At 47.6% G+C, this 71536-nt stretch overlaps 1 protein-coding gene across 2 annotated transcripts; it reads right to left on the bottom strand.

Annotated features, from left to right (window-relative positions):
• Positions 1–43928: 43928 nt before the first annotated feature.
• LOC114699118 lies at positions 43929–67159 on the bottom strand. Of its 2 annotated transcripts, XM_028878020.2 has the most exons (8): positions 66353–67159; positions 61952–62192; positions 52138–52191; positions 51671–51754; positions 49077–49142; positions 47617–47847; positions 46578–46660; positions 43929–44188 (listed from the first exon to the last, which is right to left on the bottom strand). In XM_028878020.2, exons 1-8 carry the CDS (start codon positions 66412–66414, stop codon positions 44092–44094), a joined length of 918 nt encoding a protein of 305 aa, XP_028733853.2. In that variant the 5' UTR covers positions 66415–67159; the 3' UTR covers positions 43929–44091. The 2 variants fall into 2 exon arrangements, with proteins under 2 accessions (XP_028733853.2, XP_037054283.1); XM_037198388.1 differs by lacking the exon at positions 66353–67159 and having other exon boundaries at positions 61952–62369.
• Positions 67160–71536: the final 4377 nt, after the last annotated feature.

Below are 71536 nucleotides of genomic sequence, written 5' to 3'. Positions count from 1 at the left end.
CTTAGGCTTAAAAGTCATCTTATAGTAAAGACCAACTAGGCTCTGTGTATGGTTAAATCTCTGTTTCTGATTAAACCTCTGTTTCTCAAGGATTGGGCTGTGCCCCACCTGTACCCTTAGCTGCAAATGCTTCTGTACTGCCTATCCCAGGAAAGGCAAGCATGCCTTTGTTTCAAAAAGTTGTTCTAACCATCTTGCAATCCTACCTCTGTTTCAGAAGGTTGTTATGACAACCTGTTGCTATGGCGACCTTGCTATGACTACCTTGCAGTCATGTCTTCGTTTCCGGAGGTCGTTATGACCAACTTGTTACGTTTATGGTCTGCTCCTGGAACCCCGCCCATTTTGCCCACCAAATCCCCCATGTGGCACCCCCTACCCTGCAGCTATAAAACCTTGTCTTTCTCACATTCAATGCTGATCTCTTGAACCCTTAGGGAGAGACAGGCTGTCTACAGGAATAAAAGCGCCTGCTTTAATTAATTTGGCCATGATGATTTGAGTCAGTGGTCTTTCTCCTAATCTTTGGGATTAACATTGCCACACAGTAGATCTCTGGTAGCAAGGAACCCAAATTGTCACCCTTTATAAGAAGTCTGGTTCCATTTATACTAACTGAAGAAACCAGGCAAGATTGTTGCTTTTTCTTTTTAACATAACATGGGCTATCAGTGACCACTTAAATGGCAAAAACATAGTAGTGATGGCCTGGAGTGGGAGCCACCTGAAGGGATCTTGTGGGGTGACAGAAAGGCTCCATCTGTTGCAAGACTGGTATTTTGTTTTCTTAATTTGTGCCATGGCCATGTCAAAGGAGCAGCAGGTGGCAATTGAGGTTCAGGGTGTTGGCCCACCAGGAGGAAACCCACTGATGGATATGTCTCAGTTAGGCAAGTCCCCCCTCCCATGGAGACCACAGACCCTGGAATGTCTTTGCAGGCTCTCTCTCTCTCTCTCTCTCTCTCTCTCTCTCTCTCTCTCTCTCTCTCTCTCTCTGATATCTGGCATGGTTGAATTGGGTGTGGGGAAATTCCTTACAGCCTGTATAAGGTAATGTGTTTATCTCATGGAAACTTCCTTTCCTGCTGGGTAGTTTTACCTACAAATCATTATGAAGATGACTTCCTCCCAAAGCTGTACCATCTAATTGATAATAATGTTAGCTTATACAAAGATCTGATGAATAAAAGTATATACCAGGATTGTTTCACAGCCAAGGGCTCCAGTTCCACCCAAGGAGCTGCTTTCATTCACAGCTCAGGTCAATGATTAGCAGAGCAACTGAATTCTCTGGAAGCCAGGCCGGCCCTAACTCTCTTAATGCTAAAAAGATACGGTTACAGATCTCAGTGTGTGTCATTTGGCTGAAACAAGCCTTGTAATAGCTTCAGGTTAGATCAGATGTTTTGACAATAACTTTAAGATGAAAAAAAAAAAAAAAAACCACAGAGAACAACCTAATTCCATAAGGACACATAGCTGAGGTTAAAAACACAAAGCAGTCCAACTTTTAAGGTTGGTTGTTGATCAAAGGTGATGATTAACTCCTTGTACCCATTCCTGCCCTCAACCCCTTGATATAAGAAAGTAGAGATAGATGGGTATACACCCTAAAGATCTAAAGTACAGCCGACTGGTTGTCTTTTATGTACAGAAGTTTAGGTTTGTGGTTCCTCTAGGATTCCTTGTAAGATTAACTTTCTAGATAGTCAGTAGAATGGTTGAGTCTTTCTTGATAGCCTGGTACACACCCTGCCAGCAAGGGAGCTATCTGTGAAAAGACGCTTTCTGTCTGCTTATCCTCTGCTGACCTGCAATCAATTACTTGGACATAAATGTCTATGGGATATTGGGATGACTTTATTTTTAATCATGTGAAGGAGATGAAAAGCACATTGCCTGTACTCTGCTGGAATTTAGTAAAATCACTGTATGGGATACAGACTAGAATAAATGGACACTTCTTAGAAGTACTTTGACCCTGAAGAATCCTCGTGGAGAACAGGGCCTTGTGGCCATCCCATCACCTTAGTCACAAGTCACCTCAGGCACCCCTGGGGCTCTTGTATTATTGTGTACTGCACACAATACATAATGAAGGACTAGAGCCATGGAGGTGTGGGATGCTCCCTTCAGTAAGATGTTTAAATTAAGAGTAGAGACGGGTATGAGGAAATACTCTATGTAACAATTGATAAATACGCTTCTGTACGGCTGTAAGGAGACAGCGGGATCCAGCCCAGTCAGTCATTCAGAAGAGGCAGATGAGTAAAGAAGCAAATGATCAAGAGAATGTGTGAGGGTCCTTTTCCTAAGCCTCTCGGATAGAAAAGTCCAGTAAGCACCAACGCTGTGGATTTTCCCTTCCAGCCCTGAGCGCTGCCTTAGAGGCTGGTCCCCAAGGCAGTGATAAAGTCGTGTTTGAATTCTGTTGGTCTTTATGTTGTAGAAAAATGATCTTGATCCAACATTCCTTTCCCTTTAATTTTCCCTTTTATTTACAAAGTAAGTTTGGTGGTTTCCTGATTTTTTTTTTCTTATACTCAATACTATTTCTTCAAAACTTTTATTACATTTATTGATTGACTTTGAGTGTATATATGTGTGTATGGGTGTAGTGTGTGTGTGTGTGTGTGTGTGTGTGTGTGTGTGTGTGTGTGTATGCACGCCCAGCATGGCACACGTGTGAAGGTCAGAGGACAGCTTCTGAGAGTCAGTTCTCTCCTCCTACTTTGCCTGTCCTAGGCATTGAACCCAGGTCCCCAAGTTTGGCAGCAGGGCCCTTTTACCGGCTGGGCCCATCTTCCCAGCTCTCAGTAAAGTTTCTTAGCATTTGTTTCCTGCAGAAGCTTCTCAGTTAGGCTCTTCTCTGTCTGGCTTAAGCCTGGTGTGTTCGGAGAGAAGAGCCGCGGGGTAAGGTTGCACACCTTGTGTCTATCCCGAGGGTTCCTGATGTCCCCACCCACCACTGGACTTCCTTTCCTATGTGCCTGAATACCTGAGGCGCGAGGGCTCAGGTTCTTGGGGCCAGAGAAAAGCCCGGGGTCTCCATCCCACACGCATAACCCCACTCTTCTCCTAAGCCGCTCTGGTTGTGTGAGTTGAGTTGCTTTTATTCCGTCCTCAAGAGCAAGGGGAAGATGTCTGCAGTCTTCAGACCTGAGGACACTGGGCAAGGAGCAATCCCACCAGGGGGTTCTTTCCCCAAGCCAGCTGGTTATCACTCTTACGGCAGACGGTGAATTTTGTGTGACATTGATTTGTTTTCATTTGGATCTGCCGCGTTGCCTTAGGAGCAGCGGTGGCTGACGGGGCAGTGTAGAGCCGTCTCCCCTGACGGCTCAGGTGGTGTGCCTGAACCCCGAGAGGGCGGCCGGCAAGCTCTAGTCCGCTTCCTCGGCTCAGTTTTACCTGAGTGACACAATCTCCGTGCACCTTCCAGCGGGTGTACTCTGTGTTTGGAGAGGCCGCAGCACTGTGAAGGGCGATGCTCGGCATGTCCTCAACTTTAGGCATCTTCTTCCAGGTTCTAAGGAGAAGAAGAGAAGAATCTCAAAAAGATAGGAGCAGCCTGCCCTCTCGCACCCTGTCCTCAGCCGGGAGCCTTGCCTCCCAAGATCGTTCAGTCAGAGGCTCCTCGTACCTTCTTCCTCTCATCCTTATTCATTCTCTCAGCCCCCAGTACTGCCAGTGGGGCTTTCTCTGAATGTGCCACACTCTTGAGCGCTCTCTTTTCTGGAGTTCGGGGGTGGGGGGTGGGGGAAGCCAAGCATGTAACTGCCACAGATAATATGGCTGCTTATTCTTTTTTGTTAAATAATTAGATTTATTTATTACATATACCGTGTTCTGCCTGCATGTATACCTGCAGGCCAGAAGAGGGCACCAGATCTCGTTTACAGATGGTTGTGAGCCACCATGTGGGTGCTGGGAATTGAATTCAGGACCTCTGGAAGAGCAGTCGGTGCTCTTAACCACTGAGCCATCTCTCCAGCCCCCACTCCCATACCCCCCTTTTTAATGAGATGTTTGTACAACCTGAGGGCAAAGGTGCTCCTTTTAGAAGCTTCTGAGTTTCTATAGGGAATAAGGAATTAAAAAAAAAAATCCCTACTAGAGCATTGTTATTAACCTCTCTGAAAGAGGGGGAGACAGAGGCACAAAAGATAAGGGACTTGCAAAGTGAGTACCCAGCAGCATCAGAACTCCAGCTTGGGCGACCTGGATTCCAGTGGTTGTGGGTGGATTGACTACCTGTCCACAATTGCACATGATGATGGTCTCATGGTTCAGTAAAACTCAGAACTGTGGTTCAAATGTAATATTCTGTAGCCAGAGTTTTCCTGCCTTGCCCACAGTCAGGACAAATCTCTGTCACCCGCCAGTCCCACAGTCGCTGTATGGCCGTGGCAGGCTTCTTGCTAACTGTTCTTATAGCTTAAATTAATCCATTTCCATAAATCTATACCTTGCCACGTGGTTCATGGCTTACCGGCATCTTCACATGCTGCTTGTCATGGCAGCGGCTGGCAGTGACTTCTTCTGCCTTCCTGTTCTTTCTTTTCTCCTCTCTGTTAGTCCCGCCTATACTTCCTGCCTAGCCACTGGCCAATCAGTGTTTTATTTATTGACCAATCAGAGCAATTTGACATACAGACCATCCCACAGCAATAAGTGTACTGGAACGGAGATGCCAGGTCCCTGAGACCCTGCAGTTCCTACACTCCCAAGTGATGCCCTGGCCGTAAGTCCAAGGTGAAAAGCACAGGTTTGGGGAAGCAGTCCTCATTCCAGGGCTTGGTCTCCTATTCCGAAGTACATTTTATTAAACGTCTTGGGAATTATCAAAAGATAGCTTTTCAGGGTGCTGAAACATGGAAACTCAATACTTGAAAAGTAGTCATACTAAGAAGTTAGTTAAAGGACATACACCCATGTATGTTAAAATATCCAAGGGAAACATTTTTTATGGTATTCCTAATAAGATAGAAAAATTACCACAGATTGAACAGCCCTAGTCTAAACTTAAAGAAGCAGAAAAGTCCCCCAAATCCAAAAGGCTACAAGTGGCAAATCTCATACTTGACTTCACAAGACAAATTGTAATTAAACAGAGGTGCACTGATAGCGTTGCACAAAACCACCGTCAGACATATGGAGGATACCATCAAACAACATTCTCAAAGAATTAATAAAGTATTTTCAAACAATCTGTTCTGACTGTAACACGCAGAGTCAGCATATTACAACTTCTCTCAAGATAAGAAAAAAAGGTGCTCCAAAACTCAAACTCAGCAAGACAACATTAGAAAAAAAAATTAATTAGAGGCATTCATGCAAAGCAAAAGTATTTATGTCCAGAGAGAATCTCCCCAATATGGTGCCAGGCATAAATCAGCCACCTTTAGCTGCATGATGCATGTGACAGAGGTTAAAAGGGACGGGAGAGTTCAACAAAATTGAAGGCAAGAGTGTAAATGGCTAATTGAAAAGTATGTCAAAAATGAAAGTGTGTCTGAAGTTATATTTGGTCAATGGGCAAGTAAGACTCTGCTTACCAAAATCCCTTCCTTTTAACTTGATAAAAAACCAACAAACAAACAGCCTCTGTGGGCAACCGATTGAGTCCACATGCTTACAGCTTCCCATACAGACTCCAGCCAGTTCCCAGTGGCAGAGAAGTGCTGTGGAATAATCCTCTTATACTGTAGAGATTTGTCACTTGAATTGGTCAATAAAACGCTGATTGGCCAGTAGCCAGGCAGGAAGTATAGGCAGGGTAACCAAACTAAGGATGCTGGGAAGGAGAAGGGTGGAGTCAGGAGTCTCCAGCCAGACACAGAGGGAGCAGGAGATGAACATACCATGCTAATAAAGCTACCACCATGTGGCAGAGCATAAGTAGAAATATGAGTTAATTTAAATATATGGGTTAGCTAGTAACAAGCCTGAGCTATTGACTGAGCATTTATAATTAATACAAGTCTCTGAGTGATTATTTGGGAGCAGGTGGTCAGGACAGGAAATGTCCAGGTACATATGGCGCCCAAACATTTGGCAAGAATTTCCACATAAAGCCTGAAAAGGCTTTGAAAATGTTTCTAAACACATAAAAATGGAGTCAAACTTGGCTTCTTGGTAACCACTTTTTCTTGGGTAGGCTCTGTTGCTAGCTGTAAGCAGAGGTACGGCTCCTTTAGGAGGCAGCTTCCTGACTCAGCACTAGTGGAAAAAACCAAGTAGCTCTTTTAAGAGGCCATTGCCAAACACTTAAATGGGTTTAGAGACAGCGGGTGACATGCTAATTGGTGGCATCATGGACTCAGAAACTTGCCAGAGTTGGGGTGGGAAACAAGGCTCCAGCCAGTTACCTCCATCATGAAGTTAGGCACTCAGGGAACAAAGGCATGGGGTGGAGCCAGCCACCAAAGCTTTGGTCCTAGCTATGACACTTAGCAGTTTAAAGGCTCCCATGGTCAGAAAAAGGTAGAGATATGCAGTAAAGACAGATTCATATGGGGAAAAAAAAAACCTCTAAACAGTTTACAGTGTGTTAAGACACATATGTAGGTTTGAGAGAGAAAAGAAAAGGTCCTTTAAAAAGGAATAGAGTAATGAAAAATTATAATAAACCACATAAAGATGGGAAACACACAAAGAGTCTGGATTGTATATTTTACTGTGTTGCCTTTGGATTTTTTTTTATTGTTAATGGGCAAATGATAACTGCTAAGAGACATTTGATTGTAAAAGCTGCTAAGTTAAACCAATCTATATAATTTAAAAATATCTAGACTCCAAAATTTAAGTCAAAACATATGTTGCTTTGGGGAAGAGGTTTTGCTTTTATTTCCACAGGAAAGTTAAAGATGATCAGGTTTGATAGAGGAAGACCCCCTGACTACAAACATGGGAAAATAAACCTAAAGTAACTATAAGACACGTGATGCATACTTTATTTACTCAAATATAAAACAAAAAAACTATCTTTGGCTGAATTGTGTACAATACAAAGTTTATATTAATGCAGATATGTATATTACCTTTAAAAGTTTATGTATTTTTCAGAACAAGGGGACCAGACACTAATAAAAACAGCCCAGATGATCCAACAGCTAAAGCAGCTTCCAGGCTGCTGATTGAGATGATCTAGCCTCACAGAATACTCCAGCCAAGATTTTAAAATTATCCTGATTTTCTCAGGGTCCCTCAAAGATTACCAGTGCCCACCAATCAACAGGAAGTAGTCTAGAAAACTACACCCATATTCCCAAAATATTGGTTATAAATGTTTGTTTTCATTTAAGGGTTACAAATTGTTATTCATCATAGTCAATTTCTTCCTAAAAGAAGAAAGGGGGATATAATATAGAAATGATGGGGGAAATTGGTAGATTATTGAATCTACTTTAATTAAAAAAACAACTATTAATTTTGAATATTTTACATTAAGAGAGATTTTGGTATATTGATACAAATTTAAAGTTAATTTTGTTATACCATATATATATTTCTACTCTTGTTTAGGGTATTGTGCTTATGCATCTAATTTAAAAATGTAATATATAATTAAAAATACAGATTAATAGCTATCTATAATAGTCAAACTTATAGTCATGTTAAGTATGTTTTCAAAGTCATACACAGATATATTTAGATAGATAGAAGGTCTTCAAACACTTCAAAGACCTACAGAATATGGCATTTAATATGTTTAATAGCTTAGTTATTAATGAGACATATCTACTCCTGGCAGCACCAATTTACTTCAGAGAAAATGATGGACATTGAAGAAACTCCTTATGGAGTAAGCTTTCTTTATGGCAAAAGCTAGCCATCAATTGCTGATGGTATATTGTCCAAACTGTACCAACAGGACACAAGAAAGATGACTGCTGAACTTTGCCAAGACAGTAAGACAGTCCTTCAGAATTTCCTGCTTCACAGGAAAGTCTGTCAGATATGATAGGCCTGTAGGACAGGGTTAAATGCCCCAATATTACAGAGAAACTTTGGGTGACTGTCCAGGCAGCCTGATGTCCTTGTCATTATGTTACATTTCACCCTTCTGGGGTCTTGGATGGAGTTGAAGACTGGATAGTTATAATTTTCTTAGGTTTGATAAAAGATAAATTAGGTATAAAACTTTGGATTCACAAAGATAAGAGAGATAATAGAATATTTTCTCTAATTATGCCAAATACAAATGGACTGGATATCGCAACTGTAATTCTTCCTTGATAACTGTTTTTGTTGTATACAATCTTACTATGTTAAAGTTAAAACTTTCCTTTTTAATTAGACAAAAAAGGGGGAATGCTGTGGAATAATCCTCTTGTATACTGTAAAGATTTGTCACTTGAATTGGTTAATAAAATGCTGATTGGCCAGTAGCCAGGCAGGAACTATAGATGGAGTGACCAAACTAAGGATGATGGGAAGGAGAAGGGCTGAGGAGGGCGCAGAGCCAGACTCAGAGAGAGCAGGAGATGAACGTGCCATGCTAATAAAGGTACTGCCACATGGCAAAGCATGAATTAATTTAAATATATGAGTTAGCTAGTAACAAGCCTGAGCTATTGGTTGATCATTTATAATTAATATAAGCCTCTGAGTGATTATTTGAGAGCAGATGGTCGAGACAGGAAACATCCAGTTATAGAGAAGTAAATGTTACGCTGATAGATCTGAACATTTAAAAGTGCTTAACTAATTATAAACTAAAAATAGAATGCCTTGAATTCAAGATCAGATGAGAGAGCCAGCATCAATCCCCCCACCATCCACCTCCCCTGCCTCCCTCCATCTACCTCTCTCTACCTCTATCCATTCTTCATCTGTCTGTCCATCCATCCATCCACTCATCCATCCATCCAAAGCCTACCACGATTCAGAAATAAAACTTCTATGCTGTAGGAGTTCCAGTCTAGTGACAGAGAGATTGTAAACAAGACAGTCTGGTGTAGGGCTGTAACGCCAGTCAGTGAAGTAGATCCAAACTACGTTGAGGAGGTATGATGTGGAGAGGAGAGGAAGACCTCCCTAAGAAAAGACGCTTCATGGAGGCCCTGAGAGGGACTACAACCAAGCAGAGGAAGCCACCAGGGCAGACACAGAGGGACATGACAGAAGAGGATGCTTGTTAGAAGTCCACCATGGGGGTCACTGGGATATGCAGGCATCATCAAGAAATGCACAGGGTGTCCATCCATCCCATCACGTATTGTGGGTTACATGAAACACTCATGAAAGATTTTAACCAGAACATCACCATGACAGAGATCTGTCAACACAGGTCCCAACGCGTTGTACACCATGATGGATCTGTGACAAGGCCTCCATCTATCTTGGCCTCCTGGACCTCCCTTAGTGCCCTGGTCTCACATTCCCTGCACTTGCAGGTCACCTGTCCTGATATAGTCACTGTAGCCTGGCTACCCTGCCTCAGTCTTTCCAGATACGTCCCAACCAAGGTCCCATCTCTGGCACTTCTCTCAGCCACTACACTCTCCCCAGGCACCCATGTGGCACCCTCCCGTCACCTCTCTCTCCCCTCACTTTTCTCCCCCCATCCCTCCCCTCCTTTGAGTCTATGAATCTCTCAATAGCCCATCCCAGCTGCCTCACCAAGCACTCTGCACACTTGGGCGTGTGCACCCACGCATATACATATGGGTACTGGACATTTTGACTCTTAATTTTTCACATTGGTCAGCTTCGAAAATATCATATAACTTGTTATAGTCATTTTATTTTGCTCCTGCTAGATGGTAACTCCACAAGATCTCGTTTTGTCCACTGAGGCACTGTAAACGCTAAAGGCAAAGACTGGCCTGTAGTAGAGGCTCAGTCAATGTTTGATGAATCAACATAAGATTGGATGTATTCCCCTCCCCCAGATCACCCAAATGAAATAAGAAATCAGAAATGAGGGCATGAGAGGCCAGTAGAAGTTTGTGTCAGTGATAATGGGGACCGGTGAATGAGGACAGTCAGTGGTCACTGGGAGAAGGCAGCCTTTGGTTAGAGCTATTACCGGAGTTGAAATAGTCAGAACTTGGTGGCCGGTATCTGGACATGAGTGGTTAGCAAACAAGGATAACTCTTCTCATATAAGCATTAAACAACAACAACAACCCTGTCACGATTGAAATAAGAAATGCCTCCCACGGGCTTGTGTTCTGAATGCTTTGGTCGTGGCTGGTGCCGCTCCTGTGAAGGCCGTGGAAACTTTGGATGTGGGACAAGCCTGGAGGAAGTATATCACCTCAGAGAAGATTCTTGGGGACATATTACCCCTGGCTCCTTCCTGTCACACTGATCACTGTCTGCCAGGAAGTGAGGATATCTCTCACCACATGTAGCCACCATGGTGCTCTGCCCAGGAGATGATCCACCATGGGCTGAACCCTCTGAAACAGGAGTGGTCCAAAGACAAGCTTCCCTGTGTCGTTTCTGTCAGGTATGCTGGTCGCGGTGACGTATAACTCATAGAAGACTCCACCGAAGGCAAATGCCAAGTATTTTTTTTTTTTTATTGGGGTGAATACTGGAAGGTCAGAGAGACAGAACAAGCCACAGCTACCTCACCTCGCCGGATCCTCAGCTGGTCTTGTCTCCTCAGACTGGAGGCCTCTGAGTCCTCATCCGGAATGAGTCTCAACTGAATTATTGCTCAAAAGCCTGAAGCTTAACCAGCCACATGCTTAACCAGCCAAAAGCTTCTTAGTTTCTGGTCCTCACGCCTTATATATCTTTCTGCTATCTACCACCACTCCCTGGGATTAAAGGCTGGCTTTCTGGGATTAAAGGCGTGTGTCACCATGCTTGGCTATTTCCAATGTGGCCTTGAACTCACAGAGATCCAGGGGGATTTCTATCTCTGGAATGCTAGGATTAAAGGTGTGAGTGCTACCATTTTCTAGCCTTTGTGTCTAGTGGCTGTCTGTTCTCTGACCCCAAATAAATTTATTAGAGTACACAATATTTTGGGGAACACAATACCACCGCATTTCCTCTCTTTTTGTCTAAAATTAAAAAAGCTTATAACCAATACAAGAAAAACTATCTTCAATAAGTATATGCAATATACAGTCAAGATTACATTAACAATGTCTAGTCCATTAACATTTGACAGATCCAGACAAAAAACTCCATTATATATCTTAACAATGTCCAGTCCAGTAACATCTGATAAACTGAGACCAAAAAATTTTCATTACTTATCTTATTTAAAACAAGTAGTTCCTTTTTAAAAGTAGATTCCATAATCTCCCTTTTTATCTTATCATATCCATATTCTCTCTCTTTTTTCTTTTTATAATACATTTGGTAGTCTACCTTTTGTCATTTTTATATCTTCCCCTTTTTCTTCAGTGTAGATTCAATGATTTACCTATTTATCCTATTATTTCTTTATCTTTTTTCTCAGAGTAGATTCGATGATCTATCTCATATCTATTTTCCCTTTTTATTTTTGTTTCTAGGGGTGAAGATATCTTTAGGGAATCTTGAAAAGAAAATTTTTGGGTTAATCGTCAAGTCCTGTATCATTTGTCCAGTCTCTGCATAAAAGGAAAGTTCAGGGCTTGTTTCAAGTCTTTGTTCAAGTAGTCTGTCAGGCTGGATCATCTCAGCTAGCCATCTCAAAATTGTCCTAAGCAGTTTGTAGTCCAAAGCAGATCTTTCTGTGGTGTTACTCAGCTTAATGGCTTTACCATAGTCCTTTTGAAAATGCCAAGTATTTTTATTCATGTTCTATTTTCTCACTGACGTCTGGAGAGCGTATGTTCTATCCCAGTACATCCGCAGAAAGCCTTCTGATGTCCCCTAAAACCAGGCTGTCCTTGGTTGGCTCACCGCAGATAGGAACAGATACATGGCAAACTAAACCTAAGGGAAACCCTAGGTTTGTAAGCAGCCCTGTGAATCTGGCTTCTCTCCAGCTCCCGAAGGCTGTAAACTCCTTTCTCACGATAAGTTGTGCCCACTAGCCAGAACCCTCCCCATTCTCATGATGGTTCCCAGCTGCCCAGGGCTATTTATTGTGTTCCAACCCTTTTATTGGTCCACTTGCTTTTCTTTTTGATCTCTTACGTCTGTCTCCTCCTCCTTATGCCACCCACCATCCTAAGCTCTTAGAGGACCTATTTTCAAAGAACATCTTGAAGATTTCTTTTTGAGACATTTCCTCTGATTTTTTTTTCCCCTGTAATTTTTGGATCATAGGGCTAGCAGGCTGCAAAGCTCTACAGAGACCCTAGCCCCACTAGTCAGCAGATGGACAGCTGTCTCAGAGGGCAGGCTGGGCACCCCCTACCTCATAGGGTTCAGAATGGACTATTTCCTGAAACAGCTTTCTCGAAGTTTCTCCGCTCCCTTTTCTCCAAAATCCTGACAAAAGAGATGCCTATCTGCCTGCTTCGACACGAGTCAGCCAGACTAGTGGGACACTGTCTCCTGAGGTCATCTGGGTGCTTTTCTGTTCCATTCCTCTTATGTGCTGGAGTATTGTAGTATTGTTCATGATAAAAGGGTTGCGTTGGTTTTCTAGATCCCGGCTGGAAGAGTGACTGCGATGTCCCCTGTAGAAGGGAGTCTGGTGTCTGTGTCTGCATTTGAGCGTGTCAAGCTGGGGGGTGTCCATCTGTGTTTGCCTGGGTCTGAAGAGAGTGTGCCTATGAAGCCCCCAGTGGCTTCTGCAAGTTCTGCTTGGGGTGGGGCCACTGTCATGGATGAGAGGCTGCTGTGATAACTGCATCCTGGCTGCGCCCGAGTGTGTGTAGGAGACCATACTACAGGAAATTCTCCACCTCTCTCTCCTCTCGTGTGGAGAATCCGGGAGAGTGGCTGTGTGTGCACAGGGTGTATGCTTGTGTTTCAGGCACTTTGAGGGGTTTTGTGGGGCGCAGTGTAGTTATGGCATGTGTTGTGTGAGGGTCAGGAGTCCTTACAGGGTGTTTTCGAGAGAGAGAGTGTCTGCACTGTGGTCCGTGCTTGTGGAGTTAGCGGGGGTGGTGGTGGTGGTGGTGGTGGTGGGGGCTGGGGGGTGGGGGGGTGGTTAGAAGCTGCATCTGAACATGCGACAAAGGGCATCTGTGGAGAATGTGTGTTAGAGATGTCCCCCATGGCACTGGAGATGTATTCTGAGATTTTTTTTTGAGGGGGTGGAGATTGGGGTATACGTTAAAGTCTCTGGTATGAATGTCCATGGGGAAACTTGAGGGCTTCTGTGCGATACATGGGATCTTTGGGGGATGACTGTGGGGCATCTGTATTGTCTGAGCTCATGGTATTTGGTTCCTGGAGGCTCCGTAGCTCTCTCCCTGACTCTGTGTGTGGGTATCTGCCCCATAGCTCTCTTGGTCCCAAGCTGTTCTCTCTCTCTCTCTCCTCTCTCTCTCTCTGGAGCTCCAAGCTACCAGCAAGTATCAACAGAATCTCTGGTGAAATGAAACAGCCTTTGGCTGAGAGCTTGATGAAGGCAGTAGCTCCCTCCCAGTGGCTGTGAGAAGAGGTGTGTGTGTGTGTGTGTGTGTGTGTGTGTGTGTGTGTGTGTGTGTGTAACTTTGTGCACTTGTGGTCATGCAGCAGTCACACACATCCCTAGGTCCCCTACTAACACGCCTCTGATGCCTCAGCCCACAAAGGTACATACTCCTCCTCTCCAGAGTTATTCTGGGAGAGACTGAAGAGGTAGTGTGTCAAGGGTCCTCCCTTCCTGCCAATCTGCAGAAGCTGAGCTGAGGAAGCTCCCCCTCTTACCCAGGCTCCCACATGGGATGGGCTCACAGAGCTGCCCATCACTGTGGGCGACCCCTGCTCCCCTCCCATCAATCCCCTCCCATGCCAGGTCTTCTGCGCTGGTTCCCAGGCGGCATGAGCACATTCCAGAAGTCAGCCAGAGGCCCCAGCTTTAAAAGCATTAGAATGAGGTTATTAAGGTCTGAGCTGGCCAGCTGCGCACCCAGCTTGCCTTTCTGCATGTCCCACGCCCTCTGGTTAAGCCAACCAATCATCAGACGTGCCCAGAACAAACCAAACTGCACCCGTACTGAATATATACAGACTCCTTTCTTGTCACCGCTCCCTAAAATCCACAGTGTAACAGCCAATGATCACGTACACTGTCAGGGATCACACGTCACCGGACAGTTCAAAGCACAGAGGAGGGCATATGTAGGCTCTATCTAACGCTATGTGCCATTTTACCTGGAGGACTTGAGTGCTGGCACACATTGGTATAGACTGTCCTGGAGCCCAGAATACTGGGGAGGGGGTGCTTCCCCTTAGATCAGCTACCATATAGCTAAAAGAGAGCTTGAATTGTGGCTACATAGTGCTTTTAGCCATCTTTTCTTTTTGTTTGAAAAGGACATTTAGCTGACTTTGAAGCCAAGTTCATTCCTGACTGAATCACTTCAGTGACTGACTTCATCTCCAGTCTCCAAGAAGCACCGTTGTGGCCACACAGTCCTCACAGTCAATCTGTCCCTCTCTGAGACAGGCTTTGCTACCCAAGTCCTGACCTCAGAACGCCCGTGACACCCCAGCAGTTGAGCTGGTCTTTCCTCCTGGATGCACCCGAATCACCCTCATCTAACCTCAGCTGGCTCTGTGTGGGCGGTAATGTTTTCTAGGTAATCACCCAGGACTCGGAGGCAGGGGAGTCCCTGCCAGGGACCATACCTTTGGGCTGGTGTGCCATATCCTCTCACTACAATAGGTTGGATGTAGAGTGTCCGCCAAAGGCTTAATGTGTTGACAACTTTGTCCAACTAGTGGGGGGTGGTGGTAATGGAACCTTGAAGAGGTAAGGCCTAGGGAGACGAAGTTAGGTCATTGGGGGTGCTTTCAAAGGGATGTTGGGATCCTGGCCCCTCCACTTCTTGTCTCCTTTACCTGTAGGCCACCATAAGATGGCCTCTTCCATTATGCGCCTTCACCGTGAGGTGCAGTGTGTCCCTAAGGGCTAAAAACAACAGGGCAAAGTGATCAAGGGCTGACATCTCCCAAACTGAGCAAAAAGAAGCCTTTTTCTCTTTAAAGGCGTCTATCTTGGGTATGTTGTCATGGTGATAGAAAGCTGACTCACACTATCCCTCCCTTTGCCGCTGGGAATTGAGAGCCCGGCTAAGGACAGGTGCTCTCCTTCCCACAGCACATCTGACCGGTGAGAAAGTTGCTGGGCATGACTGGTGCCCTGCGCACTGCAGAGCGGGTGCTCTGAGCTGTGGACGGGACACTTTCTGGCAGAGATGGGATTGGATCCCAGGATCGCTGGAGAGAAGAGTTCAGAACGGTGGAGCGGTAGGAAGTTGCAGGAAAGGTGGCCCTGTGACTGGCCTCTGGAATTCAGGCTGTGGTAGTTTCAACAGGAAATGCACCCCCACACACACACACTCCCTCACCCCCCACCCCTGTTGTGGGCTTGGGCAGCTGAATTCTTGGTCTCCAGTTGGTGGCGCTGTCCGGGGAGGTGGTGCAGCCTTGCCGGAGGAAGTTCATCGCTGGAGGTTGGGCTTTGAGAGTTCGTAGCTTCACCCTGCTTCAAGATTGCTCTCTCTGTCTCCTGTTTGCAGTTTAAGATGTGATCTCTCAGCCGGCTGTAATATCCACCCCCCCCCCCATCATTACGGACCTCACCCCACCCCCAGAACTGTAAGCTGAAATAAATTCTTTCTTCTGAAAGTTGCTTGAGGTCATGGTGTTTTATCACAGCGACAGAGAAGTAACCAATATGTTAGGCAGGAGTGGCATGTGGCACATACAGGGGACTTAGAATACTTTTCTTTTTTTCTTTTCTTTTTTTTCTTTTTTTTTTTTTTTTTTTTTTTTTTTTTTTGAGCTGAGGACCGAACCCAGGGCCTTGCGCTTGCTAGGCAAGCGCTGTACCACTGAGCTAAATCCCCAACCCTAGAATACTCTTCTGTATGACCCCCCTCCTTACGTTTCCCCCACTTTGTTACTTGGGTGTAGAAGAAGGTGGGTGCCTGAGTCACCACACCGAGGCTGCCCACCAAATACATCTATTACTTGAATAGCAAATAAATCCCTGTTATGAAAACCCACTGAACTTGGTGGATGTTTGCTACACGGTGTCTTGGTCGTGTTTTATTGTTGGGAAGACACCATGACCACGGCAACTCTTACAAAGGAAAACGTTTAATTGGGACTGGCTTATAGTTTCAGAGATTTAGTCCATGATCATCGTGGTGGGAAGCATGGCGGCACCCAGGCAGGCATGGTGCTGGAGAAGGAGCTGAGCGTCCTACATCTGGATTCTCAGGCAGCAGGAAGAGAAAGAGAGAGACTGGACCTGGCTTGAGCATTTGAATCCTCAAAGGCCACCCCAGTGACACACTTCCTCCAACAAGGCCACGCCTCCTAATGCCTATCAAGCAGCGCCAGTCTCTAATTCAACTATGGGGGCCATTCTTATTCAAACCACTACGTACAGCGTGCTCCCCCTGAGTCATACAGCTCTGGATACTTTATGCTTACCGAAATACCCATCTTGATCTTTTTACATTACTGATTTTATTATCATTTGCTTTGTTACGTAGAGACCTGTCTCTTGAATGAATGAATGAATGAATGAATGAATGAATGATTTCGGCTTGGGAGGCACATACTGGTATTGCAGTCATGACAGGGGTAGCAGGTCAAAGCTGAGAAATGAATGTATCATGGAGTAGGAATGTGAAGTGGGACCTGAGTGTAAGAAAATTAGGGAGGAGAAGAAAAAGCAAACCTCCAAGCCCCCCACCTCTGTGTGTGTGTGTACATGTGTGTGTGTATGCATGCACACATGCAGGTCCACACATACAATGCATGTGGAGTGAGAGGTCGACATTAGGTATCTCCATCTGCTCCCCACCTTGTTTAGAAGCAGGCTTTCTCACGGAACCCGGGGCTCACCGATTAAGTTGGAATGGCCGGCCAGCCTACCCGGGGATTCGCCTATCTCCACTCCAACCCCACCGCTGGGGTTACTGGTGTGCTGCACTCAGCTTTTATGTGGGTGCTGGGCATCTGCACTCAGGTCCTCACGTTTGGACAATAGGTACTCTACAGACTGAGCCGTATCCCCAAGCCCCTCGGCCATCTCGAGAACATTTGGATGAATCGTTTACCCCACTGCAATACATACATGAAATATTATGAAAAACTTTTTTTTTGCTTTTAAAACATATGGTTCCACTTCTTCTGCTATTGCATTTAAACTTCAATATTTACCTTAATAGTTCACCTACAGATGCCAAAACCAGAATGTTCACACATCCCTGCAATCAATTGAAGAAGAAAAGAGAAGAAAAATGAGTGGAAACTCAACGCATCCCACTTGTTCCCCGGGTGCTAAAAGCGTGCATTCCCTTGGCAGAAACAGCAGGCGACTTTCTCTACTTGAACTGGGGGACTTTCAGACGGCCCTCCCTCTCCCCAGGCAGGGGGAGTGTCTCATGCAGAGACACGGGACTTCCATAACCTTGAATGGGATGTGAGCTCAGCCAGATGGCGCTTATCCAAGTGTCAGGCTGTAGAGTCACAGGGGACTGCCCTGTGGCACACAGAGGACCTTGATGATGCCAGCACAAGGATCACAGTGAGCTGTGTTTGGGGCTGCATTTGATGTGGTGGAACACACTGGCCCAGTAGGACGGCGCATAGAATGACGGTGCAGCTTTATTTTAATTTAAAAGAAAAAAACAGCAACAACAAAACCCCTTGCCACCGCCATGAGGTGTCTAATAGATTCTGTATACTGCCGGTGCGGACCCCCTAGCATTTTCCACCATCCATGGGACAGGAAGACTCATCCAGAGATGGCATTGCATACTTTAGATCATTAAATTCTCACAATAATCCTATAGGTTTACTAACGTGGTGGTACACAGGTGTGATCTCAGAACTCAGGAGGCTGAGGCAGGAGGATGACGAGTTCAAGTTTAGACTGGACTGCGTAGTGAGACATTGTCTCAAAGAACCGATGATGATGATGATGATGATGATGATGATGTCATATGGCTGACAATTTTATGATTCTTGGTTTTTGGTTTTGTTTTTTTAAGACAGGCAAAGTGAGGTTGAATGATGTTCACAGGGCAATGAAGGTTGTAATTTGTAGAGCAGGGCCATTTTGGGGGTTTTTGAGTTCAGACAAATGAACCCAACAAACTATCTACTCTGGGTGCGTGGAATCCTGGTGTGCCCGGCTTTTTAAAACCTAAGTATGAGCTGGGCAGTGGTGGCACACACCTTTAGTCCCAGCACTTGGGAGGCAGAGGCAGGCGGATCTCTGTGAGTTTGAGGCCAGCCTGGGCTACCAAGTGAGTCCCAGGAAAGGCGCAAAGCTACACAGAGAAACCCTGCCTCGAAAAAAAAAAAAAAAAAAAAAAAAAAAAAACCTAAGTATGACCTACACTACAAGTCCATGCCAATGGCGTCCTAGGTAAAGATTGCTCCGGTGAGCAATCTATTCCTGGGAATGTCATCAATGTCATCGCGGGTCTGTCACTTCCTTTTCATGCCGTTCCATTGACATGGAGGAACTCACTCCATTTTAAGAAATCCTCGCCCCCTCCCCTCCCTTCCTTCCCCCCCCTCCCCAGACCTCTCCTAATCAACAGCAAAGCGCTATTATTTTCTCACTGTGCCGGCTTCTCTCCCTGCCCTGCCCCTCCTGCCACTCTTCTCAAGACAGCTCTGCATCTCATACATTTCAATGCCAGTTCTCACCTCATCACCTCCTGGCCCTTGGCTTCTGCAAGTGCCTCCCCTCCCTTAGCTCCTGCCTTACGTTTCATCGGTTTTTGCAGCTTTCATCGGGTTTCATCGGGGCCTCGGGTTTTTGCAGCTTTCTCTGAGTCCTTGCAGGACTTGGTTTATACCACGGCTGTCTTCCTTAAACCGATGGTGTTCACATCTGTGTGGCTCCCATGAGCCCCTGGGACTTGTATCTTCCCACTGGATGCTTGCGCATGCCCCTCACTGTTGGATAGTCACCCCACTTAAAAAACCAAAACCTATGACCCCAATGCAGCTAGCCAGAAGGCACCCTGGCTTCGCCTGCTTCCGGAGGCTTGCCCACCCTCTTGATGTCCTAGGGACTTATGCTTGGAGCAAGCCAAGCTAGAATGGTCAGGAAAGCAACCAGCTTTGTTGTCTCAAATGGCTAGATTCTCTCTCCTTTCCCTTCTTCTTCCTGCCTGGTGTGCATGTGGGCGTCAGGTCTACATGCTTTGGAAGGGAGTTCCAGCTTTTCTTCCTCCCGTTCCCTCCCATTCATCCCCTGGCTCCCTCCGCTGAGCTCCTTATCCATCTGACCTGGGGTGATGTCTGGCCTCAGACCACATCTTCCAGCCTCGATCTTCTCCAGTGACCTACCCCGTCCATCCACACCAACCCACAGACAGCTCCCACTCGGCTGCTCTCCTGCAAGAAACCAAGATGGCAGCCTGTCGCCTGCTAGATTAACTTGAGACCCTTGAAAGGCCTCGGCCTTCAAGCCTCCATCACTGGGGCCCCTCATTCCTTCATCATTTCCACTTCTGTGCTCTGAGTTAGAGCTTCCCTCCAGTCCACCTGGCTGCCCACTTCCTTCCCTGGCCGCCATCTCTCCGTGTCTTGTTTACAGAGCGCTGCTCATTGGCTATCCTCTCCCTGCCGGGAGTTGGTACTTATTGTAGTATGGAGCTGGTTCATGAAGGTCTCCTCACTTTGCCCCAGTCCAAAGACTATTTTTCCTAATTAACACGGAAGATCACTATCCCCGAGCTGCCGTTAGTAGGATGGCTGAGTTCTTACTATATATAAGCACTAACTCAGTACTTCTAAAAATAATTCAAAGAGGTAAAGAAATGTCCGTTTCCTTTCGAGATGAGGAGACTAAATCTCCGACAGAGATCTCAATCCCAATCACAGCAGCACTTGACACCAAAGCCTGTGTCCTTACTAGTCACTAAATACACACATTTGTATTTGTTTGTCTTCTGAAAGGCTTTGATTGCAAGGCATATTTATTGCGCTATTTTTTACCCCCACCCCCCCACCCCCGCCTCCATGATCTAGTTAAGTGCTGAGCATGTAATATGTCTTCGACACACTCACGGATTTGAGTTCCTGGCTTCCAGACTTACTAATACCATGACCCCAGATGAGCAATTTATGGAAGCAAAGTCACTGAGGTCATTTGTCCTGGTAAATGACAGATGATAATCCGTATCAGGACAAAATGACGGGCGACATTCTGATAAGAAAGCGGCTCAGCCTCCATCGCTTCCTTTCTCCTCTTTCGGAAAAAGAAAATCCGGATCAGACACTTGAGAACTCATTGCTATTCTGAAGTCAGATTGCTTCCCACCCTTCTTCAAGCCACCCCAGGGGCCTTGTGACATTACCTGCTAATGATTCTAACCCATCTTCCCAAACAAAGAGGCAGGAGCCCGTCAACCAACAGCCTTCCCTGTTCCCTGTGAGCTGAGTGCTCACCACGGAGCCAGCCCCACTGGCCGGTCCCCGGGTGCATTTCTATGGGGTAATATTTACAGTGCTGGATGGCTGGGCCCTGTGGAGCTTAATGGGATTCTTAATAAAGGCAGGCTTCATTAAGGCGGAGAGCGCGGGCGACGCGCCCTTGCTTTGGAGGAGAGGACAACCCCGCACAAGACGAATGTTCTCCCTTGGCTTGGAAATCACGCGGGTCAAGTGCCTTGTCACGCATTAGCGGCCCTTTAAGTTGCTAGGCAGATCGAGAGCCGCAACGCAGATAAACCAAGGCGGAGGAATTATGCGATCCATCCCGGGAGCATAAACGCCGCGACACAGAGGCCGCCTTTGAACAAAGTGATTTGCTAAATGAGCGGCTGGCGATTTTCCAGATGGCCGATGTGACACAGGCTTGGATGAATCCTTTCTCCGGCCACGCATTTGTCTGGATTGAAACATGCAAGGCCAGGTTCCGGCCACTGCGGTGGCGGCCGCGGCTTTGAAGCCCTTCGGTCAAATCCTCCTGGTGTGGCCAATGAGGCGGCTGGAGTGGGTCCCCTGGCATGGCGCTTGGGCTGCCACGAGGACCGGATGGCAGCCTGCCAGCTCAGAACAGGGTTTCTCTGTGCCTGCATGTCACGGCCCACACCACGTCTCTGGGATCTTAGTGCCAGATGCAGCTGTGGCAGGGGCTAGAAAAGCAGAAATACCGCTGTGTCCCTAGGCCATCATTTTAAATATGAAGAGATAAAAAACGATTTAAAAATCATTTACACGGGCTTCACCCCCCCCCCGGCCCCCCTGCCCCCCCAGTTCTGGGGACTGAACCCAGGACCTTGTCCATGTTAGGTAAGCATTCTCACCCTGAGGTACATCCCCAGACCCTCTAGTTCAGTTTGGAAATACCCAAGATAGATGGAAAAATCCACCTTAATTTTAATGTAGATTTAATAAAAGATTTAAAGAAAATCTTGATTTTCAAGCACAGTCTCTCTCTGCTGAGCCTTCCTCCCACTAAATTTTATCTGGGCCCTGAGGACTTCGCTAGAGATGATGAGGATCATCCAGTCCTGGGACCTTAGGGTCTCACACTGACTGGTTGAAACTGGCTTACCTGGAGACAGCAAAGGGTCATTGGCAATGATGGGGATTTAAAAAAAAAAAAAAAAAAAAAAAGCAACTTTACCACCTGGTGTCACTGTGCCAGGCTGTACCCCCGCCCCAGGTTTGGATTGATTTGGATTGATGGAGTTCTGCAGCAGCCCCTGGGGTTTCTGTTTCATTGTTACACAGGCCAGGCCCACCCCATGACAGAACCCACGGGCCAGACAGTAGCTTTCCCCTCCCCACTGAGCCTCGGCGTTAGTTCATTTCTGACGCAAGAGGAAAAGTTTAACACCATGAGTCACCGGTGGAAGCTTCCTTCTGGGGCGTGCTGGGGAAAACTACGGTTTGCTGAGGAAGAGCCCCAGAGCACCTTGTGGGCTGTGGTTTCGGATCTACAGCAGGTGGAAAATTCTGTGGATCGAGTTTAATTTCTGTGTATCCATGAGCGCTTTCTCGCTGAGGGTGACTTCTCTTAGAAGTTTCCTATCACGAGGGCTAACTGGCCCACAGTCAGCCTGATGTAAACAAATACACGGGACAGAGATGTTGGGGTGAGGCTAGCACACGCCGCTCTGATTTCTCCCCCAGATACCATGGTCTGTGGCCATATCACCCGGACCATGCACAGTCTCTGCAGATACCATGTGGCCAGGTTCCTCAACAAGGTCACAAACCCCCGAACACTGTCTGAGGGACAGTGTTCTCACAGCATCCTCCCTGAAGTACAGGTGGAAACTGACTTGTGCACAGCACTGCCTTAGGGTGTGGCTGGCCCAGCCTTCCTCCCTGGAGGTCCGGATGCAACAGTCCAGGCTACCAGAAAGGAGCTGGTGCAGTCTAGAGAGTCAAGGTGAAGAAAGAACAATAAAAAACATTGAACTCTGGCAGGGTTCCATTTCTTTTTTTAAAGTCCTAGCAAGAAGAAAATGATGTAGAAACTAAACGTTATGCATTGATGAGCTAGAGCACTGGCTACTCTTCCAGAAGACCCAGATTCAGGTCTCAGGACCCACGAGGCAGTATTCAGCTCTCTGCAACTCCAGCCTGGGGGGATCTGACGCCCTCTTCTGGCCTCCATGGGCACTGCATGCATGTGTGCACAGACGCACATCAGGCAAAACACCACACAAATAAAATATATTTTAAAAAATTAAGTTATGTATTGCTTTGGGGTTCGTCATGCAAAGGCACTTGCCATGAGCCTGATAGCCTAAATTTTCATCCCTGTGCCTCATATGGCGGAGAGAACTGACTTCTACAAATTGTCCTCTGACCTCATATCTGTACGTGCTCGCGTGCATACACACATACACACACACTCAAGATTAATAAAAACAAATAGATTTCAGATGGCTTAGTAATTAAGAGTTCATATTGCCTCTTCCAGAGGATCCAACTTCAGTTCCCAGCACCCACACTGAGCAGTTCACAACCACCTGTAACTCCAACTCCGGGGTATCTGACGCCCTCTTCTGGCCTCTGTGGATACCTGCACTCTTGTGTCCATGCTCACTCACAGACACACATAACAAAAAATAGCAAATTAAGCCTTTGAAAAAGAAGTAGATCCCTTAATAAACCTCTTGTGAGGCAGCTGAGCATTGCTGGAAGCCATCTTCTTCTTTTTTTTTTTTAATGGTTTTTCGAGACAGGGTTTCTCTGTGTGGCTTTGCGTCTTTCCTGGAACTCACTCTGTAGCCCAGGCTGGCCTTGAACTCACAGAGATCTGCCTGGCTCTGCCTCCCGAGTGCTGGGATTAAAGGCGTGCGCCACCACCGCCCCGCAGGAAGTCATCTTTTACGACGCTGTGAGGCTTAGCTCCAGCTGCAGACACGTCAAGGACAGTCGCTCAAGGAGCGACCTTCACAAGGGAGTGATGAACCAGGCCCCCTGTCACAAACGTGGCTTCCCTTATGCAGGTATGACCGGGCCCCTGGTGCCATGCAAACAGGACAATGAAGAACTATGCAGACTGTGCCGCCTCTGAGAGCTGCCAGAGCAGGGTTAGGAGGCAGATCGGACGGCAAAGCAGGCGGTTAGTGCCTCTGTCCTACAAATAATCTGGTTTCTCTTTCACATAACCCCGAAGCTTAGCAAAATGCCAACCTGAGATGTTTAACACTACATTCATTTTAAACCTTTTCCCAGACTAAGGGAAAAAAAATTTTTTTTGAAAGGATCATCAAATGAGGTCTTAAATACGGTTTGAAAATGCCATGACTTTTTAACATTCAAATACAGCTCCACAAAGTCACCCGTGACTGACATTTTTATTCCGTCTCGGAGCTGTTAATTAAGAAGCACAGACATGAGCGGCAGAGATGAAATCAACGGAAGCTGCAAGCCATTCTTAAAATAAAACGCAAGCCCTGTTTGCTTAGAGCCAGAGCCGCCACACACTGGGTGCCTCTCCTGTCATTCACAGGGAGTCCACTAGGGGGCAGTGGATGATCGTGCCTCAAGCAGGAGGGCGTTCGTGCCGGCTACTATCTATGCACCTGAAGTGTGGCAGGCGCTTCACACAATGATCAGAGCGGCAGTGGTGACAGGTAGGGAGCAACCAGTCATCGCTCCCAGCGCGTCTGTCAGAAGGATAAGGTGAAATGGGTCATTTGCATTTTCAGCAATGAACTTGCATTCTAATGAGCAGCCGGCGCTGCCTGGACCTGTCTTTGGCTTGTGCAGGAAAGCAGTAACCAGGCCAGACCATACCCAAGGAAGCATCCAAGAAGAGGCAGGGCCTGGCCGCCGCTGGACACCGCGGACATAGAGAGGCTTCCCTCTGCCACGAAGTCCCTGCCAGCTTCCATTTGGGGGAATTCCAGCCTGGAGGCTGTGTGGCACAAATTCAGGACACCATTCCTGCACTAGTCTGTGTGGATGGCATCCCTCGGAGTGGGGCAGCACGTCGCTTGTCCCCTCTCCCTGCGCCTGGGCCTGGGGTTGTAGATCGCTGTAGGATTAGATGCCCCCTTCTGTGCTCTCTCCTATGAAAAACCTCTGCATGTGTGAAAACATTTCAAGAAGCATAGAGTGAGACTGGGAAGGGAGGCCAGATGCAGTTCCACACGTGCTCCATCCCCTCCTGTCCTGTCTAAATTAGGAAGGGTGTAGAACATCCTGCCATCCAGTCACAGTTTGTGTCTGCATCGCTCAGTCTCCTCGGCTGGGGGAACCTGCGTTCCCCTGCGTGAAGTCTCCCTTCTAACTGTGAAGCAAAAGGCAGGGGAAGGATTTCTCCATCTTGGCTGGGTGAAGACCCCCTAGCATGACTCCAGGTTTCACATTCCATTCCTAGCCCATGTCTTCACACGTGTTTCCAGGGACATTTTGGGTTGTTTGCTGACTTGGTGGCCATTAAAGCCCGAGCCGAGGGCGTAGACTAGTCACCCGGCTCGGGAGCATGGAACCCTGGGCAAGCTGTGCAGCTCCACCGGCCCTCGGGACTGGCAGTCTTCTTGTTTGTTTTTGTTTTTGTTTTTCAAGACAGGGTTTCTCTGTGTAGCCCTGGCTGTCCTGGATCTCGCTCTGTAGCCCAGGCTGGCCTCAAACTCACAGAGATCCACCTGCCTCTGCCTCCCGAGTGCTGGGATCAAAGGCGTGTGCCAGCCAATTTCTTCATTCTTATAAGTAGTCATGGTAACCTCTGCCTTTGTGGGGTGTAGTGATGTGAACAGATAAACCTGAAAGCATCAGGCTTGTCAGTGAGCACAAGGGGTGTCTTAGTGTACCTGATTTGTATGTTAGTGAGCCCCACGCACACTAGAGAGTACCACACGCATGTCACGGAGCAACACATACGAGTGAGGGAGGACCCTGAACGTTAGCAAGCACCACTCACATGTTAAGGAGCACCAAACACGTTAGTGAGCACTACTTACATTTTGGGAAGCACCGCACACATTAATGAATACCACTCACATGTTAGGGAGCACCACACACATTAGTGAGCACCACTCACATGTTAGGGAGCATCACACACATTATGAGCACCATTCATATGTTAGGGAGCACCACACACATTATGAGCACCACTCACATGTTAAGGAGCACCACACACATTAGTGAGCATCACCCACATGTTAGGGAGCACCACACATTAGTGAGCACCACTCACATGTTAGGGAGCATCACACACATTATGAGCACCACTCACATGTTAGGGAGCACCACACACATTAGTGAGCACCACCCACATGTTAGAGAGCATCACACACATTAGTGAGCACCACTCACATGTTAGAGAGCATCACACACATTAGTGAGCACCACCCACATGTTAGAGAGCATCACACACATTAGTGAACACCACTTGCATATTCTCTGGATGCTCTTGTTTCCTTTTCAATTTTCTTCTTGGTCTGTCTCAGCCTCAGGACACAGATGCCCCCGTGGGAGTACCCCACCTCACCCCGGGGAAGCACAGCAAACACCCTTCTGGTTCTTGATTCAGTTGCACCCCACACCTACCTGGTCATCGCCATAGAGGATCAGGCACTTGTCATGCTCCACTGAGCTAAAGCAAAGACATAAACACAAAACATCACTTCAGACAGGGCGTGGAGAACAGGAGCTGCCTGAAGCCCGGGGTGTCACAGTCTTGGGAACACTCTTGTTTGCCTGGATGAGAAGTGTTTTCTAGCTCTCTTTAACCATCTATTTCCACTGTGCAGATTCACGATTAAAGTAAAAACAAACAAAAAACCATCACATTGAAGGAGCAGAGAGACTGACAGGAAGACGCCTAGGCCATGAGTCTTGCTGAGAGTCGGCTATATACCATCTTAGCGGCCTGGAAGGAGGCTTAAGGACTCCCCCGACATGGCCACCCATCCATCTGTCCCATCAGAAGGCGAGTGAGAAGGGGAGGGGAAACTCGTATTTGAGCGGCTGTCGGGCTTTGGATGCCATACTTGCTAGGGCAACTAGAGTTCTCCTAATGGAGAAGGACTTGAGTAGGGTGGGGCTGGCGCGGGGGAGGGAGGGGAGCAGATGTGACAGATGGGGCAGAAGCTTAGAGAAGAGAAGAGAGTGGGAACCTTGTGGGAAGGCACTGAGTGTCGTGAGAAGCCCCAGGACTCTGTCCAGAACTCCTATGATGCTTGAAGTGGCTGGATCCCAGGATGCGAAAGCACCAGCTGCATCCAGGAGTCATCCCCGTGACCAGTGCAAGGCTTGGTGGTTATGCTGTGGCTCCACTAAATGGTCACAGATAACGCATCAGGGACTATCAGCTTTCTTCAGCTCCAGATGGAAAGGAGTAAATGAATGCATTTCTTTCTTGGGTCAGCATCAGAGAACTGCCTGTCTTTGGAATACTTTAATTGCAATCTTCCTCTAGATACTGCACAAACCTTACACTGAATGCTGTTTCTGTGTTTCTGGAAATCTGGGCAGCTCAAGGAGAAAGATGGTGTTTGTTTCTTAAGCTTGTTGAGGGTATTAAGGGCTTTATTTCATTATTGATTTTTATCTTCATGTGTATATTTTACTTCTGTCTCTGTTCATGAACGTGTGTGTTAGGATCCTATTGTACACGGTCTTCCATGTTCATCACTCTAAATATGCCTGATCCCTCTTTTGGACAGTGGTGTGATTAATAAACAAAACCACAAAAAGCTGCATTTTGCTCAGACACCTTTGCCTTTTACCGAGCAAAAGAAAATGGCCTAAAGTTCTATCATTGTGAACTCTGTTTCTCACATTTGTCTTATGCTCCTGTTTTTGCAAAAAAAAAAATTTTTTTTTCGCCCCACCAAGAAGAAGAAATTCTCCTCACCAACCATGGTGCCACAAGCCTCCAGACCCAGCACTCAGGAGAAGAGGCAGGGGGATCTCTGTGAGTTCCAGGCCAGCCTGGTCTACAGAGCATGTGTCAGGCCAGCCAGAGCTACACAGAGAAACCCTGTCTCAAAAGAACAATAACAACAAGAACAAAACAAAACAAAACAAAAAGTCTCCTATATTTTCTTCTAGCATAAGGCTTAAAAACTTTTGTATCTTTGCTTTACTTGGCCTTTTTATTTGTTTCTTATTAGCATGCAAATATTAGGTTTTTGTTACCGATTTTTTTCCAAAACAACTGTTTTTGTTTGAGTGTCTTCCCTTCTCCCTCACCCAACCCCTTCCTTTGACCTTTCACCCTCCTGCCTTTGCCTTTCTGCTTCCAGGTCACCTTTATCTGTACTTTATTTTCATACCTAACACAGGGGCCTAATATCTTCCCTAGATAAGAAGTATTCTAGTTTGCCTCTTTGTTGCTGTGACAAAACACTGACCAAAACCAATTTGGGTTTATTTCAGCTTCCAGGTCATAGTTCACCATCCGGGAACTTGGAGGCAGGAGCTGATGCAGAGGTCATGGAGAAATGCTGCTTATTGGCTTGCTCCTCGAAGCTAGCTCGGCCTGTTACACAACTCAGAACCACCAGCCCAGGGATGGCCCCGCCCACAGTGAGCTGGGCCCTCCTACATCAGTCAACAGTCAAGAAAATGCCCGGCAGACAGGCCCACTGGGTATTCTGATGACGGCAGTTCCTCCAGAGAGGCTCCCCCCACCCCCAGGTCTGTGTTAAGTTGACCACTGAAGCTAACGATGACAACAAACAGTGGTTACACAGCTCTCCCACTAATTTGGGATCTGGACTTTGTTCACAGGTCTGTCTCTGGCCCGCTCGCTCTCCTCTGTACCCACACCCTACTGTAGCTTTAACTTACTGGCAGGGGTGGGTAGCTCTAATTGGGTCCTTCCTCATTTATTCTTTTTCAACATTTTCTTAGCATCCCCACATATGTGCTCTTCCAAATAAACTTCAGCATAAACAGGTTTAGCTCCCAAACCAAGACGACCTCACAGAGGTTCTGATTGGATGTTGGATTGAGCTTTGGTGTTTGAGCATTTTAACAATGTTGACTTTTCTGTTGAGGACCATGGATGCTTCCTATACACACAAGCTTTCTTGTATGTCTTTAGAGAGATCATTGTGAAGGTTATTTCCAGGCACGTGGAATGTGCCAGTCCACTCCTTCAGGCCGAGAGGAAGTGAGAAAGATTGAGGAGTGTTGAGATTCCATCAAGCTCACTGGCAGAGATTAGGCCAAGCTTCTAGCAAAGGCACATTTGGTCACGTGGGAGAGCAACAGTTAGCTAAGAGTGCTTGAATAATTGAGCCAGCAGCAAAGGCAGAATATAATTCACATCTGTTAAGAAGGTTCTCCTCAAGGGCTGGAGAGATGACCCAGCAGCTAAGGGCCCAGGTTCAGTTCCCAACTCCCACAAGATGGTTCACAGCCATCCATGATTCCAGTCCCAAGGAACCTGGCACCCTCTTCTGACCTCTGACCAGGCATACACATAATACACATATATACATGCAGGCAAAGGAGAAGGAGGAAGAGGAGGAGGAGGAAGAGGAGGAGGAGGAGGAGAGCCAAGAGGGCTTTATGTACCCCAAAACTGTTTTTCTCTATAGCTCGTATCTCTACTGAAGACTTTAAACAGAATTTAGCCCCTTGGTCCCTGCTGTCCTGGTTAACTTTAGCTGTCAACTTGACATGGCCCAGAGTCACCAGTGAAGGGCGTCTCATTGAAGGATGCCCAGAGCAGAACAGCCTGAGGGTATGTCCGTGAAGGGCCTTGGCTGTTAATCTATGCGGGAGGGCTCAGCCCACTGTGGGGAGCAGTGATCCTGGGCTGGACAAAATGCTGGCTAAGCAAGGGTCTGGAAGCAAGCCAGCAAGCAGTGGTCCCCCACGGTTTCTGCATCAGCTTCCTGCTGAGTGCCGCCGGCTCCCCTCAGGGATGAACTGTGACCTCTAAGCTGAAATAAACCCTTTCTTTCCTCTGGGTAATTTGGGTCCTGGAATTTGTCACAGAAACAGAATGAAGCTAAAAACACCTGCCTATATTTCTTGATTTTAGTATCAATTTTTTGTTTTGTTATGTTTTTTCGAGACAGGGTTTCTCTGTGTAGTTTTGATGCCTGTCCTGGATCTCGCTCTGTAGACCAGGCTGGCCTTGAACTCACAGAGATCTGCCTGGCTCTGCCTCCCGAGTGCTGGGATTAAAGGCGTGCACCACCACCACCCGGCTGGTTTTAGTATCAATTTTAAATAATTCTTCTAGTCTATTGGTCTTTCGTTTCCTTGACCGTTTGCCTCCACAAAGCCTGGCTCGCCTTTAACCATAACTCAGCCACCGTCATTGCCTTGACTTTGTCATTGGTGGTAGCTGGGACACTCTCCCCTCACATCACCCAGCTCTGAGGCCGGATGTGACACTAACACACTTCCTGGTCCCTGTCCCTTGTGAGGTTCCCCCGACACACACCTGGCTTGTCCCACAGCCCAGCAGGGCCGCTTCCTCCTACACCCTCAGCTCCCTGGCTCCCTTCCTTGTTTGAGATGCTTGGCCCAGGCTTAGGGAAGCTGCTCTCTAGGTTGAGCCTGGCTTGATTTGCCTTTGTCCATATGCAAATGTGGCTGGGGACAGACCGCAGGACTGAGTGGTTTGACATGAATTCACGGCCGCAAACCACTAATGGGTTCTGAGTGCTCCAGGCCCTTGGTCCTCATCTTTCATTCTCAAAGACATTTCCCTTCTCCCTTCCTCTGCAAATCTCCATGACCTCATCCCCGGTACCCAGGCTCAGACAGGAGCTGTCCCAGTTTGCCTCTCTGATGAGACACTGACCTGAGGAGGGGGTGGTGTGGGGATCGTTTATTAGGTCTTACACCACCCAGCCGTTATCCAGAGAAGCCCAAGGCAGAGCCCAAGGCAGCAGCCTGGAGGCAGAACTGAAAGCAGAGGAGGTCATGGAGGAGCCTGCTTACCGGCTTGTTCCCTCTGGTGTGCTTAGCCCTGCTCCCTCACACCACACAGGCCCACCTGCCTAGGGATGGTACCGCCCACAGTAGGCTGGTTCCTCACACCTCAACCATCAGTCAAGAAAACGCCCACAGACTAGTCGGATGGAGCTCATCCTTCAGCTGAGGTTCCCTCTTCCCAAGCGACAAAAAATAACCAGCACAGAAACTTTCCTGGGCGTGGGAAAGCAGCCCCGAAGGGACCCTCCGTCATTTGCCACCGCACAAGCACACAGCTGTTCTGGACCTACCATACCAGCTCGGCCTTCCCTCGGGTTCCCCCAGACAAACCAAGGCCCTGACCCAAGCCTTGGGTCCCTCCCCTTCTCATCCAAGGTTTCAGCTCAGCATCTCTTCTACATTGTCCATTTTCCAGTTTTGACTAGGTTCTTCCCGCTGGCACACTCGATTTTTCCCAGTAGGGACAAGAAAAGAGGCGCTGTGGCACTGTTCCCGCCATCCCTTCCCATGTCTTTTGACGGCCTCCACAGCAGCTGCCCCCCCCCCCAGTCAGCGGTGGTCCCCATGCTGACAAAGCCCACGGACAGGTTTGGTCCTCTTCTTTCCAGCATTGCCCTTGACTCTGGCCTCTGTGGGCTCAGGTACCTGGGCTCAGCCCGCGCCTGGTACATTTGGGCTACTGATAAGAACAACTGTCAACCACACGGTCCGGAAGCAGAGTAGAAAGGGTCCCGGGCAAGACGGAGCCCCCATGACACATCTCTACTTCTTCCTTCTCCAGCGAGGCCCTCGCCTCCCCTTCACCACCTCCCACCTATGCGTTGGTCACGGAATCAAATTATCCGTTAGGTGAGAGTCCTTATGATCTCATGGTCTCTGGAAACTCCCATACACACACACAGAGGTGAGCTGTACTAATTGACCAAGCCTTGATCGATCCAATCAAGCTGCCAATCAAATTAACCATGGCGTCTTGCTTCCAATTAAATGAGTGTGGCATTTAGCACAGGGCCTGGCATATTCTGGGAACTCTTCCAAATCCATCCACTCTGGATTCTAGACCCTTGGGGCATGATGGATTAGGACTTTCCGATCACGACACTTGTGCTCCAATGGGGGAGGGGGACAGATGATAAAAAGTTGAGCCTAATATACGTAAGTCACATGATGGAGAGAACCGCGGAGGTAGATGAAGCAGGTGAGAGTCGCAAAGCATTCTGGGTCTAGGGGTGGGAGAAGGCCTCTCTAGGCAGGGCGTGCTGAAGGGGGAGGTCCTTCCTAAAGGAGCACAAAGGCTCTGGGGTGCCCGGGAGTATGGGGTGTTGGGAGAACACAAGGAGTGGGTGCCCTCCCCCCCCCCCCCGTAAAGCGTGTAAACATGGGGAACCGGGCAGGTTGGTCGGAGTTCGGGCCATGGCTACCAGAGTTAGAATGGGCTTTGTTAGAAAGAAGAGGGCATAGGACCGAGAAGCCAGGCCCAGCGGAGGGAACAGGGAACAGAGAGAGGAAGCCCAGGAGGAGAAGTGCAGAGAGAGGGAGCGTGGGGGTCCGTGTTGGCTTTTTCAGGCGGTGCGTAGTTGCCTGCTGATGATGTCAGGTCAAGGTTTGTTGCTCAAGACCCCCGAGCTGTGCACGCACAGAATCCCAACACCCGGGCCCCAGGGAATCAGGATTCGGTGGCATGGCGGGGGAGGGGGGGCATAAAAGGAAGATTTTCCCCAGAGTAAACGAGCCCTCAAAGCTGGAGGAAAATTAGGCCAAGCAGAATTACAAGCAAAGAGGAGACAGAAGGCCGTGAGTGTGCTTCGGGAGGACGGCAGTGAGCACCCAAAGAGGAGTAGGGCTGGAGGGGCTGGGGTGTAAAATGATGTTCTGAATGGACCCTCACAGGCTCCCGTATGGACGGGTCTCCCGGCAGCTGTTTGGGGAGGAGGGTCTGACTAGAGTAAGTCCCTGGGGGTGTGCTTCTGAAGGTCACCGTTAGACCTGGCGGCTTCCACCTGCACGTCTGCCTGCCACCATGATGTTTAGCCTTACCTCAGGTCCAAAGCAATGGACCCAGTTGGCCAGGGCCTGAAGCCTCTGAAACTGTGAGCCGAGGCGTGACAGAAGGCTAATATCACTCATAGGTGGAGGCTGGCATGGACCACTGCGTACAGAACCTTGGGTTGAGAGGGTTGAGATGACGCAAGGCCCATGTGCTGAGAGCATGCTCCCTTCCCAAGGCGGCCCTATAAGGCGGTGATGGGACCTTCCGAGGTGGGCCTTCCAGGAAGTCTCCATGCCATTGAGGATTTGACCCGGAAGGGGTCTCAAGACCTGTAGTGTCTTCTTCTCTTGGCTTTGTTCAACTATACACTACAATGCTCTATGTCACCAAGGCCCGCAACAGCAGGGCCAGTACTAACACCTCTGAAACTGTGAACCAAAATAATCCTTTGCTTTCTGTAAGTTGAATATCCCAAGTATTGTGGTGTGGTGGCAGAAAGCTGGCTAATACAACTCATTAGGCGCAGATGGTGTCCTATACCACGGGCCCTAGAAGTAAGACATTAGTGAGGAGACCTTGGAGTGGCTGATACTATTCTCAGTGACAGGAACTCATAGTAGGGATGAAATTAAGTTTTGGGGACTAGGGTACATCCTACAGACCGAAATCCATACTTGCCACAGTACCCTTGGGGTGCGCAAACAAGGCACAACATGAAGAGGGTTTTTGCTCCTCGATGCTGATGTGTTTTTCCCAGAAGATTCTTGAAAAAACAAAACTGGAAAGACTAGCCTGAAGTAGAGATTTCTGCTCACCCCCCAAAGAGTCTCTAATTCTACTTCAAAGGATTAAAATGACCCGAGTGCTTTAAGACAGACGGCTCTCAATGACAGTTTGCTCTCACACCCCAGCAATGAACCCATCTCGGTAAAAGAGCCCAGAAATTATTCACATTGCTCCAAAGCTCTGGCAAGAAACCAGATCCCAGGAATTGGGACAGCCTGTGAGTTTCATTGGCCCTGCAGCAACAGCAGCCCTCACAGGCAGAACCATGCTCGATTTCTCGATTTCCTTTGAAGATTGGAGGGGGCCAAATTTAGGCCTGGGAGGTCCCTCTGCAGGGGTTTCTCACCTGAAGCCGTTAGTCTCCACGCTTTACCTTCCATGTAGGAAGCAAAGGAAACCATCTCATTTGGGGGATCAGGCTGACAAAGCGAGTTTACTTCACTAGCTTCAAATGCAGTGACGGGCAAGAACGCTTCAGCTTGTCAAACACCCCAGTGCCCACAGAGCGATGAGGACAGGGTAAGCCTGATGCGAGCCACTGGGAAGAACAGGCGGCTGGGATGTCGCAAATGCCTAGCCAGGTTTGGACAGACTCCAGTTTCTGTTTCTTTGAACTTTTTTGGAGTCACAGGGAAGGGCAAGGGAGGCGATTTCTGACAAATCTCAGGATTCAAAATCCCTGATGACCTCACCACCTCCACACTGGAACTGCTTTTGATTTTCAAAGGGCCTTTCTTGTTTTTCTCCCTGCCCCCTTCAGCCCCACGCCCCCACCCCCATGGGATGTGGAAGGATGAATTGCAGAACGAATCTTCTGGTTTTCCTCTTCAGGAAGGAATCATTGACTTGGGTTATGAAAGGTGAAGGAGAGACGGAGATGGATTAAAAACCTACAAGGGTCCGTTGGCCCTTTGAGAGCATACGAAAGAGGGAGAGAGCACTCTGATTACAGCTCCCACTGAAGCGTCTCTAGTTGCTGCTGTTAGATCTTTTCTAGACTCCCAGAAATAACAATCTCACATGTAACCCAACTAAGAAAAGAGGGGAGGTCATCTTTGGCTTGATGTGTGCTTGTTAGGAACAAAATCAGTGGTACCACAGCCTTGGAGGGCAGTCAGGGTCAGGTCACTTAGGTGCTGTGGCTCATTTTGGAGAATCATTGGGATCGTCGCATCTTGAGAGGGCCAGCCAATGTCTTAAATTCCATTTGGATGAAAACCAGAGGCCATTAGACATGCTGCTCACATATGCATTTCAGAGTTGCTGGTTGAGAGTGCAGCCGGGCGCACACAAAGGCTCCCTGCAGGAGAGTCAAAGCCCCCTGGATCTGTTGGAGGCTGTGGAGCACAGCTAATCAAACCCACCCAGAGCCTGGGCTCGGTTACAAGGAGAGGCTAGAAGTAGATCTATCAACTGAGCGTGGTCTCAGATGGGGACTCACGAGAGGGCACTGTTAACAGAAATGAGGGGACAGACAAGACAAAGCCAAAGGTGAGAAAGAAACGGAGCAACTCCTGGAAATTCAAGGTCAAAACTGAATGATGAAATGGAGGTGAAACCATCCATTACACACTGCACAAATGAGGGGTGTGTGTGTGTGTGTGTGTGTGTGTGTGTGTGTGTGTGTGTGCGCGCGCACATGTGGAGAACAGAGGTCAATGCGGGGTGTCTTTTTCAGTTCCGTCTTTTTCAGTTCCTCTTGACCCAGTTTTCTGAGACTAGGTCTCCAGTGGAACCTGCTGCTCACTGATCTGCAGTGATCCCGGGGATCCTCCTGCCTCTGCATTCCCAAGTCTGAGATTACAGGCACATGGCCACCACAGGCAGCTTTTGTGGTGGGTGCTGGGGATCTGGATTCAGCTCCTCATGCTTGTACAACAAACAAGCACTGAACACGCGGAGCCATCTTCCTAGCCCCTGGTGTTTACACTTCCTTTTCCATCTCCTCCAACTCAAACTGCCACTACTTGACGGACACCAAGATCCCCAGTGTCCAGAGCAGTGGTCCCACTGTGGTCTTTGTTGAGTGATATTTGTGGCTGTGATACAAGACAGAGAGAGGGTGTTGATGTCAGCACTAGAGATAAAAATAAAATACCCTGGGTCTCAGAGAAGAAATGAATTCGAGTTCAGAGGATTAGCAAAGGCTTTGGGGGAAAAGATGGCATCTGAGTCGGATTTGGGGGCTGGTAGGATGTTCGGAGGCGGATGGCCAGCATGTGGGTCGGGAGAGAGGACACTGAACAGGATGCTGACTGGACACTGTCCACAGGTACAGTGAGAGGCGAGCGACCCAGAGGGCTGGCACCTGAGCCCTAGGAGAAGCCGGGAGGGGCAGAGTGCAGACAGTGAGGCATGCCCACTGTCACTGGCATGACGTTTGGGTACCTCTGGCATTTCAAGGTGGGGGGAGTGGGGGGTGAGAGGGTATTTGAACACATGAGGCAGAAATTTGGAAGAATGGTCTGTGTTAGAGACACAGCCTGGGGAATCATGAGCATTGTGGTGGTATTTCCAACAAGAGGAGAGGAGATGGCCAAGGGGAGCAGTGTAAGCAGAGGCCCAGCAATAGGAACTGAGCATGCTCCGAGGGTGTGAGGTCTGGGAGAAGGGGATCCAGCAACGGGGGCTGAAAAAAGGATGCCAGCAAGACAGAAAGGAAGTGGGGAGTGGAGTGTGTGGAGAGGGAGGTGAAAAAGATCTCCCAAGGACCCGACTGACTGCCTTCGTTCCTTTTCTGCTGCTGTGGTAAAACACCAGTACTAAGACCCTTACAGAAGGAAGACTTTGCTTCCCGGGGGTTAGGGTCTGTGGTGGTTTGAAAGAAAATGGCCCCCAAAGGGAGTGGCATTATTAGGAGGTGTGGCCTTGTTGGAGTAGGTGTGGCCTTGTTAGAGGAAGTGTGTCACTGTGGAGGCAGGCTTTGAGGTCTCATTTACGCTCAAGATACAGCCCACTGTCTCAATTCACTTCCTGTTGCCCGCAAGATGTAGAACTCAACCACCTCTCCAGCACCACATCTGTCTGCAGACCACCACGTCCCGCCATGATGATAAGGGATTGAACCATGGTCGATCTGGAGAGATGGCTCAGTGGTTAAGAGCACAGGCTGCTCTTCCAGAGGACCTAGGTTCAATTCCCAGCACTCACGTGACCTGTCTGTAACCCCAGTTCTAGGGTTTCTGACACCCTCACACAGACATACATGCAGGCAAAACACCAATAAACATAAAACAAATTAAAAAGAAGAAAGAGTTGCCATGGTCATAGTGTCTCTTCACAGCAATAGAGACCATAACTAAGAGTCCATGACAGGGAAGCAGGACAGCAAGCCTCACACAGGTTGGCTGGAGCAGGAGCTGAGAGTTCACACACTGAGGCAGAGAGGCACCCAGGAAATGGTACCAATCTTTTGAAACCTCAAAGCCCACGCCCAGTCATACACCTCCTCCAACAAGGCTACCTCCCCAAACAGTTCTACCAGCTGGGTCCAAGTATTCAAACACGAGATTATGGGTCCCATTTTCACTCAAACTACCACAATGACTGGTGTGTCAAGTCCGGTGAACTTAAGAACTGATGAAGGATGCTCAGTGTGAGCCCTGTGGTACCCAGGGAAGAGTGGCTTTGGTGCGGGGGTGGGGGGGGGGCGCACACCTGGTTACAATGGATTGGAGAGAATAACTATAGCTAACCTTTTCTCTATCTGTCTATCTATCTATCTATCTATCTATCTATCTATCTATCTATCTACCTGTCTATCTATCTATCTATCTATCTATCTATCTATCTATCTATCTATCTATCTATCTATCTACCTGTCTGTCTATCTATCTATCTATCTATCTATCTATCTATCTATCTATCTATCTATCTACCTGTCTGTCTATCTATCTATCTATCTATCTATCTATCTATCTATCTATCTATCTATCTATCTATCTATCTACCTGTCTGTCTATCTATCCATCTATCTATCTATCTATCTATCTATCTATCTATCTATCTATCTATCTACCTATCTGTCTGTCTATATATCATCTATATGTCTATCATCTGTCTATCATCTATCTGTCTATCTATCAATCAATCATCTATCTGTCTGTATCTATCCATCTAATTTATTATCATCTATTTACCTACTTACTTATTTTGAGACCTGGCTTCCTTGAGTAGCCCTGCCTGGCTCAGAACTCAATCTATAGCCCGACAAGCTTTAAAACCTCAGCCTTCAGCCTCTGCTTCCCCAGAGTTCCTGTCGCCAGCACGCACCACCATTCCGTCTAGACCCATCTGGATTCTTTTAAGGAGTTCTGCTGTAAGTTGCATGGCTTGGTTTGAGTGTGTTGTCCCCTCTCTGAATTCATGGGCTGGAAACGTAACCCCCCAATTGATATGTTAATGGTGTTTGGAGGCCCAGCCTTTGGGAGCGAGTTAGGATTGCATGAGGTAATGAGGGTGGAGGCCTGGGATGGCGGTCCTGGCTTTACAGAACAGGAAGAGCCGCCACCAGGCTTGCACTGTGCTGTGTGATGCTCTCCGCCACATTGTGATGCAGGAAGAGGACCTTGCCAGATGTCCAGTGAGACTCTATTCTTCATCAATTACCCAGCCTCGGGTACCCTAACAACAGAAAACAGACCGAGATGAGGTATTAACTAGCAGAACAATTGGAATAGAGAGAGGAACTTTTTTGTCTTTTGCTTCTTTTTCTGATATGTGGAAACAATAGCACTTTTATTAGCAGACTGGCTGGATCTAGTGGGGAATGAAAAGTTCGTGGAAGATGAGGGGAAGGGAGGGTTTTTTTTTTTTAAGGAGGCGTGGCCTTGGCATCAAACCTACATGGAGGAATTAGCAGAGGGGCAGGAAAGCTTGTCTGGAGTGGAGAGACAGACGGCAGGTCACGGTGCGGGCCTCCCGGGAAGCTCCACCTTCCTCTCCGCACCCCTACACCCTCGTTGCAACCTCTATTGGCCAGCCTCAGCCCCGCCCAGCTGGAGAATCACAGGGGAAAGGGCTGCTGGTTATTGGGTGCACGCTACGTGCCATTTGATAGTCTAGAAGCTGAGGGGCTGTCCACGAAACAAACCCCTCATTTTACAAGTGAGGGACCCAAGACAGCTGCAAATACTCTCCCCACTGATCTCTCTGGCCCCTCACTAACACCCTCCTCAGCCTGTCACCAGAGTTCATTTCCTTTAACATCTACTTAAAACATACATGCTGGGGCTGGAGGGATGGCTCAGTTCTTCCGAGCACTGGCTGCTCTTCCAGAGGACCTGGGTTCAATCCCCAGAGCCCGAACGGTGACTCTCAACCATCTGTCTCCAGTTCTAGAAGGCCCAGCGCCTTCTTCTGGCCTCCTGGGCACACTAGGCATGCACATACATGCAAGCAAAACACATGTTCTATGCATCTATGAATAATACATTTAAAACAGACATGTTCTTAGGATCCGGGACAAAATTCCTAGCAGGACAGAGGTGGCCTTACATTACCAAACCTGACCATGTTGGCTGGCCTCTGTTTCTCTTCTTCCAATAGGTCCTTCACACCAATCTATTGTCTTCTCCAAAGAATCGAAGTACTCCCGCCCCCTCCCCCCACCCCCGCATTCCTTGTGTTCTGTGGACTGAAATAAATACACCTGTTACCTCCCTTCCTGGTCCTCCAACTCAAAGGTGTTTCTTTAGGAAGGCTTTGTGGCGAGCCTCATCTCTCCAGCAACCCGAAAAGGTGAGGACCCCCACCCCAAGCCCTTCCCTTGATCCCCAGTTATAAAATGGATGGATGTGAATCTGGAGGGGTAAGCCCCCTCTCTGGGTCTTAGATTCCCACCTGTAAGGGGTGTGTGTCCACCCCACCCACAAGAGTGCAAGCACATGCAAAGCAGAATTTTTCAACAATCCATATGTTAGAGCCCATTTCTTGGAAAGTCAGCTCCAAGACTCAGGTTCCTCTTTCATGCAGAACAGAACTGGAAGCCCTTTAGGGCCTGAGGTCCACTTCTGTTCTCTCTGCTACAGCACTGTAACAAGAGGTTCTAAAACCGTATTTTATGTCTTGTTCGGAAAATCCTGGGCATAGTTTGACATCACAGTCCCTAGTTTGAAAAGGATTTTTTATTTATTGCCTCTTCTTTAGCATACAAGAAAGAGGTCAGCATCTTTCCCCAGGTGAGCATAGAGTAGGTCAGGCTGAAAAAATAAAAGTTGTTGCTAAATACGCTTATTCTTCCTGTCAAAAGTAGCTCTTGAATGTCTTCTGCCCTCCGCAGCCTCTGTGAGATAAGCATTTGTCTCATTAGCAACTTTTCTGTTGGGGATCTAGCTCAGGGGTCCAGGGCTTGCCTGGCATGCTTGCCAATGCAGACTCCATCTTAGAAAAAAGAATTCTCTCACCCCCTTCTGCTTCGTTTTGTGTATAGATGTCTTCTGGCTGAGGTACACCTCAGAGTGTGTCCACAGCGGCGTGAACACAACCAAACAGAAATGGTATTACATTTGAAATCGTGCATTATAGGTAATGATAGAGCGGGCCCTGAAAGCGGTAATTAGCTTACAATGTGCTCCCAGGAAAATACTCAGACACCCTGATTAATGTTCCCTCAAGCAGCCAGCCCCTGTAAGGAGCTACCATTGTACTTCCCAGAACTCACTCTCCCAGGATATTATGATAACTACCACGTTGGGTTGTGCTAAGTGAATAGGTCTGGGTGCGAGAGGGTGGTGAGATGAAACGGAGATGAAGTCCAAGGCTTTGCTTTTCCCGCTCTGCTGGAAAGAAAGAACCAGCCAGCGGTAAGGGGGAAGGGTGTTTCAGGGTCCGAGGACGCAACCAGAAGCCCTCCCGGTGGGTGCCTGCTTAGTCTGTGAGATTCTAAACTGCTGTTCCAAACTGGTTCCTGTTGGGTATGCCTGGACACTAAACAACAGAAAGAGAAAAGTGGGGTCCGCTTCAGAGCAGCAGAGAAGCACCCTGAACTTGACTTTGAGACTCTTGCGCAACCTTCCCTCCCAGCAGGATGCAGGGCAGTAGACTGCCTTTCAGGTAACCACACTGTCACCAGACAGTCTTCACCACCCAACCCGGCTTCCCCAGAGCCCTGGAAGTACCTGAAGTAGAAAAGCCACCTAGGAGTGGCCATCTCAGCAGGGTAAACTACATCCCCGTGAGTTTCCCTTATGGCTCCGCCTCAAAGCAACGTTAGCATGTTATGTCATTTCGGGGAAACTGTAAGTGAACATGGTTTGTTTGTTTGTTTAAAGCCCTCAATGCCAACCATTCACCAATGGGCGTGCACGCTGGGAGTGTTTGAAGCGCCCCCCTCTGGCCCGACGGTAGACTGCAGGTGGAGAGGAAGGGGTGCTTCCGTTGGGCGGAGGATAGGTACCGGGTGCCCAAGGCTCCCAGTACCTGCCAATTGGTGTGTAGGAGCCCGAGAGCAGCAGCAAAGCCCAAGGTGCTACTGTCACCCACGAGTCACCGGCGGCTGGGTGCAGGCACAGCACAGCCAAGAGCCCGGGGAGCTCCTCGGGCGCTGCCTCAGGGGAGTGTCCACGGAGATACTACATGAGCTGTGGGGAACGGCGGCATTTCAGCGGGAGCCACCTGCCCGGAGCCTTTACGGCCTCGTGGGAGCCGGCTCTCATTTATGAACGTGCCCCGCTCCCCATATTCAACAACGTGGGCCCGCAGTGAGTACTCAGTGAGTGCACAGTGAGACCCTGTGGGTAGGCTGGTTTGGAGGAAGAAGCTGTGCGGGGAATAATACTGTGAGGTGACTCTGTCTGGCATGCGTTGGGCGGGGGGGGGGAAAGGGGGGAGCCGGGGTCCTGTTCACTAGGTTATCGCACATGGGACTTGAAAGTGGAATTGGAGGTTGGGGAGTCAGAGGAGGCTGGGGTGCCATCTGCGCGAGCTTGAATATTTATATTCCCCACCAAAACCCATGCGGGGGGGCTTAGTGCCCCTGTAGCAGTGTTGTGGGGTGGGGACTGGTGGGTGTCAGGGTCATGTGGGCCAAGACTGGCTGAGCTGCTGTGAGAGACACTTTTGCCTAATCCTTGGGTTTTTCTCTTCCACACCCATACGCTTCCCTTCCCGCTGTGAGTTAGAGCATCAGGAAGCCAGACGCAGGAAGCCGGAAGCCCTCTTCAGAAGCCGAGAGGATGCTTCCTGGACCCCAGAGCCTCAAGTTCAAATAGACCTCTTGCCCATTCTTAGGCATTCTGTTACTGCAACAGGAAACTGACAAAGACACTGTTCCCAACACGGTCAGGATGGCTGGACAGGAGTTGGCAGATACGAAGAGCGGAGTGCTATGATCAGAGTTGAGTCTCAAGAAAATTAATCTAGCCACATCTGAAATATCATGGATAAGTACATGACTCAGAAACCAGCTTCAGCTCTTTTTGAGACAGGGCTTCTCTGTGTAGCCCTGGCTGTCCTGGATCTCATTCTGCGCCTGCCTCTGCCTCCTGAGTGCTGGGTTTAAAAGTGTGCATCGCCATCCCCCCAGCTCAGTCTCACTTCTTGGGTGGTCATCTCTTTGCTTGGTAGAGGATGGTTCCTTGGCTAAGCAGAACTGGGTTGTATGGCATGGTGGCCGCAGGCTGTGTGGAGCCCTAGGGTATGGTGGTAATCTAATTATACTGAAATGTGATTTTGATTGTATGTTAATAAATAAAGTTGCCCCGGGGTCAGAGCTATTAGAGCCATAGCAAGAGTGTGGCGGTGGTGGCACACGCCTTTAATCTAGCATTCCAGAGATAGAAATCCTCTGGATCTCTGTGAGTTCAAGGCCACATTGGAAATAGCCAAGCATGGTGGTGACACACTCCTTTAATCCCAGAAAGCCAGCCTTTAATCCCAGGGAGTGGTGGTAGAAAGCAAAAAGATATATAAGGCATGAGGACCAGAAACTAGAAGCATTTGGCTGGTTAAGCTTTCAGGCTTTGGAGCAACACAGTTCAGCTGAGAGCTATTGGGATGAGGACACAGAAGCTTCCAGTCTGAGGAAACAGGACCAGCTGAGGAACTGGTGAGGTGAGATAGCTGTGGCTTGTTCTGTCTCTTTAAATAGACGAACAGACAGGAAATAGAGCCCTCATTCGGGAAGCTGGGACACCGCAGGCGGAAGGGTGAGATTTTAGCTCTGAGCTCTGACCTCTCGGCTTTCTCTTTTGCATTGTTTCTGTGTTTCTTATTTAATAAGACGGTTGGATACATCAATATCTGGCGCCCAACGTGGGGCAAAAGTTTCTACCTAAAACCTGAGAAAAGATTCTAAAATGGAGCTAAAAACAGCTTCCTAATTGTCTCTCTCAAATGAGTGGCAGCTGCCGGTTTGAGCTACTGGCGGGTTCCTAGCGTGAGAGCCCGGCCTGCAGTATGGCGGGAATGAGGCCTCTGCAAGTGGCACATTAAGCTGCATGGTGGATTTAGCCTTTGATAGTACAAAACAAAAAAAGAGGTTTCTGGGCTACACGCTGCTTGGATAAAAGCGTAGACCCACTATTTCTGAGACTTGATGGCTCCCAGAGCTGGCGGAAAACGTACTACCGCCATGTTGGGAAGCTGAAGGGGGCGGAGCCAGCAGCCACAGAGCTGTTTCAGGCTTAGAAGGCTGCAGTTTAAAGCAATAAGTTTGCAATAAGACTGATTCAGATGAAACAGTTTATAATGCATGTAAAAATGTACGTAGGCTTAAAAGAAAAAAATATACCGTTATATAAACAATAGTATCTAAAAATAAAGTGTTTAAAAAAAAAACAGTACAGGTAATAAGCCACATAAAGATGGCTACCACACAGAGAATCTGGATTATGTTCTCTTTGATATTCATAACTGAAGAAAAATATTTGATTGCAAAAACTGTTGAGTTATGCCAAAATGTATATTTTAAAGGTACCTTCACTTCAAAATTTGGATTTAAGGATATGTTGCTTTGGAAAAGAGATTCTGCTTTTGTTTCCACAGAAAGCCAGAGGCTGTGGATTTGTTCCAGATTAAGATACATCAGGTTTGACCAGCCAAGACCACCTGAAAGGTCTCCGATGACACCATGGCCCAGATGATCCAACATCTAGAATCGTTTCAAGGCAACTGGCTCAGACGATACAGCCTCACGGACTACTCCATGATCCTAAAATTTTCTTTGTGTCCCCATAAGATACAGCACCCCCCTCCAGCAGGAAGTAGTAAGAGAAGCTACACCCAAATTCCCAAATATACCAAGCTGGCTTTGGAGATGTATAAAAGTTAAAACCTTCCTTTTTAAAAAAAAGAAAAGGGGAAGTGCTGTGGGATGTTCTGTAAGCCCTTCTTGGGTTCCTTGTGGCTTTACCCAGCAGGTCCGCATAGAGGATGATTAGGACCATGGGCCTGAGTGCAGGTGTCTGAGATGGTCTGCACTTGGCTGTGCTGGGGGATGGTCTGTATGTCAAGTTGCTCTGATTGGTCAATAAATAAAACCTGATTGGTCATGGCTAGGCAGGATGTATAGGCGGGACTAACAGAGAGGAGAAATAAAAGAACAGGAAAGCAGAAGGCTGGAGCGGAGAGACACTGCAGCCACCGCCATGACCAGCAGCATGTGAAGATGCCGGTAAGCCACCAGCCACGTGGCAAGGCATAGATTTATGGAAATGGATTAATTTAAGCTATAAGGACAGTTAGCAAGAAGCCTGCCACGGCCATACAGTTTATAAGTGATATAAGCGTCTGAGTGATTATTTTATAAGTGGATTGTGGGACTGCGGGGGCTTGGGGAACCTGGAGAGAAGCCCTCCAGCAACACTAGGGTGTGCTGATGGAGTAGCCGCCCAAGGAACAGTTCCTCATGCCTGGTGGTGAACCACCCACAGGCAGCCTCCCTGGAGTGGCCCTTCTTACCAGTAGTCCAGTTTCAGGGGGACAGCTTCCAGGCCACCAATCTGACAGTAAGGCTCCAAGTTTGAGAGCTCATATAGCTGTAGTTCCCGGCTCCTGCTCAAGGCAAGCATAGTTGATGGTGACTGGGAGCTCCTCACTCCATCTCTGGTGAAGTCTTTTAAATCCCACAGATGCCATAAAGAGAAAGCCCCCAACCAGTGGAAACCCTGCCCTATGGGGCCCGAGTCCCCAGGCTTCCTGAAGCTCTGTACGCAGACATCTTTTCAGCTGGGTGCTAAGCCTGGCCACACAGCTGGCCCTTCTCCGTCAGGGCCTAGCTGCTACAGTTTTCTGCCTCCCAGGCTCTGGAGCTTGCTTCTGGGTTCCCTTCTCTGAGAACTGTGGTCCTAACAATGTCTATGGTGGGGACGAGCCGCCGAAACACCATGAGATGATACATGAGAGAAGAGTTGTCCAAAGCCTGGGGACTGTTGAGAAGGACGTCATCAGACTTGAAGAGGAGAGGTGAAGGGTTCTTCACTAACTAAAACGTTAACCTGATCTCCCCTCTGTGCCCCTCTTCCCTAGATCGTTACAACTAGTACCGTGACCCGACCCCCCTGCACTTGGCCTACCTTGGGATGCTGAGAGGAGAGCAATTTTGTGAGGGCGACAAAAACAACTGATAGTTCACACCACTCCCTATTCCAGGCCCTAGGCCCGAGCCTCCCTGTGCTAAATGTCACTTTCTCTCATTTCCTTTCTAACGATGCAGTTCCAACGTGGCTCCCTGGCCCCTGGTGAAGTCTGCGGTCTCCTCTTTCCACTGACCAGTTCAGAGTGTTTAATAAGTTACCATATCAGCCTCTGAACTGTGGTGACACCATGCACCATACGGTCTTTTTCAAAACTCAAACAGTGGGGGGAGGCCACCATGTCAAGTGAAATGTGCCCCAGAGAGAAAAGACAGACATCGTGTGTTCTCGCTGGTGGAGCTGACACACGTGGACCTCACAGAACTGAGCTGGGGAGGGACCGCTGGAGACTGGGAAGGGCAGTGGAAAAGGGGGTGTGGGGGAGGATGGAGAGAATTTAAATTAGGAACACCAAACACAAAGAGGAGTAATTCTTATTTTCTCTATCACACGTGCGTGCGTGCGGGGGTGGGGGGGTAACTATTATTTAAAATAAACTATAATACCTTTCATTTTCTCAGTGACTAGAAATCTCCAACACATAAAAATGATTAATTTTTGATTAATTGATTGATTGATGATTAATCAAAGTAAATATTACCATGATTTGATCATTACACACAGTATCCATATATCAGATTAGTATATTGTATCCAATAAAGGTGTGCAAATGTTATGATTTAAAAAAAGAGAAATAGGGGCTGGCAAGATGGCTCAGCTTGATGCTCTTCCACAGGTCCTGAGCTCAGTTCCCAGCTCCCACATCAATGGTTCACAGCTACCTATAACTCCAGTTCCAGTGGCTCTGATGCACCCTTCTGGCCTCTCTGGGTATTACATTCACATGCATAAACCCATACACAGACACAGACACACACACACACACACACACACACACACAAATAAATAATCAATCTTTTTTAAAAATGATTATAAAAAATAAATATAGTAAAAAATCAAAAAAATCAAAGCAAGCTGAATTTATCAACTTAAATTTGTTGTTCAGTAGTTAGCATAATTCTAAATTGATTATATTAATTATATTGATATTTTAATATTTATATTTTGTGATGATGAACTCATAAATATAGGAAGCATTAAACAGCATGAACAGTTGTATCTAATAAAATGACCGGGATAGGCTGGGCCTGGGTTAGCTATTAGGTCATGGACGTGCTTAGAGTAGCTAAGGCCTAGAGCCCCAGTGACATGTGCAAGAGAGTGGTGGAGAGGACGTTCCAGCATGAGGGGCTCCTACGGCAGGCAGAGTCGAGGGGTCCCTCGACCTGCTCCTTAACTGCAGCCACAGCCCCAGCTCAGCCGCCTTCAGCTTCCACCTTTCCTCTGGGATCTTAGTTCACACTCCCGCGGGGTTGGGGGGGGGGGCAGGGACCTTCAGGACCTCAGCCTCAGCAGTGAGTGACAGCAGCGAGTGCTCCCTTGTTGGCACTGTGTACTTTACCCTTTGAATTCATCCAGTGCAGTCAAGACTCAATTTAGACGGATAAGAAAACAAATACACCACTTAATCCAAATAAAGTGTACTTAAGAAGTACTCAGACGCACCGTCTCCTCGTGTGGCCCTTTCTTGGGTCCAGAAGTATTTCCTACAAGAGGGCATCCTCTGAGCTAATGTGATCACTGCAGGAAGCCACACAAGGCGCATCTCTGCGCAGACACGCGGGTTCTAAGACTTCGAAGACTCCAACTTTAGCCCCACACTGCAAATGCATATGTTTGCGTGATCTCAGGCATGGATATGCATCTCATCAAACCGCTCCCTTTGAGTTGCAACTTCCCATACTTACCCAGTCCCGACGATTAGTTTGTTATACTGTGGCATGCTGGCAATGTCTGTCACCCACTGGGACTTCCGACTGGGGGACTTGCCCTGCAGGATAGAAAGGTGAAAATAAGCGGATGCACATGCCTTTTTAAAAGAAATTGTATTTATTTAATATAAATTTGTTTTTTATTGAAAATATTTTACTTTTGTTTTATGTGCATGACTGTTTGCCTACACTATGTATGGCCTCTACATGTGTGCCTGGTGCTCTCTGAGGCCAGAAGAGGGCGTCAGGTCTCCCGGAACTGGAGTTACAGACGGTTGCGAGATTCCAGGTGGGTGCTGGGAATTGAACTCAGGTCCTCTGAAAGAGCATCCAGTGCTCTTAAATGGCCATTTCTCCAGCCCCTGTAGTTTTCTTTTATTGCTTTTCTCCTTCAAGGGGAGGGATATGTTAGCTTTGAAGAACTAAGCCAGTGCCCTCCCCTGGAAGGGGCTATTCAGCAACCTGAGAGGCTTAACTGTAACTTCCGGTTCTAAGCTGCCGAGGGGCAGAGAGAGACGGGGCTTTCCATCCCAACATGCAGGGGCGCACAGCCTATTTCATCACAGGAGCTCAAATATTTGTTGAATGAGAAGATGTGGGGAGGGAGGCAGAAATGGGCCGGGCATTCTCTCTTCTAATTACACTTCCCAAATGCACGTGGGCTTCCGAGTTTCTGCTCAGCGATTCAGAAGCAAGCCTCGCAGAACTGCCTCGCGGGCGGGCACAACCACAAAAGGGGGCGGGGCTCGGTTCCATTTGTCATCGAGTGAGACCCATGATAAATTACATGACAGAAGCATGTGCAATTCATCATTTCATCTGATGTTAGGAGCAAAACGGAGCATTATCTTGTACTCTCGTGTTTCATTTGCATCCCAGAGACTCGAAAAAATCTGCCACGACTATCTATTCAAGGGCACAATTTGTGTAATCACGCCACTTAAGGAGCAGTTTAAAATAGCAAATAAAATCAAATTGTAGCACTCAGCATCCTTATCAAATGAAAATCACATACAAAAATTGGCTTTTTCCTTTTCAACTTCAGCTGCGGGGACCAGAAATAAATAGCTCCATCTTCTCGGATGGTGATTAAGGTGTCATCCGGCATAGAGAGGATGCGCAGCACGGGCCTCCCATAGGACAGCCTCTTCTGTGTGGCAGGCAGCCGGAGCACAGCCTCTGCCCGCCGAGCCGCGGCCTTGGCTTGCTCCGAGTACTCTAGCTGTAGGTATGTGCAGAAGCCATCCTGGGGAGCAAAGGACAAACGCTTAAGCTGCGCTGTCTTTGGGGGCTCTCAGAAATTCTCCTTCCTGTCAAGGACTGGACAGAACTCTTTTCTTGGACACTGATATAATTGTTAGCGCACACGGCCAACTTGGGGGGTGCCTTCAGCTGGGCCTGGAGGTCTGCTGCCCAGCTGTCTGTCTGTCTTCCTATACTTTCCTTCCTCCTCGAAGGGTGGTTTGGGGGGCGAGGTGGGCATCTCAGCAATGGCGGTGATTGTTTCTAGCCACGTACCATGCGTGACCCACACAGCATGGGCCTTCACCTCGATTCTCAATAGGAATATAGTTTGTCCCTTTTTACAAATTGAAAGGCTCAAGCATGGAAAAGTCCAGTGGCTCACTTAAGAGTGAATACCTCAGAAATGGCTGGCCAGGGACTTGCCCCCTGTCTGCCCAACTAGACAGTTCACGTACCTCCCTTAGGATCTTAGCAGTATGCCCACAGATCTTTGCAGCTTAAGAAAAGGAAGGCAGCCCTTGAATCTGAGACATGGAGGTAGATAGCTTTGGACAATAGGAATTTTTATTTCCTACCAATGTCTCCCAACCCCCCACTTGGCTGGAGGCTTTCTTTTTGTGCACCCAGAACCTCAAATGCTCCCTTTCAAACCAGATGACAATTCGAAGCACTTACATCTGATTCCGTTTCGTGAATTGGCCAAAGGTCTGAATAGAGATGGCTTACTGCTCAATTTGTCATTTTTAAACTTAATTCATCTGCAGACCATGGAAGGACATTGATGGGCAGGATGACCAAGAATGGTAAAAGCAGATGTCTTACCTCTTCATCATCACACATTGGAAACTGAGTAATATTGATGACGGTGGTGATATTCATGGAGGACTTAGTCTGTGAGGGTCCTGGCTCTACACCCTTGGCAGGTGCTCACAGCATCAGCCACCAGCGGCCATTGCATCCAAGGGATTTTTTGCTTCCTGTTCTCTCCTTGGCAGTTAGGTGAAGTGGTGGACGTGGCTCCAGCTCTTGGTTTTAGGGTAGCCTATGTGCAGCCTGCCTGAGCTACTGAGATTCCCAGGTTAGCTCCCTCACAGAAGAATTTGAAAGTTGCAAGCAAGCACTTCTCTTGGGTTCAGCTTTGACTGGCCAAAGGGACTAAGCCAGCCTCCAAAGCATGTGTCATGTGCCTTCCTGACCAATTTTGAGTTGGGTTTACACAGTGTAACTTACCCACTGGATTCTCCCGACTGCCTCATAGTCTATTTTCATGAAGAGTTGCTCTATTTGTGCAGTACTCTGGGGAGGAAAAAAAATAGGTTTATAGGCTTCACTAGATTATTAGAAAAAGATGTGCTGATATGGCGGACAACACCATGAACACAGGTTTAATGAGGTTTTTGGAATGTGTCTAAATAATCCCTCTCACCCCGAGGGATGGCCTCATAAAAGCCCGAGATCAGAGATGGGACAGAAAACAGAAAGCTCACGGTGATAGCCACCACAGAGCGCATACAGCCTGCCTGTTCAGGTCACAGTGGAGCCTGGGAGAGCTTGAGGATGTTCAGGGGGATCCCTCTCAGGCTCTGGATGAGGCAAACGTAGCTGTGCAGCATTGTGAGTCATGTTGTAAGGATGTGGGCCAGCAAGAGTCGTCCTGCCACCCTGTAGCTGTGCCAGGAGTGACCCAGCCTGAGGAAGCTGGGATCAGCCCAGGGGTGGGGTACACATGTTACTGAATGAGTAGGCCCGATCTCGTGGGCCACTGAGGGGCACTGAGCTATCCTTCATATTAGCCAGCTCACCGAGAAACCCCACAGTGTGCACCAAGGGTGTGGCAAACGCTGGGGGAGGTCAGGGCATCAGAGCTGAAAGATGGAGGAGTAAAAGCCTGTGTCTCACAGGGGCCTGGCTGGGTGAGGGCTTTTTGTCATCACAGTTAGAACTGAACCACATGGACTACACGTGAAAGATTTTCCTCGTGACATGAGTTACCTATGGTAAAGGACAAGCTGTTTGGACTCTGTCAAGATTTCATAATGGTCTCTCATCATACAAGAACACTCAACTTGAAGCTCCAAGATGTGGGCCAGAGGCTGGCTCAGTGGTTGAGGGTGCTTGCTGCTCTTCTAAAGGACCCAAGTTTAGGTCCAAGCACCCACGTCGGGGTGGCTCACAACCACCTATAACTCCAGCTCCAGGGGATCCAACACCATCTGCTGACCACCTTGGTCACTGCACATGCACGACGCACATACAAAATGAGAGAGAGAGAGACAGAGACAGAGAGAGACAGAGAGATAAAGCGAGGGAAGGAGGGAAGTTGGAAACTTGGAAATATGGTTGTCGCACACAGGGAGAATTCAAGAAGATATTGCACTGTCTACAGCCATTTGTGCCAAGTAAAATGTGGCCCGGAACATTATGAGGGAGCCATGAAGCCCTTTGGCGCTTCTTTACAAAGAGTTATTGATTTCTGACTGTCTACTCACATGGCCTCAGGGTCTCTGTGTGTTTTATTCCATCAGACCCTAGAGTGGCGAGCAGCCCCTGTTCAGGAGGCGTCTCCCTCCCATTTCACCATGAAAGAGAGCCTTACAGCTGCTCAGTCACTCCCCTCAAGTCCCTGGCTTAGAAACAGATTCGGGTGTAACAGCCCTCAGCGCCTCCCGCCCCGGATCTCAGAGCTTCCTGTTGAATTTTCATCTATAACCAGAGACTATTATGAAACCTTGACGGACAGTACCTCACCAGCGTGTCCTTCATCGTGTATAACTGTCGTCGTCGTCGTCGTGGGTAAAATCCTAGGTGCGTAGCGTATGTGTGAGTACATGTTCAGGTGTGCAAGCACATGTGTGCACACGCGTACAGAGGGCTGACACCAGGCGTTTTCCTCTATGGCTGTCCACCTTATTTTTCAAGACTGTTTCTCACAGAGCCTGACGTTCCCATCAGGCTCCCGGCATCCATGCTCCTGCCTCCGGCCTTCTCCCATCCCACGCCACCCCCCTCCCCATTACTTCCGGCATTGGAGCTACAGATGAGTGCCAGTACACCAGCTCTTTACTTGTATGCCAGGGAGCTGAACTCAGATCTTATGCTTCTGCAGCAAGCACTTTACCAACTGAAGACTCCCCCTGCCCCTAAGTCTTGCTCACTAAGACTTTATACTCTAGTGAGTTGCCCAGGCTTCAGAGAATAGACCCACCCATCCCACCCATGCTCATGGAAGCAATCCTGATTAAATTCAGGGGCCCACCAAACCAAAAACCAAAGAACCAAAACAAACAACAACAAAGCCATGGAAGCAGGAGGGAGCTGCTGGGAACAGAAAGGGTTTAGTAGGCATAGAGGAGAGATAAGGCAGGTGCGGAAAAAATGACCAAAATGCATTATATACATTATATGTGTGTATGATTGTCAAAGAATACAAAAGGAAATTAAAAAAAAGAAAATAAAAAGAAAAACATTTGTATTCTGAGCTAACCAAGATGGCAGCTAATGAGTAAATCATTTGATTCCAGCTGTCAGGGAGGTGGAGGAAACCTAAGAGAAACTAAGTGGTTGTCTTTGGAATAAAAGCATATATATAATTAAGCAATAATCTAGTAAGAGTCTTGTTCTCCTCCTAAGAAAAGTCTCTACATGTCTCATTGCTGTAGGCTACCCTGTAGTTTAAAACCCTCCCCAAGGAAGCTGTCCAGTAAGTCAGCCAGGTCTTAGTAGAGAGGAGCATCATCTACAGAGATGCCGGGATCTAGTGGGCGTGTGTGGTTAACACCATTACCAGCGCTCGCCTTGATCCGATATTTATAAAACCCACTTACGTGGCCATGCGACCTCATACTCTGCTTCATTATGCATTTGAATGTTTCCATATCCAGCAGATGTCTTCCTTTCTTTCCATGTTCCTACAAGTAAAATAAAAAGGAAGATAAACACTTGCCTGAGAACTTACAGACATTGTGTTTTGTTGAGTCTAGGAGCAAAAGTCCAAAGAATTGAATGTCTAATTAGACTCACCTAAGACTGCTGATTTCTCACGGGAGTTTTGTTTTGTGCACTTTTTTGAATCAGTTAAAAATTAAACAATTAAAATAGAAACAAATTAAATGGTGAAAAGAAAAGCAATGTGTTTTTAATTCGGTTAAGAAGTGACAACCAAAAAGCTATTCTTCGTGGTTATTTTTTTAGAAATTTTAAAAGTCTGTACTTTGCAGTGAAATATCAAGTACCAAGAAAAGAATCAAATTGCCCAGATAGGTGTTTGAAAGTTTACCTGGCTTGTGCCTACCTGAAAGAGTGCATGTACTTGTTGGAGCTCATCCAGGGTCACTTGATGCTCAACCTCATCAAAACAAAAGACAACAAATTACAGCCAATAATGCGAAGAATAATACCCATTAAATGGAATTTCTTGTCACTGGTAATTTATTTTCCCATAAAGCCCGTGACAGGCGGTGGTGGCCCATGCCTTTAATCTCAGCACTTGGGAGGCAGAGGCAGGCGGATCTCTGTGAGTTCGAGGCTAGCTTGGGCTACAGAGCAAGATCCAGGACAGGCTCCAAAGCTACAGAGAAACCCTGTCTTGAAAAACCAAAAAAAAAAAAAGAAAAAAAAAAAAAAGAAAAAGAAAGGAAAAAAAAAAAAAGCCAGTGACAGAGCTGAGCAACCCAGTTGGATTTTCAGTGTTCAGAGCCTCTGCTGGTCCTGTTCAGCGCCCAGCCCCAGATTCTGCCATCAGGTTGGGTGGTCTGGGCTGGGCTGGTAGAGGAATAGGATGTGAGAGAGGATGAGGGTAGGTACCAACTTGGAGGAAATAAAAGAAGGAAAGAGACCGGAAGCTGGACCGGAAGGAGAAAAGGGAGAGGGAGATGACTTTGCCTTGATTCTAAAGACCCTGTTCTGTGAACAGATTCCGGCCCAGGGCCCCTGTGCCTTCCAGCTTTCAGAACTGCCGGGGATATTCTGGGGAACGAGTTTCTCCATCTTTTCCTGGGCTAAACGTTTTGGCAGGAAAGAGGCAGGCTCTCTCTTAGTCTACCCCCCTCAGCTCAGTACACAGATCACCAGCGTACATTTCTCACTCCCAGTCTCTTATCTGCTATATCAAAATTTTGTCTTTTTATCTGTACAAATCCCCAAACTTCTGACTTAGAATGAAAGGCAGTGGGTAGGGATGAGTTCAGTTGCAGAGTGACCTATGGTAGACTGAGACGGAGAAACTGGCATTTCTAGGGAGCAAATTCAGTGTTTTCATCAATCAGACTTTGCCCGGGATCCACAAAAGCTGGTGCAACTTTCCCAGGCTCATGGGCCATACAAATGAGAAAGTCTGTGAGCTGAGCTTTCACAGGAAGGTGAAGCCTTGGGAGGACCAGGTAACTACAGGTTTGTACAAAGCGATTAGATAGATAGATAGATAGATAGATAGATAGATAGATAGATAAGATAAGATAAGATAAGATAAGATAAGATAAGATAGATAATAGATAAAAGATAGATGATAGATAGATACATAGATAGATAGATACATAGATGATAGATAGATAGATAAACAGACAATAGATAAATAGATGATAGATAGATAAGATCGATAGATGATTGATAGATAAGATAGATAGATGATAGATAAATAGACGATAGATGAATAGATAGACGATAGATAAATAGATGACAGGTAGATAGATAGATAGATAGATAGATAGATAGATAGATGGATAATATATATATTTTGACATGGCTGGGCATGTTGGTGTATACCTATAATCCCAGCTTTTCAACTGACTAAGGCAGGAGGATCATTTGAGCCCAAGAGTTCAAAGCCACACTCAGCAACACAAATAGACCCTGTTTCAGAAGGAAAAGCCCAGAGTGCCCACGTGTTAACACAGGCCTCCATCTTTCTATCACCTGGAGAAACTTTTTCTCCGTTTTAATGTTCCTGAAATTTTACCTTGTCATAAAGTAGGTGGAGAATTGGTCTTTCACATTCCCGGACCTCCACTCTGGAATAAAACATTTAACAATAGCAACAAAATATTGTCCAGTATTGAGGGCTCCCCAGTCCGGAAAGACACAAACTTCTATTTGCTCTATGAATGTACTGGAAATACTGCTGAGAGAGTGGAGTAAAAGCCTTCATTAATAACAGTAACAAAGGGCAGGATACGCAAGCCAGTGTGGTTGTATAATTTATAAAGGACTCCACGGTAATTTTCATTTATGAATACGACGTGACCCTTCCCAGCTACTCCCCAGAGCCAGGGCCTGCAAACACAGCCCCCCCCCCCCCACACACACACCTCCAGTATCCAAGCAGGATACACTGGCAGCCTTTTTTGGTGCCGGGCAGGGTGTGCCTCGTACCCTGCTGGGGTTTCTGAACCTTTGCCTCCTGACTATGCGTGGCACACAAACCTTCCTGCCTGCTTCTCCACCTTCCATGAAAGGAGGGGACAGAGGGCGGCTAACTAGAGAAGACTTGTCAATTTCTCGTCAGGCCATGTTAACCAAATCCCCGTAGCCCTTAAGGAAGCCATCTTTAGCTCTCGGAGACCTCATCAAATTTTCATCTGGGACCCAGGAAAGTGGAAACTCGAGGGATTGTTAGCCAAGTTCTTTGGGGGTGGGGGCGGGGGAGCAGCAATAAACATACGTTTTTAGAAAAACACTGCAACAAAACAGCGCCATTATTGTGCTGTTTCTTGAAAATATAAATCAGGCTTTCCTGTAATTGCACGTTTTTAAGGCAAATTTGGAACACGAATCAGAGAAAACATATGTCCCTTCTGGGTGCTCCTGTGCTTGGCAGGGCTTAAAACTTCCTAACTGCCATCGCCAGCGAGTCACATTCCATCACGAAGATACTTGAATGACGCGTTTTCCTACAAATAAAACACAGAGGGGAATGGCTGACTGTTTTACATCCAAACTATGGTGGCTACACAGTGAGACTCATAAATAAGTCAGTCTGCAGTCACGGAGTGGACTTTTAAAGACACCAGCCACTGCCAAGCAATGCATTTGCTCCATTCAAATGCAATTTCGTGGAAAATTTACCTGGATCCTCCCCTTGCAGGCCCTGTTAGAGGGAGTTCTAGGAGCCTCGATTCTGCTTGTCCACACATGGCTGTCTCCCCAGGGCAAGCAGGTTGATGATTAGAGTGGTTTTCCCAGAAGGGTTCATTTGCCTGCTGGTTGCTCATTTACATTGCAAATGAGCTCTTCTATTGTTAACAGCCCAGTGTCATTTTGCTTCTTGCAGTAAGAGACTCCTCCGCCAGTGTGGTTTAGAGATAATTTCTCTTCTAGACAGGGGAATTGACTAATTAATCGAATAAAGCATCGCTTTGAAAACCTATTTCTTCCTACGGGGCCTTCCCGCTTCCTGCCTCTGTCTCAGGATAGAGTCCCTTTTGAACATTAAGCATTAGAGGAGGGAAAGGAGGGGGATGGATGGATGGATGGATGGATGGATGGATGGATGGATGGATGGACGAACGGATGGATGGACAGATGGAAAGAAGAAAGACAGGCAGGCCAGCCTATATCATGAGTGGCTGTCCCTTCAGTTTCAGAAAATAGACATGACCTAGCAGTCCTGAAAGTCTTAGAAAGATGATTCCAGAAGGGCAGGGAGACAAGTCCTGAAGGGAATGAGCTCCATGGAATTATGATTATTTCTATAAACTGGATCTGAAGATTATCTCAAAGGCCCAGGTATTGGTCTTAGTCCCAAGCCTATGGCACTCTTGGAAGGTGGTGGGGTGTCTGAGGGGTGGCGTCAGGTGGGAGGAAGTTAGGACATTGGAAGTGTTGTCTTGAAAGAAATGTTGAGCATCTGGTCTTCTTTGCCTCTCAGCTGCCCTGAGGTGACTGGGACTCCTCTGCCAGATGCCCTCTCTACAGTGGACTGGGATGCCACAGACTCAAAGCAACAGGCAGGGTCCATTTACCATGGACTGAAACTTCTGACCATGTGAGCCAAAATAAATCTCTCTTCCTTTTAAGTTGGTTACCTTGGGTACTTTGTCACGGCAATGGAAAGCTAGTACAATTGTGAAAACACTTTTTTTCTTAAAAAGAAAAGAAAAGAAAAGAAAAGAAATCATCATATGAGTGAGGGAAAAAGGCAACGTCTGGTCTGGGAGATTGTGTCAAGGCCTCTCAGAATCACAAGGATATGAGGTCTTTTTTTAAAAAGAGTGTCTTGAGGGCCAGAGAGGTGGCAGAATGGTTAGGAGTACTTGCTGCTTTTACAGAGGACCTGAGTTTGGTTCCCAGAATCCATATTACAGCTCACAAACATTTTCAACTCCAGTTCTAGGAGATCCAGAAGGCACGTACATGGTAGACACACATGCATGCTTACAAAGCATTCATTCACATAAAATAAAAAAAATTTAAAATTAAAAATAAAAAAAAATATATTGTCTTGCTTTAGGAAGGTTGAGATTGGAGGGTTGGGCATTCAAGACCAGCCTGGGCCACACAGAAACAAACAACCAATCCAAAAAAATTAAGCCAAAAATCATCATTATTATTTTTTTTTTAGATCTACTAGGTGTCAGAAGATGAGTAAAGGGACTTCAAGGTTAAAATAAATCACATAGGCTCAGGCCTCCCCTACTGTCTTATCCATCGATGAGTTTCTCGTGCATCGTATGCTAAGCATTTTCTGTGATCATGGCAATTGCTAGCGTATAAGGCCTCCAGTTCACATCATCACTACAAAACACTCCCAAGGGGGTCTACCAGAAGAAGACACACACACACACACACACACACACACACACACACTCACACACACACACACACACACACACACACACACACACGCAGCAGGCCAAATCGCCCCAGCCACCCCTGCCACATTCATCTTAGATCAGCCCATGTAGCTTTGCTGATTCCCAAACATGTGAGCCGGCCAATCACTGGGCAGAGAGCTCTCTGATGGCCGCAGGCATGGGAGAAACCAGAGCTTCTGGTGCCCTTGAGATTCTGTGGTTGTTAGCATTACCAGGGCAGCAGATAGCTGTGACACACTGTCTCTTAATGCATGCCAATACTTGACTGCATCACAGACCTGGAATATCACTCCCTCCAGAGGTATGTGTGTGTGTACAAACACATACACACAACGTTACACATGTAACATTTGTGAAATGCATTTATCTTAAATATCTGCAAGGCACTGTGCGACTTTGCTCTCATTCAATTCCGTTTTTCCTTTCCCTAAGTTGGGCTCATTATCTACTGAACTGATGTCCTAATCCAGGGGTGGCCAGGACCTGCAGTTTGGAAGCCACAGAATGCTCTGTAGAAAGACTGTGCAGTTAGCATGGGTGGAACTCAGTTGCCATGGAGCTCTCAGCTGTAAACAATGGGCATTGCGCACATAACAAATACGTGAGAAAAGCTTACAGTTCCAAGCTTCCTGGGTTTGCCTCTGTACCCCCTCCCCCAACTCCAGGATCTGACCTTACCCCTTTAAGACTTCAGGGGTACAACCGTGATTGTCTCCTTCGGGGAACGTTTCAGGAGTCATTGTTCCTAGCTGTAACTAATGGACGAATCTTCAATAGTGCTGGCCATGATGGTGGCTGGCTGGCTGCCCACACCCTGACAGACCTGTCTCCAGAAACAAGAACGACCAGAGTCTGCAAGACGGCCTAGAGGAGGGTAGGAGCCCCACATATCAGGATGGAGTCTGCTGCACATAGTTGCTCAAAAACCACCTGAGTGAACTGAAGAGATCTCATGCTTCTGGCTTTGATTTTATCTCCAAAGGAAGGAAATTCAATCTGATTCCTTCCACCTTTGAAAATCTAGCCCCATGGGTCACCAATCACGTCACCAACCACGTCTGACAGACTGCAGAAGAGGACACCATGGTCTGGATGGGATCCTTTCACCTGAGGATCCCAGTGTGGCAATGTTAGGCTGCGGGACCTTTAAGCGTTGGGCCTAGTGGAAAATAAGGAGGTGGAGGGGTGCTCACGTGATTTGGTTAGTTCTAGAGAGAGAGGAATCAGCTCTTCCGCACGCTTCTTCCCTGTCGTGGTAGAATGCAACCGGCTTGGTCCTCTCCAGACACAGCGAGGGCTCTGGTGCCACAGGAATCACGAGCCAAACAACCCTCTTTGTATATTGCAGGTCAGGGGTTTTGTTACAGCACCACAAGCCGCCTGGGACAGCGGAACACCATGCTGTGTGTGCCTCGGCCAGGGACGGCCCCCGCCCTGACAGATCTCCCACTGGCTGGGACAGATAGTCCAGCTGCTCCCACACTTCTGGCTATTTAGATACTCAGCCTGGCTTCAAAGGCCTGAGAGAGAACCCTCTAGAAATTTCTTGGGAGCAAGATGTGGGGAAGGGTGGAGTGCAATGTGAAGAAGCTGGCCTAGGGTGGTGGGAACCAGTGTGGGTTCCTCAGAGATGAACGGAATCGGGTGTTTCTCGTCATAAACCGGGGCCGGCTCATACGTGGGTAGGTCCTAGTTATAAACCCGGGCCAGGTCCTCCAGCCCACTTTCTTCCTGGGCTCTTTGCTGCCATCTGTCAGCAGAGACAGGGGTCTGACGACATTTTCATTTCCTACATCCAAAGCCAACATTCTGCCCTATGAACAACTCGGCTCTTGTCCGTTCTAACATAAAATTGAAATAGCTCCCGCGCGCTTGTTTTCCCACAGTGGATTTAAATCCGTGCCATTTTTAGGCTGTCTCTCTTGTTTTGCAATGATATCATCCCACAGCCCCGACACTCTCGACTACGTGCTGGCTCCCACACCCCCACACTGGGAATTCCTGACCCTATCATATTTCAGTCAGTGTGGCTATAAGCAAAATGTCTCAGGGAAGCACAGTCCACAGACAAAATCCAGGCTATGGCATTCCATCCCCCAGTTATGCCTGAATGGTTCTGTATTCATGGGGATTCATCTTTCTCTTTAGAAACCTCCTCTAATTCTTTTCAGGTGAACCCAGGGGTAGAATCACTGGATCTTATAGCATTTCTCATATTAGCTTATTTATTTATTTATTTATTTATTTATTTATTTATTTATTTATTTTTGGTTTTTCGAGACAGGGTTTCTCTGCGTAGCTTTGCGGCTTTCCTGGAGCTCACTTGGTAGCCCAGGCTGGCCTCGAACTCACAGAGATCCGCCTGGCTCTGCCTCCCGAGTGCTGGGATTAAAGGCGTGCGCCACCACCGCCCGGCAAGTTTTTTTCTTTTGTTTTTGTTTTTTTGAGACAGGGTTTCTCTGTGTAGTTTTGGTGCCTGTCCTGGAACTCGCTCTGTAGCCCAGGCTGGCCTCGAACTCACAGAGATCTGCCTGCCTCTGCCTCCCAAGTGCTGGGATCAAAGGCGTGGGCCACCACCACTGCCTGTCATCTTAGCTTTTTAAAGGACCCCCTCTTGTCCCCCCATGAAACCACCATCCCAAAAGATGAGTTGGTTCTAGCGATCTGCTGTGTAGCGTGGTATAATGGCCAGAACCATACTGGACTGTGCACCTAAAAATTTTCCAAATTGGAGGGCCTCTAGCTGGGACAGCTTGGTTGGGGCCCTGGGTTTGATCCCCAGCACCTCACAAACCAGGTGTGGTAGCACATGCCTGTAATCTCAGCACAAAGATAGAATGACAGAAGAATCGGACATTCAAGGTTATCCTGGGCTACATAGGGAATTCGGGGACAGCCAGAGCTACATGAAGCCTTTTCTTAAAAACAAACCAACAAGTAAACAGATGAAGTGAGACCCTTGTAAGTGAATGTTCCTAACCCATACACAGAAGGGCCACGGGGGACTTTTAGGGTTAATGGATGCCGCTTACCCTGACTGTGGGGACAATTTCACAGGCCTCGGCTTATGTTCAAATTCAACAAATTGTGTCTGCCATACATGTGCAGTTTATTGTACACAAATCACACCACAGTAAAGCTGTTTTGGGGGGGGCATGAATGACAGCTGTATGAGCCAACTGGAGAGACGACCACAGATTCCCAGGAGACCCACCGTGGCTGGGAGTCTCAGCATGAGGCAATAGATCACAGGTGTTTTCACTGTGTCCATTTCACACCCTGACTCGGCACTCATGTAGGGAGCCAGAGTCCCACAATTTCCTGACCCCCTGATCTTACCCACAGTTTGATGACCCTGCCCATAAGAAAGCCTCTCTCGTTATACTGTCTCTTATGACTACGGCAGGAAGAGCTAACCCAGTGCCGACTGCCTTCCCTCCCCCGTCTCACCTTCAACACAGACCCCATTTCCGCTCCTCAGCTGCTGTGGGCGTTAGTTACTTGTCCTGTTTCCTCTGCTCCGCGCCATCAGAGGAAACTCCTAGACATCCCTTAAGGCCCATCTCCAATGTTACCCTCCCTAGCTTTTTCTAGGTCTCTTGATCATTTTCTCCTCTTTGGGAGCATGCACATGGCTTTTGTCTACATGGCTTCCTGCCTCCTAAAAACCAGCTGAAGAGTCCATCATCTGCACAGATCTCGCTATTTGTGCCTTGTTTCCCAGATATTTTTCTTTAAATGGTGTAGTTGAAGATTCTATGTAAAATGCTATCTTCCCTGGAATCATTCCGAACAAGAGTAATCATTAAATCCTGGATATGACACGCTTGTTATCACCCCAGTGGTCAGTCTTAGTTTGCGGTCTGCTGCTGTGATAAGCACCATTACCCAAAGCAACTCAGGGAGCAGAGGGTTTCTTTGGCTCACATGTCCCGATTACATTCTTTGAGGGGAGTCAGAGCAGGAACTCAAGACAGGAACCTAGGGGCAGAAACCGAAGCAAAAGCCACAGAGGAACTTGCTGCCTTGCTCTCTGTGCTTACTCAGCCTGATTTCCTATGTAACCCAGGACCACCTGCCTAAGGGTGGCACCACCCGCAGTGGGCTGGGCCCTCCCACATCAATCATAAATTAAGAAAATGTTCCACAGGCTTGCCAATCTAAAGGAGGCATTTTCTCAGCGGAGGTTCCTTCTTTCCAGATGGCTCTACCTTATGTCAAGTTAACAAAAGAACCAACCAGGACAGACATGTACACTAACAAAAAGATCCCTACCTTTCTTTCATTCCTTCTGTCTTTGCTCAGAACCAAACCCAAGACCTTGTGTTTGCTAGGCAAGTGCTGTACCATTAAACAACCCCCCCCCCATTTATTTATTAAAATCTTAGCATGCTGTCACCTAAAACTACTTTTGAGGCAAAGCTGTGCTAGCCAGGCCAAGTTCTGGGCTAGAGTCTGTTAAGTGTGGTTTTCTCCAGGGCTAAGCTCACGTATCCCCTCCATAAATGTTTGGGACTTGGGTCACTGGAATTTGTTGAGACCCATACAGTATCAGGATGGCTGTAGTTTATCCTAGGAGCTAAGAAAGAAAAAAATGGAGCTGGGTCTTGGAAAGCTGTGGTGGGTGTGGTGGTTTGAATTGGTATGGCCTCTATAGACTCATGTGTTTGAATGCTTGGCCCATAGGGAGTGGCACTATTAGGAGGTGTGGCCTTGGAGGAAGTGTGTTACTGTGAGGGCAGGCTTTGAGGTCTCATATGCTCAAGCTACACCCAGTGGGACACACAGTTGCGTCTGCTGCCCATGGATCCAGATGTAGACCTCTCAGCTCCTCCTCCAGTACCATGTCTTCCTGCACACCACTCCGTCCAGCCATGATGATAACGGACTAAACCTCTGAAACTGTGAGCCAGCCCCAATTAAATATTTTCCTATATAAGAGTTGCTGTGGTCATGGTGTCTCTTCACAGCAATAGAAACCCTAAGACAGTGGGCATCTGAAGGGAAGAGAAGAAAGCATTAGAGGCCAGCAGGGCCCTGGGGGTGATCCATCAGCAAAGGGTGGCCTCCAAGCAGATGCAGAGGGATCTGATCACGACCCCAGCTTTTTACTGTGTTGCTGGCAGTTGGTAAACTCCTGATACACCTAGGGGATGCAGTCCCAAGCTCTGCTAGAGATCACTCTGGGGATGAGTGTGCAATCTGCTGATTCTCCTGATACACCTAGGGGATCCAGTCCCAAGCTCTGCTAGAGATCACCCTGGGGATGAGTGTGCAATCTGCTGATTGCTTTCTTACCTTTTCGGCCCTCAGACTCTGGGTCAGGTCTGCATGGTGCGGGGGTGTCTTCCTCAGTGTGGGCTCCTGGGTGCTGACTGAATGGCTCCGCATCCTTTCTCCAGTGAGGCAGGCCTGCAGCAGCCAGGCGGGGGGTTGGACACTCTGAAGTCCAGGCTCCCCTGAAGGCTGAGGCCTTGTGGGAGATGTCTGAGCTGGAAGCATCACAGGTTCCCCCAGGATGGCTGCCGGTTTCAGGATGCTGCACGGACACCAGACAGACATAGTTCCTTTAGGGGACCCTGAAGGACTCAGGTTCACCCTACCTGGCATGTACAACACCCTGAGCAGCCATGGCTTTAGATAGGACTCTCAGATTCAGAAAAGGCTTCTAGGGGTGTGGGGGCGGGGTCTCTACCTTACATGACCAAGAAGGGGAAGCATAAGCTGAACCCTTCTCACTGTGGGGAGGAGGAAGGGAGGGAAGCCGGGAGGGAGGGAGGGGTGATCCTAATACCCAGGTCCTTGTAAGTAGTTTCCCTTCTGAACAGAAAATAGCAAGGAAGCCAGGATGCATTCAGGCAAGAATCTGTGAAAGTGAAGGCTTGTAATTAAATAAAGTCAGCAACAAAGTGAATCTGACACGTATTTCACGATAATTTTTATTGTAGTACATAGTAATTAGATATAAATGACGGGATGTTTAAACAATAATCCTAATTACAGTTCGTTTTGCCACAGTGTCACGGAATCCCCAGTGGTGCCTAGGATGGCTGGTTCACCCAGAGAGAGTTTGCATCTTAAGGAAACAGAGAGAGTGTGGGTTTGTAGACTTCTCTTCTGAAACGCGGAGCCCCCTAGGTATCTGTCCTTAGAGTGGCGTCTGCCAGTCCCCTGCTACAACTACAGTGCAAAGATCTTGCTTACTGGATCTTTTGTTAAGCACATACTAGAGAGAAAGTTTTCTCTTGGGCAGCCCCGCAAGGCAAAAGGAGTTTGTAATCCCATTTCTCCTTGTCTTAAGCGTCAAAAGACAGATCAGTTACTCTGTGGAGAGGCTTTGCGGAGGTGGTTGGCCATACCGCGGTCTTCACTGGCCCTGCTTGCCAGTTAGTAACCAGCCCACGGAGCTGAGCTCTATCTCAGGCTTCACGGAGCGCCTGTGCCGTTCATTTATTCTCTACCTGTTCTCACCGCCTGCTGACCCCGGACAGCTCCTTCATCTACCCTCTGCGCATGCCCAGCCTGCAGCAAAAGGATATCAAAGAAAGCTAGCGCTCGAGGGGCTTAAAGAGCGCTAAGCAATTCAGACAAGAGCTAATCCAAACCATCACAGGGGTGCATTTGTGCGGCAGCCAGATCAGAGTCAACCCGGGCGCCCTGGGCTCCCTAGAACTCTGTCTGCCAAATGTGCTCGCAAGGCTGGGAGACAGCAGCCTGCTTCAGATCATGAGCTGGCATGCCCTGGTTGCCCATGGCAACCCAGCTGCACTGGAGTGCTAGCATTTGTAAATGTGTGTGGGCTTAAAATTGTATTATTGATTCTGTCTGAAAGACGATAGTCTGATTTGTATATAGCTTGGAATAAATTAATCGTTATCCTTTACAGCCAGCAGAATATGAATTTCCTTTTTCTCCACCTCGCCTTTTTTAGTTGAGAGACAGCAAATTGTATCAGCAGATGTGAAATGAAATGTTTCCCATAACAACCACACTAGAGGAATCAACATCCAGAGCACCCGCCTGGAGAGCCGTCCGGCATCACTGAATAAATAACAAATGGACCGGAGTGGGATGGAGCCAGCATTGGGGCAACCTATTCTAAACAGACTGCAGGGTGTAGTTTGAACCGCAATGAGTCACAGCTGTGGAAAGAGAGCACGCTAGGTCTGCCCTGGGCACCTTGGCTTCCCACTTGCTGGGGCTTTCTCTTCTGTTGTCTTGAACACGCTGTGTGTCCCCGGGCAGGTGGAGGTATCACCGCTCCGGTGCCCCATCTTCTCTCTGTCCATGTCCCTTGCCAGTAACTCTGTGCACCCTCCCATGAAAGACGTCTTGCATTGCCCTTGACCAGGGGCTTGGTTTTGTAGCTTGCTTTGACTAATTTGACAAAGTGGCAGAGAGCCAGTTCTGAGTCGAGACTTTAAAAGGCTTCAAGAATTGCCCTGCCATGCCTCTGCCATCCCTGTGAGAGGAGCCTGCCTAGGGAACCTCTGCACCTTCAAGGGGAATGCAAATGAACACATGGTAGACAGCCACCATCCCCACCATTCCAGCCCCCAGACCTCAGCTCGGAAAGTTCCCTAGTCTAGACCAGTCAGTCACTCCAGCCAAGATGCCCATTGCTGAACGGATACACGCCCACTGCCGAATGGACGCATTCCCATCGCTGAATGCAGTCAAGGGTTTGTAGATGCCTCTTAAGAAGATATAGCTGACTAGAACGGCCCTCCAACTGCTTATATCAGGGTCATCAGTGATCCAGTTTGAATACGGTTTGTCCCCAAAGGCCCATTGAGACCAAAAGTCCCATCTGAAGGGTGGTGGTGATGGGAAGTGCTGTGGAACCTTTAGTCATCAAAGGCATGAGGTGAGCGCTTGAGTTCTTCAGAGGGCTCTCTGGAAAGGAGCAAGTCTGGCCCTTGCTCTCTGCTCCTGGTTTGAGGTGTAAGGATTGGCTTGGCCCTACGCGCCCTACGCACACTCCTGGTATCTTCTAGACCATGAGGTGATGAGGCCAAGGGGTGATCTTTGTTGAGCCTGCACCGTTGTTGATCCTAACACTGCTGTGAACTAAAGGAATCTTTTCATGCATTATTAGAATTTCAATTCGCATTGAGTGTTCACTGTGTACTGTGCCCTAAGACACGGTATTACTGCTGGGAGCACTGTGAAGGCCGGTGACCCTCAGAGAAACTGGCAAGATTCCTACCCCACTTCTTCTGTGCTTGGGGAAGTCCACCCAAAGATGTGTAGGGGTGTGTTTGAGTTGGGGAGAGTGGATGGTTTTACCCCCCTCTGAAGGTATGGTAAACACTGCCTTCTATCCACCTCAGAATGAACACGTCTACAGAATGTCATGTCTTACCCTTGTGCTTTTCCTATCCTTTTTCTTTCCACTTCTCAGAGTGTCTCATTTTAGACATGACCATGTGACTCAACTTTGGCTGATCGTATTTGAATGGACGCCCACAGAGCGGCTTTTGGGTAAGATTGCTGTGTCTGAGACAAAAAGGAGACACTATCTCTTCACTGAATTTAGGTGGAGATACCACAGCTTCCATCTCACGGCCGGGAAAGCACCATCATCCAGGTTGATGTTGGGAGATAAGTACTTCTCTAAATGTTTAGGCAGAGTGACATAGTCGGGAGCCCGTGACTGTGCCTCCACAGATCAGGTGATGTGTAGGCCAAAATTCAATGGTTAATTTAACTTATTTGGGAAAATAGAAATTGCTCGCTGCTTCGGAAACATTGTTGGTGGACTTATCACTAACTTAATATTATGGTTGCAACAGTCAGAACAAACATTTTTCTTCCACAGTGAGGACATATCACCTCAGAAGACATAGATTTTATTTTATTTTGAAAGCAGGATCTTATATAGGTCAAACTGGTCTCAGACTCAAGATCCCCTTGCCTCTGCCTCTGGAGTGTTAGAATTACGGGTTTGCACTCCCAGGTGCTTAAACACTTTTTAAGAAGCATTTCATCAACATTTGACAAGTGAGGAGGGTGGGCTGGAAGACTGCCTTGCAAATATTCTAGAATTTATTTTCCTGTAAATGTGGAAAAGATGCACACACACACACACACACACACACACACACACACACACACATACACAGAATCCTCGTGGTCAGAAGATTAGAATCTGACATAAAAAGTGCTCATAAAAACATCTGTGATGACGGTTAGCACCCTGAGCAAGCAGCTTCTGAGGCCATAGCTGTTGCATCTGTAGACGTTCAGGACAGCCCTACACTTCTTTGGATGGTCTTCTCTTCATCCAATTAATGCTCCTGAAAGAGCTTTAATTTTGCATTAATCAAAAGCTCTCTTATTTTCAGGATTGACTCCAGTTCAAGTGTGTGTGTGTGTGTGTGTGTGTGTGTGTGTGTGTGTGTGTGTGCAATTAAGTTATCAAGGCAGAGGGTCTGATTCTGAGGAAAAATTCCATAGCAACAGTCAGTTAAACACACAGAGCTGGAAGTGTTACTGCGCATGTTCTTGCCAGGCTCAGGGGGAGCTGGTTATGGTGAATGGGACAGATGTCCCTCCATCTTCCTTGACAACATAAACAGTTACCTTCCTTACATAGCCCGTTTTTTACAGTAAACAGATCCATGCCTATACCCCAAGCTAAGAGAATTCTAGAATTTTTTCAACAACAACAACAACAACAAAATAACTTTTCCTTACCTGTTATCCTGAGATGTTTCTAATCTTCCCAGAGCAGAGCATGATCTTTGTCTCCAGCTCATGGTAGCAGGCAGCAAGAATTCACGAGGACCCCTTCACAGATTGGAATCGTGTCCCCTCGGTCCTTTGGAACAGTTTTAGATGACCAGAGGGACGCTTCATGAAGAAAGCTGTGCGTTTTCTCGCTGGGAGCAGCCCATGTTGATGAAGTCTAGACAGGACAGAGGCTCCGGTGCCCACTCTCTGTGCCAGGATGTGTAACTCAAGTACCTACGGGCTGTAGGTTCCTCCTCCCCTCCCCCGCCCCGTAATCCCTTCACGGGTGTCAGTAACTGACAGCCGTGTGACCCTGGGGGAAGGGAGAAATACGAGAGAGTGAACAGCTCTGGAAAGAAATACACTCTGTCACCTTGTTCAAAGAACGCTCAATGTGACCTAACACAAGGTACTGTCCTGCCACCCAAGACTGAACCCTGGGTGCCAACCCTCTTTCCCCCACCTTCCCCATCTCACATAGCAACCTTCATTCTTGAGGGGTCTTTGGAGAGAGACTCTGCGACCACCGGAACCCCTCTTCCTCTCGCTGATAGACCCCGAGTCTACCATGAAGTCCTGCTGGCTTTGCCTCTGCTGTACACCCATCCACAACCCCAGTCCGCTCGGGCTCCCAACACCCACAGGGCGGGCAAACCCTTCTTCTCTCATGTGGAGTTGGGCACAGCCTCCGCTGACTCCCCCCGTCGTATGCCCGCCCCCCTTCCAGACAGAGAAGACATGATTTTTGGAGTCGGATGGCAGGTGATGCCAGTCCTCCAAAACTCTGCCACCCCTCTCATCTCGTGGGAAGAAAAATCCAAAGACGTTACTATGTCCTCCGAGGCGCCTTCCCCCCCCCGTCTGCCCCCCCCCCCCGTCTGGCCTCTCCCCCGCCCCTTCTCTCTTCGCTTCCAGTGGGGCACGCTGTCCCTCTGCCAGGAGTCTCTTTCCCAGACAGCAAGACTCTCCCCTCCTCAGGGACAACCACCAGTGACAAACTCATCAGTTCCAGCCCATCCCCAACACCTTCCCAGGGACACAGGTGTCCCTTTAGCCCATTGGGGTTTTTCCCTACTCCAGGGTTCCTCCCTGCCATGCATACATAGTTAATGGCACATTGTGAGTGTATCTCAGACATGTGTATGTTTTTCTGTATCTCTCTTGGATATAACATACAGTTCTTATTTAGTCATCAAGTTTCTCCCTTCATAACATAAGCACCATGAACGTGAATTTATCTCTTTTCATAATGAGTCCCCAGAACCTAGAATTATGCATGTATGTTATAGTTGAATAAATGAGCAAGCAAATGAGCGAGCGAGCGAGTGAGCGAGCGAGCAAGCGGGTGAGTGAGCAAGTGATGTTTTCCAGTTTGCCAACAGTTTCCAAAGACTTCATCTACGAAACCCTTATAGTAATCCCGCTGAAGTGCTGAGATTCTCCCAACAGAGGAAGAAGCCCAGAGGGGGTGTGGCTACCTTCAGCTTCAGTAGTCCCCGTGGTAGGATCGGTTCTGTTTGGGGATGGACTGGCTGAGCTCTGTCCTAAATGTGGGCTCCTTTGAACTGTTCCACAGCTCTGCCACCAATGGCCGTCCATAAACTTCTACAGAAAGAGTAGGGATGTGCTAAACTTTATTTGATTTTTCATATTTTTGAGAGTTTCATGCATGAGCACTGTATTTATATCACTTCCACCTCTCCCTATATCCACTCCCTTTCAAATTCATGATCTCTTATTGTTACACACACACACACACACACACACACACACACACACACACACACACACAGTCTATTTAGTGTTGCTGATATGTACATGTGTTTAGGGGCTGACCATTTGGGTTTGATAACCTATCCAATCCCCGGAGGACACAGATTCTTCCTCAGCAGCCACTGAATGCCTGTGGCTCTTCACATAGTGGTGGGGTGTTGTGAAATTCGCCCCCACTCCGTCCACACAGGCATGTCAATGGGTGTTGTCATTACGCAGGTCTTGTGCAGGTCACCATGGTGTTGAGATTTCATGGTATGGCTTTCCTGTCATGTCTGGAAGACACCGTAGCTGCAGCTGTCCTGGCCCTCAGACTCTTACAACCCTTCTGCCCCCTCTCCTACTCTTTCCCCGGATGTTTTAATCTTAAGTGCTAGACATGCATCCTTATCCAGGATAGAACTCTGATATTAAGGTCAAGTTTGCTGTGGTGAACTTCTGTATAGGTTCAGCCTGACTTTGTCACAAGAGCTGGCTTTCCCCTGTGCCCCAGAGGAATGTTCTCCTGTCCAAAGTCCATTCTGTTCCAGGTAGAAAGAGGACCATGGACTTTACTGACGTGTGTGTGTGTGTGTGTGTGTGTGTGTGTGTGCGCGCGCGTGTGCATGCACACACAGTTCTATAACAGCACTTCGATTAGGAATACGAATAAACTAGTTTTATGTCTCTCCCATTTATTTAAAGAGTTCCTTAGGGTGAGTTTATAGAAGTGTTATCTTGAACAGACTGTCAGACTGCCAAGCAGAAAGAAAGTAGGTTAGAAAGTGGTGAGATCCCATTTATAAGCAACGTTTGACAAGTTAGTTAACGGTGGTGGTGCCTCTGCTTCCCTTTTTCTTGTATAATATTAGAGGGACCAGCCTCAATATTATACATCCCAGGGGCTCAGGAGAGAGAACTACTGACGGCGAGGACTATTATCAGGAAATATAATCGCAGCACACCGAGTTCTATAGTCCACTTGCTTTAATTCCTCTGGCATAACATCCTTTATACATAGCTTCAGTTCTGTTCTCATGTCTAGCTCCTTTCTTGCCTGATTTCTCTCTATATTTATCTACTGTCCCCTCTAGGTTCTATCTTAATTCCTTCATCTAGTTCTGTCCCTTCTAGGTTCTCATCTATCTAGTTCTTTCCCCCATCAGCTTCTCTCCCGTCTCCTTCTCTCGCATCTGGCTCTTCCTCATCTTGTTCTTCCCCATCTGGGTCTTCCTCATCTTCCATCTCGTTCCTCTAGTCCTCTCTTTTAGCTCTTCAATCTAGTTCTTCCCCATCCCAGCTCGTTCCTCTCAAGTTCTTACCCATCTCGTTCTTCCATTCTCTTCTCTCTTCTCTCCCTCTGTCCCCTGCTTTACAGTTATATATCTCCCCAAAATCACAATCCTCCCCTCCACCCAGGACACTCAGCCTGAACTTCCTCAGGCAGTGATTGTCCGCTATCAGGATCAAATGGAGGGTTGATAAGAATTACAAAGAGGGGCACTAGTTGTTAATTACCATTTGTGACCCAAAGGGGAAGTGACTAATGAATTAACTAAAGGCTAAATATGGGTAACATCTAAGAAGAGGGATCTTACGTGCACAACTATAACCTTAAATGTGTTTGGTAAAGGATGTTAAAAATCTATAAGTTGCTAGGTCAATGGGAGAAAATAAAACTGTCTTCTTTTTTCCTGTGGCTCCTATCTGTCCAAGCTGTCTGCCATTTTTCTGCAGGGTGGGGGAAAGTGTGCTCAGTCTCTAGGCAACCTGTGTACAGCTAGATGCCTCTGGTGATAGTAAAAGGGAGATCTGGAACTGGAGGTAAGGTTTGGGAAAAGAGGAAGTAAGGCTTAATTGGCACATCCGCCAGGCCTTCTCAAACAGGTAGCCTGGATGCTTAAGTCTGTTCTAGAGAGTACAGAGGTATCTCTGATAAGGTACTTTCCTCCATCCGGTGATGGACCTGGCCAGATGCTACCAATAATGATAATTACAGCGAGGCTTGAACTGGGAGTTCTGGCTGAGCATAGCTGTTAGCACAGAAGTTTATCTAAATATTCCTAGAAGTGGTTAGGTAAGTAGCTAGAGGTCTATAAAGTTAGTAAGGCTGTAAGAAAGGAGGGGTCTGAGCTAAATTGTGTAAAGCTATTACTTAATGTCTACCTGACCTAGGCGGTGTCCCCTTGTGGAATTTACCTTAAGTCAGGAGACTTGCATGTGGGCTGTTATCATTGTTAGTCCACCTGGGACTAACAATGGGCGCCCACCTGGGTGGTGTTTCCTGTAGTCCTTGAAAGTGGCCAAGGAAGATAATCTGAATCCAGAGAAAGCCTTTCCTGAGGCTGTTCTCCAAATACCTGGAATGTGTATGTCCAGAGAGTGATCAGTCTACACTGTTAGCCCTTCTTAGGGAAAAGTCAGTTGGGAAAGCTATGAAGGCACACATGATTTTCATAACAGAATACAGCTGATATATAACAAGCCAAGTAACACCAAAAACTCCTTGGGATTTGGCTTCCTCTGGAGGAATTCCCTGATCCCTCCAGGTAGTGACTTTGCCATAACCAGCTGAGTTCTTATGATATATTCCTGCGGCCCGCAGCACCTTTTCCCCACAGTAACTGGTACCGATTGGAAGTCATCAACTAGCATTCTGTATTAATGAGATTTTCTAGACTACTTTTTTACTTAGCAAGATAGCAGGACTGTTCCTATATCAACGTCAACCAAATGTGTGCACGACTCTCCATTCTGAGTTTACTGAACTGTATTACTTCCTTTTCTGTTGCTGTGACTAAAACGCCACAACCATGGCAACTTACAGAAGGGAGAATTTATTCTGACTTACGGTTCCAGAGGCTGAGCAGAGGCAGCGGGCAGGCGCAGCAGCTGGAACAGGATGCTGACAGTCACACACACACAAAGCACAGAGGACAGAGGGCTGGAGGACTGCAAACAACCAGAATTTAGCTCTCAAAGACTATTCCCAAGTGACTTCCTTCCTCCAGCAAGGTCGTATCTCCCACAACTCCCCCAAACAGTGCCAAGCCCTCAAACATCTTAGCTTATGGGGACCATTCTTATTTAAACCAGCACACTAACGGTCCTTGCTTGATGGACAGAAAGCCTTTTGACACTTTCATCTTCTCTGGTGATTTGATGAATGGAAATGACAAACATTAAATGGAAATTTTCTGTCTGTATGAGGAACTCATTAGGAAAATGAATAAAAGCAGCATCTGGAACACACTGCCAGCGGTTTCTTAGAAGGACAGTCCTTAAAAGTCCAGTGTGGAAGAAAATGATACAGGCTGAGACAAAGAACGATGGCCCTGGGGAGGCACACACAAACAGGGGGTAGAGACTGGAGTGATGAGTCCTCGATCATCAGAA

The sequence above is a fragment of the Peromyscus leucopus genome, chromosome 23, assembly GCF_004664715.2.
Source record: "Peromyscus leucopus breed LL Stock chromosome 23, UCI_PerLeu_2.1, whole genome shotgun sequence".
NCBI classification, from domain to species: Eukaryota; Metazoa; Chordata; class Mammalia; order Rodentia; family Cricetidae; genus Peromyscus; species Peromyscus leucopus.
The sequence above is the reverse complement of the archived record's forward strand: the minus strand, read 5'-3'. Positions and strand labels throughout refer to the sequence as shown.

Excerpts from the sequence above, each read along its gene's own strand:
- LOC114699118 (XM_037198388.1), bottom strand. The coding sequence starts at position 62,263 with ATGCCAGGTAGGGTGAACCTGAGTCCTTCAGGGTCCCCTAAAGGAACT. Across the intron at positions 51,755-52,137 it reads AAGTACATGCACTCTTTCAG|GAACATGGAAAGAAAGGAAG; the intron begins GTAGGCACAAGC and ends TTTTACTTGTAG. Across the intron at positions 46,661-47,616 it reads AAAGGAAAAAGCCAATTTTT|GGCAAGTCCCCCAGTCGGAA; the intron begins GTATGTGATTTT and ends TCTATCCTGCAG.